The 72,089-nt window shown below is 43.6% G+C and overlaps 1 protein-coding gene across 2 annotated transcripts; it reads left to right on the forward strand.

Annotated features, from left to right (window-relative positions):
* Nucleotides 1-178: 178 nt before the first annotated feature.
* Nucleotides 179-33,929, forward strand: LOC104156536 (neuron-specific protein family member 2). 2 transcript variants are annotated; one of them, XM_009695226.1, is made up of 4 exons: nt 179-346; nt 11,865-11,984; nt 31,518-31,628; nt 33,191-33,654. In XM_009695226.1, the coding sequence occupies exons 1-4, from the start codon at nt 218-220 to the stop codon at nt 33,380-33,382; spliced, it is 552 nt and encodes a 183-aa protein (XP_009693528.1). In that variant the 5' UTR covers nt 179-217; the 3' UTR covers nt 33,383-33,654. The 2 variants fall into 2 exon arrangements, with proteins under 2 accessions (XP_009693528.1, XP_009693529.1); XM_009695227.1 differs by having other exon boundaries at nt 218-346; nt 11,865-11,948; nt 33,191-33,929.
* Nucleotides 33,930-72,089: the final 38,160 nt, after the last annotated feature.

A 72,089-nucleotide genomic window follows, 5' to 3' on the forward strand; every position in this document is an offset into this window, starting at 1 on the left:
TAAGGGGTATTTGTGGGGTGTCTGCGTAAGGCAGGGCAAAATGCATGTGCGAAGTGAAGTCGTGGTGTGGTATGCCTGGAAACCCAGGCGTAAAAGCGCAGGTACCCGATGTGGTAAGTCAAACCGAGCAGGGTAAGGCAGAAATCCTCCCCTTCCCTGCTACCTTTGTGACATTGATCGTCTCGCTGGTTTTAGGTCTGGAAAGCAAGGTCCAAGAATGGTGAAGCTGGGGAGTAATTTGAACGACAAGAACAGCAAACAACCATCCAACGAAGATGGTTTTCAGACAGTTCCTTTGATCACACCTTTGGAAGTAAATCACCTGCAGTTCCCGGCTCCGGAAAAGGTAAAACGAAATCGAGTGGCGCTCCTGCGTGATTATGCACGCACACATGCCCCTTGGTTTTCACTGCCTCGGTGACTTGCTGGTTCTCTGATAATACAAGCTGTGGCATAGTGTTCATTCAGTAAATAAAAAGGGATTATCTTTCATAGTGTGTTTATCTGTTTTAACATGGCATATAAGCACACAACTGTCCCCCAACTGCTTCCCTCCTCAAAAAAGCCCCAAATATTCCTTCATGAATACAACTGGAAAAGGCTTGGTGTGTTTCTCTTGCGAGTGCTGGAGAAATTGCGGAGCAGTTTACAGTATGTCAGTAAGATTAATTGCCTGCACTGAGAGTAATGCGATAACTCTTCCGGAATAAGCGGCTATTTTAGTTATATCAGTTAAGGTTTGTTTTCTTCTCCATGGCTTTGCAAAGCTTATTTGGGCATTGAGGATGCTGGTTTCTCTGAAGAGAGCGGCTGAGGTGATGCATGCATGGGGTGGTGATGGAGCAACCCAGGGCTTCGCTTCCCCAGTTGGCTCCAGCTGGGGGACAGCTTTCTCCCCTGCCCACTCAACACTCTCAGAACTGAATGCAGCACTAAAATGTCCAGAAATGTGCATCGATGATTTGGTGGTTGGGATTTTTTAGGTGCAGTAGGTACTAGGAAACCTTTTGTCTATATTGATGCAGTGATGATGCGTATCAGTATAACCTGGTGAGGACGTGATGAGACCGTAAAAATCTGTATGCCCCAACAGTCCTTACAAAAACAAAGCCTGTCTGCAATGTAGTTCCCAGATACCACAGAGATGGAGCCAACTCACCTGAAAGTACAGACAGAATGATTACATCTCACAGGATAATGGAATAATAGTAAAATTAACACTGATGATTATTGAACATATATCCTGTTTTTACTGTAATACAAAATGAATTTTCTCTAAATACATTAGGAGAACATGATGATGGATGTGATAAAACTGTCTAGATAGACAAACTGTGTTTATTTCATGATAGAGCTGAGTCAACTGCCTTGACATCCTGGGAACCAGAGCCATGCCAGACAAAGGAGCTAGTTTCATTCTCCATGTGCCTCATGGCAATCAGGAGCAACTTTGCTGCATTCAGGGGAGTTACACTTCCATGAATTGTTGTGAATGAAAGGCTAAACCAGCCCTTATCTATGACTCTGATAAATAAGGTTAAGCAAAATAATTTAGGCAAAGCGGTGTGATTTATCATAAATGTCTGAAAAGCTCAGAGGAAACTACAGATGTGTAAAAGTAGCTCATCTGATGCTAGTACAAATGGCTTATTGAGATCGTGCAGTGTCACACGACGTGAAATTTAAATGACTCATGTATCAGGTGAGGCATGGATAACCTAACAAAAATCCTTTCATGCTAATAAAGTGGTAATGACTGTTCTCAAGACCACCACGTTCCAATTGCCTGTTGGTGAACAAACACTGGAGTGTATTGGTCTGGTGTGATTCCTTGCTGATTTTTCTGTTTAAACATGCCTACATCAATAATTCACATGTTGTTAAGTTACATTACCTTCATTAGCATACATTACTGTCAATGCATCTACTGACATCCATATTTTTCTTTGCTGGAAGAGTGGGATGTGTCTCCAGGAGTGCTAAGCATGATTCAGAACTCATTAGAGTCAATGGTATTGATTTCTGCAGGCTGTGGTTCAGCTCCTGTGTGCAGTAGGCCTGGAGTTAACGGCGACTGGAGATCCATTCACAAGAGGGAGAGGTTATTTATGATAAAAGCAAAAATAATTCACAGTCTGTTTCCTTTGCTCTTTGTAGAACAGATTCTGTTGGGGTGAGTTTACCCTAGGGCAGAGGGTCTGTTTAAAGACCTGCTAGTAAGGAGGTGAGCCTCACGTGAAAAGCTTGGGCAAAGGTTAAGTGATAGGGAGAAATTTCAGCTTTGTACTTAGGAAAGCAAAGCTGCTACTGAATTCAGTCAGGCTGTGAGCCTGAGGAAGAGTAGACATGGATTTCAAGTCTTTCAGAGTGTGTTCTTGTTTGGACTTGCCTTGTAGTCAGGAGGCAGGGTTAGAAAAAAAAGCCCTAAAATTGATTTGACTTTTTTTTTTTTATCTATTCCTAAAACCTGCCAGCAGTTCATTTTTAGCTTGGGAGAGTGAGAACAGAAGCCAATGTGCTTTCTGTGCCTCTTGCATGGGATGCTGCATAAATGACCAGAGCCAAACCAGCTTTGGTGTGGGGTCTGCGTGCTCAGAAGGGCTTTGCTCGCTCATTTCCTTAAAAGCCAGCCCATCGCTGCTGACTTGTAACCAGAAGGAGTTGATGCTCCCTGCCCTGCTCCCTGCCTGCCCGTCTGCTGCTGTGAATCCCATCACCTTTGCCGCTGCAACAAAGAGCTGGTGCACCCTGGCGTTTTCCTGTAAGTGAAATCTCTAGGGGGAAAGAAAAAAAAAAAGCCTGCTAAATACTCCCCTTTCTGGACTTCTCATCACCATTATGGGGTATCTTCATTTAAGAGCTCTCAACCTGTTCTAACTTTGGGTCCAGGGCAATCCAGGGTACATCAAAAGCAGAGCAAGGAGGTTTGACTGCAGCTTGGGGCTGTGTACTTGCTCTAGCTTCAGTGTGCCTGGTAAAGGAGGAATAGTACCAACTTTGGCTAGCAACCCAAGCGTATACTAGTTCTGCACTGAGCAACCCAACTGCTGCTACCGCCAGTGTGCAATAATGCCTTCACCTGCTGTGTATATATTTTGCATGGCAAAAGTTTGCAAGCTCTGTTAATTTGTAGGCTTTTTCCAGTTGACTCTTAGACACCTGCATGCAAGTTGAAGAAAAACAAACCTGTTGTTTGTCAGTATACTTATCTTTGCAGATCTTTAAAATCACCCCACAAAGCCTATGGAATCTACAGGCTGAAAATTGTGGTTTAAGGGCTTTAAATACCTGATTTTTCTTCATTTTAAGGATGTTTTTGTAACTGGATCACTTGAGAGTCACTCAAAGTGAATCTCAGCATTAACCTCTGTAGGTGTTTCACCATAGCTTCATCTCTTTCAAAGTATTTTCTGTGTCTGGCTCCCCTTTCAGAGAAAGGATTCAGAGAAAGAATATAAAAATGAACCTTTTGCTCATGTGATGTAGTTCTCGAAGCCCAACTCTTTTCAGATAGCTCCTTGATTATAAGAAATAATGTGGGGAAAACACTTTCTTAAAGGTTTGTTTAAACTTACTGGCTGTCCTTTTGAGGATGCTTTCCTAACAGGCTTGTTTTTTGAAGCACTGTGAGCTTAGCCGCTCCCTCTGACTTCCATGTTGATGCTGTTGGAAAAATTCAGGCAGGAATTCAGGAGGCTTGAATTTGGGAACCTTTTTTTAAAATTATTGACCAGTGGACCAACTGTTTCTTTTTCCACTAAACGAGGATGTCTCCTCCCAAGGCTTGTGCTATTCCTCCTGCAGCATCAGCATTCCTGTTGTTCTGTCAGCAGTTGTATGCCTGCAAGGGGAGAAATGTACCCGGGACAGTAATTTCTCCCCAAGGGTGCTAAGCATGCTGTGTATTTATATTTATTGCCTATCTTCAAGCATTTCCCTTGCCCCCTGTTCTCTTGCTAGGGCGGCATTTGCAGAAGGCAGAGACAGATGCTCTTAAATCATTTCTGTGTGGCCTTTTTTGCTGAAATCCATCCATCCATGTAACAGCAATAATAGGTGTCACCAGTGACAAACCCTTGACCTGACTTTTTGTGTCTCCGAATTTCATTTCTTTGTATTCAAAAAGCAAAAAAAAAAAAAAAAAAAGTGTCTTTTTTTCTTGTAGAACCAAAGGGAAAAGGCTGGCTCTTCACTTGTTTTCCTAGGCATAGACAAAGTGCTTCAGCTGTAATTGTTACATGTCTCTGCAATGATAATGCTAAAAGATAGGCACCTTTTCAGGGGCCATACTGTTTCACTGAAATTTTAAATGTGACCAACAACTGGGGACCCCTTGGTCTCGTAGGCTTGCTTCAGTATAATCCAGCAGGAAATGCCTCTGTTCTGGCAGTAAAAATCCTATTTCTATGTAACACAAAAGTGCATGAAAGCTATTGTCAGGGCTGAAAAAAACATCCGGCATCTCTTTTGTGGTGAAGGCTGCAGAAGGCTTATCATGTGGTCCATTGTTCTTTATTTTGAATGCATCTGGAGGCTTGAGAAATAATTTCTCTGGTGACAAATTCCTGCCATCCAACCCAAGAAAGAAAAAAAATAGATGAAACTGCTCCCTTCAAATGCTTTTCCCACCTCATGCTCCTGCCTCTTGCCCTCCCTGGCTGCACCCCTCTCTGAGTGGCAGAAGCCATGCGTTTACACAGAGTAATCAAGAGTTCCTGAAAATCAGGAAGGTCCCTCGTGGTCACAACCTGTCCCTCTTGGTTTAACAGAAAATAATGTTTTGTCCTGGCCAGCTGAGCAGGCATAATTAATAGTGCGCTGGATGAGTGCTTTTGTACCTGGGGGACTACTTGCAGCCCTGTCTGAAATACTGATGTCAGTCTGCCCTCTGCGAAGGCTAACGGCGCACGGCGGCTCTAGCCAGCCCGAAGGCACACGCCGTCAGGGCAGCATGGAGCTGGTTTCGGGGTGCTGCTACACGTGGTGGGGCCAGAGGCAGCTCAGCCTTCCCTACCGCTGTCTGGGGGGGCTCCTGATGCAGCTGGGGGCAGGCGTCCGTGCTCCTGCTCACGCTGACGGTGAGTTTGGTGGGATGGAGCAAATGCTAAAAGGGGAGATGGGGCAGGGCTAGTGATTGTGGCAGTTGGAGGGAGGGAGTGTAAAAGGGAGGAAAAGGATGCAAAGGCAAAGAAAGCGTGAGTAAAAGAAAGGAAGGCAACAAAAAAGAGAGTGTTGCAAATACGAAGGAACAGGCAGGCTGTCTTGCCTTTCCCCATCCTTTCCTGTCTCCCCTTGGGATACTCTGCCTAATGCCCACAAATACCAAAGTCTGAGCCTTCCTCTCCTGTGACATTGTCCCCCTCCCGCACTGTGCAAATCCATTTGTCCTCTAAAAGTGTATTTGAATGTAAACACCGCCTCTGCTCATTAAGCTGTAATAAATATTTGCAGCAGCGCACACTCTGGCAGTGCAGGGTTGCTGGGGTAACCTTTTTGATTTTGCTTACATGCTTTGGACAGCCCTGCTTGAGGTTCTTGGCAATTCATGCTCCTCTTCTTTGGACATAGCTGCCGTTGGGTTAGCCTTCCCTTAGCACACCAAACACCTCCGCTCGCAGGTGATCCACTCGCGGCAGGACGGCACTGCAACCCAAGTGTGCGCTCGCAGCCTTTGCAGATGCCTGGGGTAGCATTCAGCTGCCTCACTTGCATACAGATAACGTGTTGCTACTGCAGATCTTCTCTGTAGAAAATCTCAGGATTTGTTTAGCCTGTGCAGAAATGTCTCTCCTTCACTGCACAGCTATCAGTGTATGAATTAGGTGGTTTGAAGCTGGCTTGTGCCTGCTTTTGTGAGCTCCATTGCCTCTCTTAAACCCAGTTATGTCTGCCCTGCAATTCCTAGAGCTACATTCTGCAGAAACAGCAGAAATGAACACAGGAAAAGTATATCAGGGTATGGATGTTTGGCTAAGCCTGTTGCAATCTATTCTTTTTTCTAATGGAAAGCCCATTGCTGCAGGTGGAAATTATTTCAGCAAGACCGTGAAGTGAACCCCACATACCAGTTACTTACTGGTCTGGAAAGTAAGACTGGGCAGGATTCTTGCCTGGTGTAAATCAGTGTAGTTTAAATGAAATCAATGGAGCTCTGCTAATTTACCCTGGCCAATTTACCATCACTACAGCTGAGTGATTGATTCTTTTGTCTGCTATGCTATACCCTCTCCTGGCCAAACTTACCGAAATCAATTTTTGTCACCCCGTCACAGCCTCCTGTGGGTTCCTGATGGTTATGGTCACCTAGGGATTTGTAGGGAGACTTACCTGAATAATTTCCAAGCTCCCTTTGTGTTTGCGAGCTATGCATTTCCCTTCTCAGCTGCTTTCAGCTCCCAATGCAGCCTTTACATTCTGTGCTGCCTTTCATCGGTGATGCCAGGGCTGATTACATTTGCTGTCTTTGTCCTTTTGTGATGTTCCTTATGCCTGGAATATCCTCTTGGCACTGATTCAGGAGACCACTTTTTTCCTGCCACCCTCTGTGAAACTCATTTCCAATGCAACACCCATTAGATGAGCTGATACAGGAAAAAAAACCAGAGTGTTTCTACTGACTGTGACTTTCTCCATTGTCTATGGATTTGATCCCAGGGCATCCTTTTCTTAAATTTTCCTTTTTTTTTTAATTTTTGCTGCTTGATATTTCAGGCATTTTATGTATTCACATAGCAACTAGGATGCCATGGAGACTACCATTACATACATCCCAAATGCCAATTTTAATACTAATCTCTGGGAAGTCTGCGTGCTGAAATGTGTTCATTCTGTAGATTTGGAAGCATAGCTGCCTCTCCCATGGGATGGGACATAGTCATAATTATTTGGGAAAGTTGTTAAAGACCTAACTGTCTAAAAATACGGGAATTTGCAGCATGGTGATTGCCAGGTAATCTGGGATTACTGGTCCACCCAGTTCAATGTGTCTGGTTTCTAGCAGTAGCCAGTGCAGAGAAGGAGATGCAGGAGATGCTGCGGCAGATGTGGAGCTGCTCATGTCTATCAATGTTTCATCCTAAGCCTGCAAAGAAAGAGATTGTTTTAAGCCCTGAAACACGATTTTTCCATCTCTTTTCCAATAGTCTTTTACTGCTAAGTATTTTTACTTCAGCTACTGTTGGCATTGTGCACATCTCACTTGCTCTTTGAAGCTCGCTGTGTGTGAGGATTAGAGCTTGTAGGTCACTGGAGAATTTTGTGTGCAAGCAGGTGGTGAATTTTAGCTATCCCTTGGCTTGTAACACATAAGCATAGAAACCAACTCAGTCACAGCAGATTTAGTGCCAAGACTAGGGGTCACCATTTTGCTATCATCGGTCACCTGGACAGCATGCTACAGCTGGGACTCGATCTAAGGTCTTTCTCAGCTATTGATGCTCAGTTGGGTAATGAAGGCAAAGGAAACCACAATGTCGGTGCCAGTGATAAGTTTATGTTTTCTGTTCTCTCTCTGCAAGGAATGAAGAAAGGCATGGAAAGGAAGAAAGCCGAGAGTCTCATTTTCATTAAAAGTGAGCATGACTAGTCTACATGGAAACTGATGGGGGTGTTACAACCATATTGTGGGACTATAAAGTCCAACTTTGAACTTGGAAGAAACTTTTCTCCTTGTTAGGAGAAACACATTTTGTTTATCTCTTCTATCAATCTGACAGCCACTCTGAGTGAGAGACTCTTCATTATTAATAATCCTGGGAAGTAGTATTTTAAATTTTTATGGTTTGCACTTTGCAGCACCTGAACCACAATATATTACATGTACCGTGGCAGTGAACTGGGAATTACAGCAGGGCTGCATGTCCTTTTCCAAGTGAATAATTTAAAGTTTTCACAATGCTGGTTATGTTAAATATTATTACTTATTTCTTCAGGGAAAACCATAGAGCAATAGCTCTGGAAGTGACCCCCTTACAGCAGTTCATTTCCACCGTAATGGCATTGCACAGAAGGGAATGAGGAGATGGGCATTTCTTTCACATTAGTTTGCTTTGAATTGCAGCCTACACAAGGACCCCAATTTTATACTCCCTTTCACTGGTTTCAATCAAGAATAACTCTGCTGAATTCAGCAATAGCTGCAAAACGGACAAGAAGAGGGAACAGGGATCATTCTGTTTGCTGTGGTTTGTAATAAACGCCAGTAGCTCTCCCAGGAAACCTGTCATGGTGTGAGATGAATGTACCTTGTTTGCATTGAAACAGTCGGATCCTGAGCTCTGATAGAACTGCTCTGGGGCGGCCGGTGATAAATGAACACTGATCATTGCGCTGGCTGTGGAGTCAGTGGGGTTTTTATTACTGTACATCCAACAGCAATTTAGTTAGAATTTCTGGAAGACTTTATGGCCAGGAATTTTTTTCTCAGTGACAAAATGGAAAGAAAAGGTGGAAAAGGAGTGATGGCAGAGAACAGGGGGAAGGCAAACCTTCTTTCCCACCCAACCCAAATCAGAAAACTGGAAAATGAAATCAGAGCACAATCAAAATAGCAAAACCCCAATAATGCTAAAAATATAGAAAAATTTCTTTATAAGATGAATTATTCCTTTTCTAAATTTGCACTTAGATTAATATGTTGTGCTTTTGAAAAATTCTTTTGGCCAGCTCTCATTTAAACTTGTTTCAGAGATGCTCACAACTGGCACATATATTGGAGGCTGTCAGTGTAGCAAATGCTCCACTAAAAACTGTGTGTGTGTGTGGGATGTGTGTGTGTATGAGTGTTATTACCATCTGACAGTGTTCATTCCTGTCTCTGGGTACTGCTAGGGTAGCCCAGACTGGGTGGTCTCACTACTTCAGGAGGCTCAAGGAGCGTGATGAACACCACTCAATTTCCCAAAGCCTTTGCATGGGCATCCTGACGGCAGCTTGGTGGATGGAGAGAGGGTGAACATCACTGTGAAAGTGGGATTCATGCTCAGGCTTATTTGTTTAGACCGTAGGGGACTGAACAAGAAGTAACTCTTTTCTTCTAAATGTGCACCTCTTGCCCTCAGCAAAATTGCTTTTTTTATCATTACTGCCACAATATTGAATGCTACCCCAACCCTACAGGTTTTCAGTTTTCTGTTTGTCCTTTGTCGTTTTATTTCTGTGCTCCTCTTTAAAGAGGAGACCTTACTGACTGCCCTGTCTTTCCTGTGCTGAGTAATTCCACCAGGTGTCTGACAAAGATACTTCTGGAGAGCAGATATTTAGCTTTTGCAATGCCAAAACGCATTTAGCAAAGGTACTTCTTACCTCATCTGCTAAAGCTTTTTGATACCTCTGCAAATTTCTCTGCTAAACACTGACCAGCAGGATGACTGTAGCTCTGCGCACACACATTTCACTGCTGGCACAATCAGCAAATTGTGTTTCAAGTAGCTTCTGATCTGGCTAGGGATGGAGCTTACTTATTTATTCAAGACGTGATAGACATTGCTACTGGACTTGAATCTGATGCCTTGTGAAGGGCTGTGTGGGTTTATTTTCACTGCCATGCTGTATCCCTGTAGACAGCATAATTCAAACTTTTCTGCTTCTAGGATATTGGTTGAATGTAACAACAGTTAAAAAATATCCATGAGAAAACTGGCATTAATGGCAAAGAATGGAAAAAAAATAAATTATATCTAGAAATAAGTAAGACTTCATTTTTTTTTCTTATATTCTGGATTCATGGTCTTTCCTTAAGACCTAATGTTAGAGTTTGTGGAAAAGCCCTCATGTGTATTTAAAAATATACTGCAGCTAAGATTTGTATCAAGCAGGAAGCATGAATTTGGGAGAATTGGATATTGTGACTGGTAGGTTTGAAAACAGAATGAGTGCAATTTCTAAAGACTGCTTGGCAGGTGTTGATGGCTGATGCTCTGTAATTTACTGTACTGGGTTTAGAAAAGGCCCGTGAGAAGAATGGAAAGCTAGGGGCCAGCTGCATGGAGGCCTGAGTGCACTTGCCTGCTTTTGAGTGAAAAAATGAGGTTATTGCTTGTTCATGACTCAGAGCTGACCTGGGCCAGTTTGTCTTGGCTGGAGAGGGAGCTTTGCATTATTTGGTCCACAGTTTGCCAGACTGCATTTCAGAGCTTAGTGGGGTTTGATTCAATAGTAGGTTCAGAGTAGGGGTATGGTTCATCCCAAACCCACCGAATCAAGCTTGTTCCTGTGTGTCATTTTTCATCATCTGTTTTGTGTCATCAGAAATCCTGAGTTCCAAAATGCTCATATAAATGTATTTGGGTGGCCTTTTGTCCCCTGTTCTTCCGAAGTCTTAATACTGCAAATGCTACTGTAATAAATATTATTGAGAGGGATTTGCTGAAGGATGTAAATATTCATCAGTCTTTAATGATTTGCATTTGAATCCAGAAAATTGGCTTATGACTCCTCACTGATTTTCTCTCACTCTGATTTTCACATGGCATTAAGTGCGGGAGGATTAAATACCTGGGCTTTTCTCTGGTCCAAATGAGACTTTGCTATCTTCATTTGGAAATAAGTTCTTCATTAGCTGGTAACTCAACCTTGTGCATCACTTAATCTTTTTCAATCCTGCAAGATTTTTTGTTTCTAACAAACAGCTTTAGGATCACTCTTGTCACTGTCATATGAACCAGTCACCACTCCTGGAGTATTTAATTTTCACCTTGGCAAGGCTGACGGCTGTGTAGTCCTGCAGTTCGGAATGGGACGTCAAAAGGTGGAATTGTTGGCCCTAGGATTGAGAGCTTCGATATTCTTTCTATCCTTTTGTGTTTAACCTATCCAAACCTTGCAAACCATACCAAACTGTTGTATGCTTTGTGGACCTTGCCCCTCAGTTGGGAATCCTGTGCAGAAGCGCAGTGGTAGTGTGTGCTCACAACCACAGCCCCCCTCTCTAGGGACAAGCTCCAACTCTTGGCCAGTGCTGAAGACAAGGCTATTTTGTCTTCTTTTGCATTTTCCAGCTAGACTAGGATAGTGTGGCTATGCTGGCATGCTCTCACAATGCTATTTAGCTGCATAGGCTCATGGATGGGTGGTCTTTTATGATTCTCGTGTATAATGGGATGGATACGCTCACTCCTCTGGAGGCCTGTTAGTTTCAGAGTACAGCCCCAATGCTCATCCCTTCTGGGAGCAAGTGGCATCAGGTGTTACCTTTTCTGTGTTTGCAGTGGGTGCATCATACCCAAAATATTTAGGGTCATTCTAGATTACAAGTAAATTCAATGTAGATTGACAAAGCAATTCTGGTAATTTGACCATACCCTTCAAAGGCCACTTACGGCTTCTCCATTGGCGTAAGATGCCTCATTTTTATAAGATTAGTAGGACCTGGATTAGTCAGCAAATGACACGGATCTTCTGGGGAAAACCCAAGATGATAGTATGAGATTAATATTGATAATCTGGAGCCTGAATAAATGAGACACCAAATGGCCTAAATTTAAATTGGCTTCAGTGGAACTTGTTAGGACAGGGCTTTTATAAGTGAGGCTCTTCTGTAGGATGGGCTATTATTCTGCGTGTTCTGCCTGTTGAATAAGATTTAAAAATTATATGCCTAGTCCTAAACAAAAGTGGGTGTCAAACATTTTGCTGTCAGCTCTTTTAAGACGCAATGTGAAAAGCTCACTGTCCTAGGTCTGTGTATCTGCCTGTCTATTTATTTGTCTGTCTTAGTTCCTGAAGGTATGATGAGTTTGTGTTAATTTATGGTTCTAAGATACTTGTATAGGTCCAGGGGATAGTTTATATAGAAAAGCTTAGATAACAAATAAACAAAAAAGTATATTGTGTGCAGAAACCTTAAAAGTGTTGATATTTTCCAGGTAATTGTGAAAACAAGAACAGAATATCAGCCTGACCAGAAGAACAAAGGAAAACTCAGAGTGCCCAAAATTGCTGAATTCACAGTCAGTTTCACTGATGGTGTAACAGAAAGACTAAAGGTAAGAAATGGTTATTCTGCTGCCTTCTGATGCAAATGCCATTCATTTTAAAATAACTGAATCAAAGTGACAGTAAAGACATAACAGATTTAACACTCCACTCATCACTAGGGTCAAAGAGAGGTTTATCTGCATGAATATAAAGCTCTTTTTTTTTTTTACAACAGGCATGAAAATACCCTCATAACTAGATCTAAAGTAGGAAATGTTTTCCCAGGAAAAGTTGTGAAAATATTTTCCAGCCAAGTCTATTTTCCAATATTTTCCAAACAAGTTTAAATTTTTTTCTTTTCAAACTTTTGTGTTTAAAAAGAATTTAAAAATCACAGTGAAGATTGATTGAAACAGTTTGTTTCGCCTTTTAAAAATTCTTTTGTCTTGTAGTGAAACAACCCTTTTCGTATTTAAAATATTGTATTGTTATACAATTATATTATTATAGATTAAAACCAGTTCAAACTGGATAAAAAAGAGATATTAGGCAAGTATGCAAGCATATCCTGTCCTGTAAGCAGTTTCGGTTCACAAGAATTGGAATTTTCTGATGAAAAATGCTTCCTTGAGAAATTTTCAACAGGCTCTACTCAAACATGAAAACTCATGAATTATTGAGTGCCCTCAGTTCCTGTTGACTGCAGCATATTAGAATGGCTCAGTTCCTCCTAAAATTAGACTCCAAGTGTGTAGCTGCTAGTATTTTGTCTATTTTCATTGAGAAGATATGATGTTTTTCCTAAACCACAGAGCATGTGAGTGATAAAAATGTGAGATCTGATTTCACATTTCCAAAGTCAGAGGAAATATCAATGGTTTGAGTAGAAAACAGAGAGAGTAGGCAGTGCCTAGCTATATTCCTGCTCCTTGAAAAGCTAGGATTCGGCTTGTAAATTTTTGTGAGAGTATCGTCCTCGACAATTAACAGGAATTGACTCAAGGGACTGAATAGTCTTTCATTTGGCCCAGTTGTTCTTAGTTTTGCAAGAAATAAAAAAGTTCATTATAATTATTTTCCAGTAATTTAGAAGAAAGCTATCACTTTTAAAATTGGAATGTGATTCAGGAAAAATTGTTACCATTCATCCTCGATGAGCTTGATAATAAGCCTTGTTCAATTTATTGAAAGGAGAAATGTTTAGCTACTCTCTTGTGAAGCACTGCGGAATGGCACTGTTTCTGTTTTTTCCAGAAATTCACTAACATATATTTCACAAGGACAATTCTCTTGCTTTCATCCAGGATATTTAAAGCCATAATTTATTCTTAAGAGGTCTGTGAATAAATGTTTCTAGCTTCTTGGGTTTTTTTTCAGTGGACATCACATGTTTTTATTTAAATTACTTACCAGGGGCTTACATGCTGTTGATTTTGACTGAGTTCTTCACTGATCTTATTGCATAGTACTGATTTACCACCAATAGTGACTCTCCATTAGTACCACTAGTAGAGTAAACAGCGAATTAGCCACAGTTAAATCCCCAGTCTTGGAAACCGCCACAGACATTTTCCAGTGTAAGCAATGTACAAATCAGAACCAGACACAATATGCCTGAGAAACAACAGTAAATGTAGGGTCTCCTGGAACTGATGTGTTGGCTTGTGACCCAGAATAAATGGCATTGTTGATATCGTAAGCAACGGTGCTTCACTGGGTATTTAAAACTTAATCCTGCAGCCCTGAACAGTGTTAAGGTCAGTGTACAACCAAGTTTTAATCCTGTCAACCGCTCTGTCCTTGTTATTTAAAAATGCAATCAAGAACATCTCATCCTTACACACTGTGTATGCCGGAGGCCCCTAAGTTAGGTATCTAGCTCATCCAGTGCTGTGGATAAATCTCGTTTCACCTGCTCCTTCTGTAGAGTATTTGATTTTTCCCATTCTTCAAATGCCCACCTTGCTGTTGCATTCAAACCTCCCCTTTCAGTGTATTTTTTCCTCTGCCCTTCCTATTTTTGGTGTGGTTCTCCCAGCAGCAGGTGCAGGGCAGCTGGAGGCTCCAGCGGTGTGCACGGCTCTGGCAGAGGTTTAAGCTGCCTTCCCCTTTGCTGCACCGTGGGGATGGCTGTGGGAGCTCTGCCTCTTCCTATGGAGCCTAGCAGCATGATAGTTTAATTTTTAAGCTATTTCCTTTCCCTAAAGTCCATATGATTTCCATTCTCTGCTCTTCAATGTCAACTTATTAATCACTCAGCCTCTTTTCTAATACTGGATAAGACTATAAGCCTCTCCCTGTCTGCTTTTCATAAGGCTTCCATGTATCGTATTAAGTTTGTAGTATTATTTCCTGACAAAATTGAGCTGAGATAATAGGTAATATTTCATTACCTTTTGTACTTTTTTTTATTGCACCACATTTTTGTACCAGTGCATATTTTTAGTGAAGCTATTAAAAATACTGCCCTCTGGTTATAAGCAGGCCTATTACCTGGTACTGATGAAATCATTTTACATTTGTTTTTTGTAAAAGGAAATCATAGTAAACACTTAACTTTTATTATCTGAGTTTGGCTACACTTTTAAAAGCTTAAAAAAAGATAATATAGATGAGATCATCATATTTTCTTTTGCTAGCTGGTTGCTTTGTATAGCCTTCCAGTATGTAGTGCATTGGAAATACGCACAACATCTTGCTAACACGCTGATTAAAATTAGAGTATTCATCTATACTTGAGCCAAGCTGTTGGTAGCTGTATACTGTCAGAAGCAAATAAATCATCCTATTGATTTCTGCAAGAGAAATGATGGGGGGAAAGACCAATAGTCCATCCAAGTGTAGAAGATCCATTGGTTTAATGCACTCCAAATATGTGAGAGCTATATGGGAAATGCATATACAACTAATGTGAGTCCACAGCAATGCTTGAATTCAAGGGGTTTCATAGGGAGCCATTTTGCTACTACAGCTCTACTAATCTGTGTATGAGAAGCAATACGTCTCAGCATGTGGTCCCTGTATGTTGGGGAAAGAGACGGGACAATAAGACGATGCAAAGAAATAGCCAAGAGGTCCTCTCCTATCTGCTACTGGAGAATACAAAGTGACATGTCTTGTATTTAATTTTTCACCCAAACGGTTGAATTATCATCAATTCAAACAGAAATATGGCAAAGTGAGTATCATTAATGAGTGTGTGTGGAAAAATGCTGCTGGATTCCATTTATGACACTGCTCCCCACCCACTAATAACCTCTCTGGAGAGGTTTTTAACATTTCTGTTTCAGTCTATGAAGTGCTTTTCTTTTTCTTTCCTCTCTACTTCTGGTCACTTGGTATGGGAATGTTCTCAGGGAAGAAGGAAACTCTTCCCAAGTTCTTGGGTTTTTTTCTGAGTCAAATAGCTGCATTATACAGAAGAGCTGGATCTCTGGGGGAAATTCTAGCACCATATGAACATGGCAGTCAAATCCACAGATGCCCTTTGTTCTGCCTTTTGGGTATCTTTTATTGAAGAGGCTAATGAATTATTAGGCAACTTTCTCGCATGAGCAAGCCAAAGCCAGAATTTAAGCTTATGCATGCATATTTTTCATCCATCCAGATTAGCACAGATCTGAGCTCTTTAATTATGGTAGAGACTGTCCCTAGGCAACGGTTCTTATTTCATGCTACCTCTTCCAGGAATTTTAGATAGCTTCTGCAACTTGTCACATCTCCTAATAGATGAGATTATGATTCTCTATAGCTCAGCACACAGTGTCCTGGAAGTTTGACCAATTAGGCTTATTCTTCAGCTGGATGAGTCACCTCATACATACTTTATAACAAATGTTTAAATAGTTGTGTGTAGATGGGTTACAAGAAAATGATGTTAAAACAGCATGATGGTTGAGCCATCCATACATAAAAGAAATTTCTTTTATCGTTTTACTCCTCCACAGAGAAGCAATGACAACATTTTTTGTAAGCTGGCTGGCAGTGATTTATAGACCTTGCCTCCTCCACACTGTTTATGCCTTTGGAGTGTGTCCCTTTAGGAAGTTTTTGAATTGCAAAGGTCTTACTTTGCTGTAATGATGTCTACCAAGGTTTCTCAAGTCTGCAGGGGAAAGGTGTCTGGTGTCTGCCTTCCATTTTGCAAGCTTTGAAGGTAGCTCCTGTTGCCATGCTTTGCCATCCAGTGATGACACCAAGGTGAATTAGAAAAGGTCTGCAAATGTGATGACTCTATCATGTTCCTTTGTGGGACAACAGGTCTAACCCTTTGCATTTGAGATAGGGCTGACTGCTTCTTTTTGCCAGTGATATCCTATGTTATAACTTTTAAGAACAATCCCTCATAGGGGAGTATCATCATTCCTGTGAGATTCTGCCCTTGTTTCTGTCAGTATGAAATGAGATCAACTGCTCTTTTGCTTTTCAAGCAGATTATCCATTGAATGAAGTCTTGTTACTTCTGGAGGACAGGATTTCCTCTGACTCCTTTTGTCTTCCAACCAGTCCAGATAACACAGAAATCAACCAGAAGCATTTACAAGGTGAAGAGTGGTTTTCTATCCACTTTGACTGTCACGTAGCTGAAGCTTGTGTTCAAGACATCAGCACCCTGCTTGAGAAGAAAGAAGCTGGAGAATAGTTGCTGATGGGTTTAGTGCTTGATCCAGTCAGACCCAGTGAGTGCAGGTAGACCTGTGCAAGCCCAGAGTTTGCCCAGATTTTTCTAGCTCCAGATAGCACCAGAAAAGGTACTGGAGTGGTCTTTCAGCATAGGCTAACAACAATGAGCGTCGGGTTGACACACGTAACTGCCTTGTCAGTTCCTAGTTTGTGCAAATTGCTCTCTTTATTACACAAGTAAGTTCACGTGCAACCAGTTTGACCTCTGTTACCACTAAATGCCATAGAGCTATTCATTACTGCCTTTCCAAGGACACAATAATTTAATGACTATTAGCTGAGTGGTAGTTATCTACCATAGTTATATGACTTCTAAGAAAAGTTGAACTTACCGGTCTTTCAGAGTTGGAATAATTAAACTATGTGCTTGTCTTTAGCAGAACAAGTTGGGAGTGGGTGTAAGGGGGAGAAACTGAGATATTTAAGATGTTTTCTTACAAGCAATTTATCTACCTGAAAAAATCATCTGCAAGTATTGATCATTACTTCCCTGAAGAAGACAAGGAGCTTCACTCTTTTTGCTATAAGTTGGCAAGATCCATTTTCAGAGTCACTGGCTGTGTAATCAGTTCCTGTTGAGTATGCAATGACAATATATTTCTTATCATTAGATCAACCCTCTCCTCTCTCTGTCCTGAAACTGCTCTGATACATGCAGCTCCAGTAACCAGTGGATGTAATTATTCATCACACTTTTCATCAGGTTCTTAAAATATAGTGGAACCCATTCAAATATTTCTGTTATTGAAATGCTCATACTGAAACAATTATTTTCCTCTGACCTACTGTGAAGGACTTAGAACAAAATCAGTTTGTCTCCAGCCACACCCTACAAAACAGACATCGATGCAATAACTGTTTATTATCAAAAGCAAGCCAGTATCTGAAATGCTTGGCTCCTAATTAAGAAAGATTTTTCTGAGCCAGGGCCAGAGTTTGATTTCCTGTTGGTAACAGCTTTGCCGAAGTGGAAGATGCTTCGCTCCTTGCACCACTAGAATCTGACCCATCGAATCCCCAGGGCATTCAGCTAGATCTTGTAGTGGAAGGATCCTTATGTGACAGGCATTACAATTCAGAGGAAAGGAAAGTCCTGGGCTGTACGCTTGTGGAGGAAGGTGGGGAGCAGTCTTGATCACTTTCTTTCTGTAGGTAAGGTCCGCTGAGACGTGGGCACAAGGTGTCTTGTATAGTGTGGTGCAGAGAATTGCTGTGTGGCCTTTGGACTGCCAAATGACTGCACCGTGAGCATAGCTTTGAGAAACACCTCATTTCCCTGAATATATACATTTATCTACCTGCCCACCGTGCTCCCATTTTTAAAGGGCACACTACCATTGCAGCTGTGTAGATGGCAACTCTCCCTTGCTGTGCTACGCACACACCCAGCCCCAAATGTGGCATTCCTCTCCTTCTGCTCCCCCCTCTCCCCCTTCCCAAACTCCCCTTCCATGCCATGGTTCTTGCAAACTTCTCCACAGGATGCTCTGTTTTCACCTGTAGGTTACCGCTGTATGCTGATAGCTCTTCCTCTAACCTGCAAAGGAATGTATCCCAGAAGAACAGCATGGGGCTTTTCATTGTGCCCATTCAATAGCTAAATAAATTTAAAGATTCCTTTAATTGTTAAGTTACTACAGGGCAGGAATACCTCATAGAGAAAGGACTCCTTTCTCACTGAGTGTGAGCAGGACAATTTTCCTTACCGCTTTTTAATACTAACAATAACAATGTTACCATGGCGACTGCCACATCACATTGGTTATCTGGAAGATGCAGAGTGGCTGCTGAAAGATCGCATTACATGGACTAATGTGAGTGGTGCTCGAGGGAGGGAACACGCTCTAATACACAGATATTTTTCTCACTTTGGTGATAATTGCTAATGTGGCTGAGATGTTGTTTCCAGGCTGCACAGTGCTCGGATGAGCTGTATGATCCAGGAGAACAAGGGACAAAGCGGAGGAAAATCAGAAAGGTGACAAGCACAGGGGAGCAGTGGCAATAGCATTCAGGCATCGTGTTGCACTGGCACCGTCATCGGGGATGGTATAGTGGTTTACTGTTGAGCCTTGCATTCACAGAGGGGCTTGGAGAGGTGTCAGTATGAAGGGGTTGATTTCAGTCTCCAGGGACTGATTTGGAGGCTTATTCACCCCCTTTGGGAGTTCTCAATTATCATCAGGCAATCTCTGTTCCCAGTGGGCTCAGATGCAGTGAGCACGTTCTTCTTGCAGGGGTGTCAGGCAGCTTTCACTACACCTAAGTCTTCTCCAGACGGTGACGGAGCAACTTGTCTCTGGAGCCCACACTTTGCCTTGTTTTTGGAGGTTGAATATTTTCCACTGCAATGCAGAGGGTCACAGTTTCTCCTTTCTCAAAAAATTCACTGGCCAGCCCTGCCTGGCCTTGCATCTACTAACATCTGATGCAAACTAGCACCTGCATGGATTCAAACTCTCACTTGTGGTGTGTATGAAAGGAAATGGAAATGTTGCTCATCATCTTTCTGCCTGAGCTCAGAAATCATTCTTCTCCTCCTCTGGCTGTAATGGGAAGAGAAGGGGATAGGTCATATCTGTCCTAGTTGTTCTCACAGCTTGTGTGGAGGTAGATTGATGGAGCCATTTGTGATCATCAGTGACAATTCGGAGCTATGGGCATGAACCAAATGTGGATTTGTGGCTCAGCTGCCAGAAAACAGGTATTTCTGATCACATCCCCAGGTATGGTACTATAAACCCTGCAAGGTTTCCCCTGTCTGGGTGAAAGTCTGTGGTTTTTGTAAAACTTCCCAGCTAATACCTGGCTTTCTGGTACAGGCTAGGTCCCAAGAAGCCAGGAAGAGTTTCCATGTCTAAAACACATACAAGAAAAGTGTGTTTTGATTTAACTAGAATGCTCTATATGACTGGCTTAGGGACCATCTAGAAAAGCAAAGAAAAACAAAAAAGACATGGCTTTTATGTGAAATGGATCATTCCTTAAAGTGTATTCTTGTTTTATGTTCTTTTTTTACAGAAACACACACGTAGACTCTTTTGCAAAGTCAGAAAAACCACCTCAAATATATTTTATTTTTGCCATCTGTGAGCACTGTAATCAGCTGAATAGATTTGTTGAGGCTTTTTTTTTTTTTCCTTTAATTGATTTTTGGAGAGAAGAAGAAAGTTAATTGCTGTGCAGAAAATGTCTAAAATTGGAAGTCATAGAGAATATTCAGATGCCTAAGGGTTTGTGGGGTAGACCTGCTAAATCTAAATTCTCCAAACCATGATATATTGGAGGAAGAAAGGAGTTACAGAGTAGAAACCTCAACTGACCCTTTGCTTTGGAACAAAGTGCTTGAAAAAGATTTTCAGAAGCGACTGCATGGAGATACCCATTCTGCTAATTACAAAATGTAATTGCAGTTTCCATTTAGTCTGAATGATTTCTTACACTGCATCTTTGTCTTCAACAACACAATGCCATGTTTTGTTCTGGTACCTCTGCCACCCCACAGTAAACCCTATTTGTTGGGTAATTTTCTTGTCAGCATTTGAGGTGGAATGCAATATGCTTAATGCTAGTTTGGCTAATGTAGCAAAAGGGACCAAAAGGGATGGAGAAGGAAAGAGTTTTCAGCTGACTGAAGCCAGGGCAAAGTTTATTGGCTGTCGTGAAGTGCAATTTGAGTCTTGTAGCCAAACCACAGAATGCTAAAAAAAAGAAATAATCAGGGAAGTGAAATGCTTCACTCATACATTATTTTTTTTCCATGTAACTTTTCATGCTCTCTATTTATAAAGCAGCACAGGCTGCTGATTGAATGTTAAACAGACCTGAGCTCTCTCTTGTTAGTACTTGCAGATGTATTAAGCCTGTTGGGTCAGATCCACAGCTAATGGTACTGGCCTCATGCCTCTGAAGGCATCATAATCAGCTAGATTATTCATTTTTGTTGTTTGTTTTTAAAAGAGTAGCTTTTATAAGTCATTTGCAGCAATAAAGCTTCATATTTCTAATTTAAAATTGAAAGGCTTTTAATTCTTAAGTTACCCAGGGGACACTTTGCTCGCCAAGTCCTCACTTTGTCCTTGTATGAAGCACCCACGTAATAGCAATAAGTTTTTTAAGAGAAATGGGTGTGCTGGACCACCAATGCTGCCATGTTATTAGCTGTATTTCCTGACCCATGATGGTAGACATAGATGCTGAAATGCATGTGAATATGTTGACCTTCTTGAAGGAACAAACTTCTAATTGATTTTTTTTTTTTAACCACAAGTGCACTGAACAAAGGTGTTTTAATTTGTGCAAACCTGATTTTCGATTTCACTTTATCTAAGAAGTCCATGGGAGTGGGGAGTGGTGGGGGAAAGTTATCTTGTGCCCTGGCATATAAAGAGCTTAAATTATTCTGAGGACTTTTAAATCCAGTCTTTTGTTGTTGGTGGCTGATGAGGAAAATGGTAGTGACACATGTAAAATCAAAATATAAGACAGTGATGGGAGAGACAAATACACAAGAAAACACACTGGGAGGAATACCATTGTGTACCGTAGCCCAGTACTTAGATACTCAAGTCTGAAAGGTTTGCTTTGAAAGTTGCCCTGCCTATGGAAGAAGGTAATTTCGTAAAGCAAACAGACCTCAACTTTTCCCTAGAACCTGCCTGATCCTTGGCCATGGGTTAGTGTTGGTGCTTGGGTGGTTTTGCACGCATTAGCCCAGAAAAAGCCAAGCTTTTGGGGACTTAGATGCTTGCAGCTTTGGGTGGATCTTGCTGGGGTGTCTGGGAGTACCAGTGGGGAGCAAGCTGTGGAGCTGGACCTGAGTGTGTGTCAGGTGTCAAGGAAAGCCAGTAGCAGAGCAAGGAACACAACCTGTATTTCCCAGGTCTGTTGCCATGTGCTAATCCCTGAACCTGTTCTTACTTAGAGCTCCTAATGCTTTCCCTGCACCAAACCCAATGCGAGGGAAGCAGGGAGAGGGTCAGGTTTTGCATGTATGAGACTCTTCAGAGGCTGAGTCTTGGCAAGCAAAGGGTAGGCAAGGAGACATTTTATTGATGACTCGATTTATCTTGTGTTCCTGTTAATGCATTTAAAAAGGGCCCTTGATGAGCTGAGACATCTATTGTCATGTCCCATGTGAAGTGACTGGAGGAAATGTCACAGCCAAGGCTTTGCGCGATGGGAAATTGCAGCATGTCACTGATGATGGGTTACTGTGGAGATGATGTATCTGTCTGCTGCAATCCCACTAGTAGAAAAACCATCTCAAATTAGTGATCTGGAAGGAAGCCTCTTCCAGCATTGCTCAGCTCATGAAATGGTACGTTTGGTGTTATAAGGACCATGGGTTTGGGAAGAAAAGCACCTTTATAAGCAGTGTTCCTCAGTCACCCCACTTGTTTAATTTTGAGTTTTTGCTTCTTTTCTTTTGAAGGTAGCAGAGTCACAGAAATACGGAGGGAAGGCTTATGATAGGTGAAAAAGGAAGAAAATATTCTTGTAGGAAGAGGGGGGAAAGGACCTTTAAACACCTGTATGGCCTGCCGAAAAGCCCATGTATTTATTTGGTGTTCCTAGAAACAATATTATAGCATCTCAATATACCAGCCTATTCTGGTGGAGGATTTTTTTTAATGGCATTAAATGGCAGAAAAGGAGAAGCAAACCAGACAGAGCTTTTTATTTACCTAAGTGGAAATTCACTAATATTCAATGGTGGAAGCATCCTTATTGAAAATGGCATTTTAGAACTTCCATAAGGAACGGAAGCTCGGAAACCAAGCCATGAATTTTCCATTCAAGGGGTTTGACTTGGCACAGAAAGACGTCATGCAGACCGCAGCTGGCACCAGACACAGTTAAAATGATCTGAGGCTATTAGTGCCTAAACAGCCACTAGAAATTATATTACATGATGGAGACTGGCTAATATAATTGAGCCAGCTAGTTATTGTGTGCATAATTTAATTATTTGACAAATTGCTTAGAAACATGGTGTTCTTGTTCCACACTCGTGCTGCACTCACAGTATTACAAGGCACATAGCAGAGGAATTGCTGGTGGGTACATAATCATCTTGGAAGATCGATGTTTCTTTTTAAGATTTGCAGACTTGGAGAGGTTCACTGGTGTAGTCCTGGTGGGGTTGTGTATGCAGAGATGGGTAGAGCCAACGGGGACGTGGCTCGGATAGCAAACTGGCGCAGAGACAGCCAGTGCTGTTTCAAGTGGATACCTTTGAGGATTTAGGGTAGTTGGAGAAATGACCTTCTCTTTTCTCTACTCTGTGAGTCTTTCGGACTTTGATTGCTGGGCTGCGTGAGCTGAAAGAAACCCATGAAATAGTGGAGCAGATGTTTTTGGACCCCAAGATTATACCATCCTCACAGATGGTGTTCGGTGTTCTTAGGAGGATTGGGGCCAAATTGGTTTATGATTATGAATTCTAAGATAAAGGACCGAAAAAACCAACCCTTAAGCTTTATCTAAGAAGCCATGTAGCACTGAGGAGTATTTTCCCATAGCTCTGAAGATTTAGATACATGACTAAGGACATTTTCCTCTTACAAAGCATCTCCTAAGAGATGCTACTTAAGAATCTGGACACCATCTGGAATAAAGCTGTGCTGTAATAATAAAGGACAAATCCTACATCTTCTTGAACAGTACCAAGCAAATATGAAGACCCAATTGTGTCACTTTTTTTCAGTTAGCCTTTCAAAATTTCAGAGGCTAAGCTGTTGCCACAAGATCAGCAAACTCAGCAACTTATTACAAAAAGATTTTTAACAATCGGGAGTGAAATGCCAATTTTGAAGAAGTGCAGCCAAGTCAGTTTTAGCTGCAGAACGGATCAGGCTGTATAACAGGGTGCTGGGCAATGCACCACACCATTTCTTTGGCTGAGTCTAAACAGTGGAGCAGCTCTTCTTGGCGTGTTATCCCCTGGTCAGTCCATCTGAGTGTCCTGTCAGCCTGTGGCTCCCTCCTTGCCTACATGCCTGAGTTTTCTTACAATAACAACCTGGATTCAAATGATGAGGTGGTTCACTCTTGGATTTCATCCTGGCATACAGGTGGGAGGCAGCCAGGATAGACAGCTGGATCATCTGGAGCTGGGAAGTGCTCCTGAGCCTTTCACTTTAGCTGTAGCTTTCGTGTTGAGATCTGATGTTGTCAATCTTGCATCTAATTATCAGCTGGAAGAAGTTATGGGATGAAGGGGAAAAAATTACTCTCCTGAATTTTTCACTGTGAAGCAAAAATCCTTATCATGAGATCATGAGTGTATGAATGTATACTGAGATGCCCTTACAGTTGAAACCTTTCTACTGAGCAGCAGGACCTCTAGGAGTGGCTCTGTGGCAAATGGATTGATGATTTTGTGGGGTTTTTTTCTTTCCTTGCATGCAAGTTAACTAGGTTGTCAATGGATTGACAGGTTTCCAGGTGTAGTGGCATTGCTGCTATAAACTGTAGAAAGAGCCTTGTTGCCTATTCAAGCATAGCTCTTACACCCTTTTGTGAAAATAACCTTGACAGAATTTCTGCCAATTTTGTTTATAACACATTTTGCCTCATTCTGAATATTTCTTCTTCTACAAAGATAAAATTAAAAAACAGAGAATTCTTCAACTGAATTGCCCATTAAAGGTCACAAAATTTCCCAATACCCAGCAACATTGAAAGTATCTTGTAGAACCAGACATGGCATCAGCAGTGGCATCCTTTCCTGACAAACTTGAATGTGAAGAGGATGAGACTGCAGTGCAGGAATGGACAGAGGCATCTGGCTTCTGAGGTCCCTTATTCACATTACAGCTGCTAAGACTAGGAAGACTGTGCAGAGTTTTGTAGGGATTTTTACATGGTAAATGGTCTTTACCTGAGAATTAAACTGATCTCCTTCACAGTAACACATAACTCTATGCTCTGAGAGCATTAACTCTTCTCTGGGTGCTGCTTGTCTGGCTGGTTTTCCTATAGACAGTAATGCTTTTCCCTGTTGTGGCATCTTTTTGGCTGTACTCTTATTTTGAGCATATATATTGCATACTCTGAGTGGTGGGAAAGGTGGCAGAATCAAACATTTATTTTCCAGGCTTAGAAAAATAATCATGCTTGATATCTAAGAAGTGCCATCCATGCTGATGAAAATCCCTGCTTGCTAGCCTCTCACAAGAGTTGCATCAGCATGGGAGAGATATTCTGTGCTGTTTTCTTCGGGCAGATTGATGGGGATCACATCATCTGTTTGTGTCCTAAGAATTCCTCCGCTTAGGTGGCAAATGGAGGATGGTTTCAAATACCTGGGCACCTGGGGCTTATCCTGATCCACAAACAGCAGGTGGTACTGGCTGAATTCCTCCAAAGCCAGACTGAATGCAGCTGTTTCCCTCCAAAAGAAAGGGCAGCACAGTGATTTTCCAAATGAATTTTAGACAGCAGGTGCTAAGGCTGCTGCCTGAGTATGAGCAGTAATGGGTTTGAGCTTTAGTAGTGGAGCACAAGGGTTGCAGTGCTGTACCAGACTAGCTGACCCATCTCATTTGGAAACCCATTTTAGTGACCCAGAGGCAGATGTGTCAGAGCGATGTGTGAAAATCCAAGATGGACAATTTCTTACCCCTCTGAAGACACCTGAGCCTACAGAAAGTGCCTACTGATTCTAGTATCCTGTAGGAAACTAAAGGAGATTTAGACACCTGACTGCCTTTGTGGCTCTGGGTCTAAATGACTAGTTCATGCTATCAAATACAAAAACGTGGTGGGGCAGAGGGGGCTGTGCCTTTTGTTTTATTAAGCCCTACTTCAAGCCATGTGAAGGCTCGCCATATGAACGTCTAATCTTTTTGGAATCTTACTGAGCTCCTTCTGCCAACCATATTGTATACAGTAAATTTATTAGATTAATAGTGATTAATTTCATAGATTAATTGTGGTTTAGGTTAGAAAAAACAACGCTTTACTTCTTCAAAAGATGTTGCTTCACAGTTTTGTAGGATGTCTTCTTCTGTGTATCACAGTGAGGTGGCTTGCATCTGAATGCCCATGTTGTTTTCTCTCCCTATCCAACTTTTTTTTTTTTTACCATTTTTATGCTGAGTCCTCACAGTATGTGACACCATCAGCGGTGCCCGTGAACAAAACATAAAGGTGGAATGACAAGCCTTGACACCAGGGCCATGATTATAAGTTATGTTCCTCCAGCTGCTAATGCAAGTAGTATGTGGCTTAAGTGGGAACAAAACCACACACCCCCCCAACTCACCAGCACAGGCTGGATGCTGAATGCTAATAGAGAACTGTCTGCAGCCAGTCCCCACTGGGAAAAAAAATATTTGTCAACTCAGTTCAAACAGTGCATAAATTTAAGGGAACTGCCATCTGCTGACAGACCCTTCCCCCACCTACACTGCCTGAAAATCCTTCCTTACGAATATCTGCTCTGTGCAGTCGTATTCCCATCAACCTCTGCTCAGGATCTGCCTTTCGCCGCTTCCTTTTTTTGCCCAGGTATTTCCAGAGAGTTGAGGTTTTCCAGGACTCTAAGGCACCGGAATACCTCACTGGTTTGTGTGACAGTCAGTACCAGCCCATCGCTGGTGTGTAGCTACTTGCAGGCTCTGCAGCTCAGCAGGTTATCAGTATTGCTATCGAAGTCCCTAAGGCTCAATTTTTGGAGGGACCAGCAGCTCCTCGCTCTTGTTGGCTTCTGTGGGGAGTGAGTTAAGGGTGCACACCCTCTCTGAAAAATAAGGGCACAAACCAGAAAATTTTTGCCAAGGAAAACAATAAGGCATAAAAATGTAGAAACCTTGCAATGGAAAAGGCTATTAAAAGAATGCCCTGCTGTTTGGATGTGGCATTGTTCTCTGGTTTGCTTTCAAATAAGGCTTTTCATTGTAGCTAGAGAGGGAAAAAGTGAATTTTTGATGAAAAAAAATCATGGGCAGCTGTTGAAATCAAAGAGAATAGGAAGGATACTTCGATGGACAGCACGAAAGCCATTTGGTGGATGGAACACTATTGCAATTAGCTATCATCTCACTGGAGCAAAACCTAGTCGCAACTTATGTCCTGTTGCCTGATGAGGATATATCTTCTTTTTTTATCCGTACTGTTGTGAAAAATGCAACGTGTACTTCATCTATGGGAAAGGTGGGGAGGAACCAAGCCAAGTGTGCTGTTGTTGATGGGAGGTTGACATCATCTTTCACGGATATTAAAGGCCTCTTTCTATGTTTTGTGGAGGATGGGGAGTTTTTTGGTGTGGTAATGATGTTCTCTCTTCTTCATTCCAGCAGACACTCCCCTCTTAAGGGAACCTTTGGGAATCATATAAGACTTTGGGTAAAGGGCGGGCAAATCCTCCCCCTGCTTTTACCCACTCGAGCAGTCACACATGATAGATTCATGCCTGCAGCACTTCTAGGTTTTATCTGCTCACTAAATTTTATTTCCCCTCTGTGAGTGTTTATATTGCTTAGAGACTGCCAAGGTTCATGTTAATCATAAAAAAAAGTAGAGGTTTATTAGGTATTGCAGCTCTGTGATTCTTTGGTGTTTGAATGTTAATGAAGCTTCGTATGCTCTGGAATAGCTAGAGAGGTGGATCTTGGCTCTGGCGTGGCAAAATATCCAGGGGTGGATTTTTCTTTCCTTTTCTCTGCGTTTTAGCATCTTACATGACATTTCATCCCAGAGCAATTTTACACTATGTATCATCATGTGTAATATTGTGCCATGCTGTAATTTTGCAAGTGCATGAAACGGCAGGAGGGAGGTGAGAATGGGCTCAACTGCACCCTGGAGGGAGGGGAAGGACTCAGCAGAGGGACCTGCTCCTGGGAGGTGATGCATTGGGTGTCAGGACTTTAGCAGAGCAACAGAGCAGAGGGGAATTTATTATTTTTAGGGGCTCAGTGGGCAGACGAGAGGAAAGGAAGCCGTCAAATCGCATTACTAATGGTCATTTCATAGGCTGCGCATGTATGTGGGATTTAACAAAAGAAGGGACGTTCATTCTTGCTCCGGACAGCTTGGTTCTTTCTTTCTCTGAAGCTTAAAGGAAGAACTTGACCATTTTAACTGGCTCAGAGCAAGAAGCCTTCAAAATAACTTGGTGACAACCCTTGGGGAAGGCAGACACAGTCATTCTGGGTGAGGGAGACATCTCGCAGTTCAGGGATATTCCCCTTTCACAGCCTCTTCTCTGGGTGCAGTCAGCCCTGATGGATCCCTCTGGGATGGAGGAAACAGTGATGCAGAGGAGGAGAAAGGAGCCAGGTAGACATTAGGGCAGGAGGAATCATAGCACAGGGTGTACTGCTGGTGTGCAGCTCTTGCTAGCCCTGATGATGAAGGCTGTATTTACGAAAGAAAGCTAGAGGATGAACAGCTTCTTATTTCTCAGGAACAAGAGGTACTTTGTCACTGAGTTACACTCTATGCATTCCCAGGTGGCATTTGGTGTAATTTCATTGCCCTTTGTCTCTTCCTTTGCTCTGAGCACAAATTTGTTCCTTCAGCTTAAGCCAAGCAATATTTCTTTTTTCATTGTGCATTGTATTTAGGGCAGAACAACCAAACTGGAGAGCTCAGCATTTCTTATTTTCTGAATTTCTAACCAGGGCTGCCCCCCAAGCATGGGCTTTGATAGAGCAAGATGTACGTCTTGCCTTAGTGCCTTCAAACTAAGTAGGAAGTACCAGGCCTAACATGCTCCCCTTTTAAATGGGGAAGAGTTGATGAACATGTATTCTACAGGGGGAAGTGCTCTTCCACATTGGCCTGCCAGAGTTGGGTTGTGGTGGGACTTTTTGGAGAGGAGTCTTTTTTCCCAGGTCCCCTATTGGAAAAAGTAGACAGTGTTGGCATACTTAATCGAGGAAGTCTCTCCTTTTGACTATACTTTTTCAAAGTGACTTTTTTTTCATTTTTTTAGGTGTAATATAGCTTCTTTTTAGGGCAGAAATCCTGGCAAATTCCATTTCCATCTCCCTTGAATCCGAGACGTCTTCCTCTTTAGCACTATGAAAAGGGATATGGCTTCCCCAGATTGGGAACCCATGGGCTACCTTAAAGCTGGTCTGAAATATTTCTATTCAAACTTGCAGGCAAGCATGCTTTGATGGAGAGGAGGTGGAGCCCATATTTTCTTGGTCAGACTTAGTGGAATTCATACAACTATACTCCTTTTCTACCAGCTACCTTTTCAGCACACCAGCACTCTCTTACACATGTTCTCTTATGAGATCCAGCAGTAAGTGCTTCTCCCTCTGCAGCTGCCTTTTGCTTAATTGACCCATTTTGCAGCAGATTAGGCCCCAAGGAGGAGGTTAATATGAGCAGTTATTCTAAAAGGTGGGTCGGGGCTTCAGTGAACTGTTCATCATTCGAAAAGCCTGTTAGCCCCAATCTTCTTACCTTTTTACACTTTACTCTAAAATATTCTGACTTAACAATGAACTTATGAATCTCTCCTGCTAGACAGCATCTCCACACCTCTTTCTTTCCTGAGTTTTGAACTGGATGTGTTGGGTCATATTTAATACCATGCATGCAGATTTACCTTCACTCTTTCTTTTTATCTTGGAACAGCCACAAAAATTGTAGCTCTGGATCTTCCAGCGTCGCAGGTGGCATTGCCAGGGCTGCTTTAGCTTCTCTCAGTAATAGTCCCAATGTGCTGTGTGCAATGTAGGAATACATCTCACCGGGCAGTGCATCTTTCTGCAGGATTGGTGAGAGTGAGAGGTATTTTCCTGCACTGAAAGCAATCACAGTGGCCCCTTTGAGTCTGTGCAGGGATTGCATATCATACAGGTCTCAATTACAGCTGCTGTGATGACTGAAGGAGAGAATTAGGGCAAAATTCAGGCAATATTAGGCAATTAGTATCGCTTTATTGATATACTATTACTAATATCACATAATATTATTGTTATAGTAATAATATTATATCAATGAATTCTGAGATCTGGCCAGCTTCCTCTTTGTTAGCTGCTGTTCCTGACAAGCCTGTCCACTATACTGTAGGAATTATCTCTGTTTTTCCCCATTTTCTACCATCACCGGTCTCCTATACATTAGTTAAGGAACAACTTCTGCCTGTGCCTACTATTCAATTTCCTTGAACACCTGTACAAGAAAATAAAGAGGATTGTGACCTAACTGTAACAACAAAAGGGTGGATGAACCCTGAGTGACTAGATGGAGCTGAAAAATTTGTGTCTCTTCCTTGCTAGGGCAGTAAATGATAATGATAGCCTTTAGTACAGGTAGGTGCAGCCCTGATACTGGGAGGGGGGCATGTTTTGGAGGATGAGCACATGCATGGTATGGTGGTGACACGCCTGCAGGCAAGGGCATTAGCAGGCACACAGTCCCTGCCATGTCCTGCCATTGCGGTTCTCTCAGTGAATGGCTTTTGATGTGACCAGGGAAAATTTGCAGCTCTGGGCTTGGCTTCTGATGCCACCATGAGAAAGAGGGATTCTGAAGCAAACAAATTGAGGTTGTAGGTGGCAAAAAACCTCATTGTTTGCTCTCCGTTCTGTAAACCCATGCCTGACCTCAAACTTTTGCTGTAGGACCTTCCTCAGCGTAAGCTCTCACAGGCTCACCAAGCACAGGAACATTGCAGCCCCTTCCCCATGCAGGCAAACATCCTGCAAAATGCGTGCTGCTGGTGCTCAGTCCCAGCAAGCCATAGCAAGCTGGGGAGCTGCCACAGCTCCCTCCCCGTGCTGCTGGCCATGCAACAGCTTTTAAAGTTTCCCCTGCCGCTGTTCCCACCCCTATCATCTCTGTAAGTGCATTCATTTGATTAGGAACTCTAGTTTGCATGGTAACACTGGAGCCCCAGGGATTACGATATTTTTTTCATGCCAATCCAGATCAGTGTCTTGACAGGATGGGTTGCTGTAATTTAGGCAGTAGAAGTCCAGAGCCAGTTATGCTGCATTTGCAGAATTATCAAGCTGGGACCAAGAAAGCTTTGGGGAAGGGGAGAACGGGGGTGCATTTGGGACCCTTGCTCAGTCCTTAGGGAGGACACAGCTCAGCTAAAATCAAGGATTGGGACATCTGAATGGGGCCAGGAAACTTGTTGAAGGAACTATTTAAGAGGGACTTGGAAAGGCTGGAGAGAAGTGGGCTACAACAAAGAAACAGAATGGTGCAGCAAAGTAACCTGCTTGGGAATGAGAAGAGGGGGAATATTTGAGCCCCAAAGAGGGTATTGTGTCTGGTGCCTCCAACACCAGCATCTCCTCTTGGACATGCTGTGGGATTTACATGCTGGGCTTTGTTGGTGGTTGGGGTGTTGTCCTTTTACAGCTTTGATAAACAGAGAAGGATTCCTTTTCTCCCGCCCTCCCTTCTGCAAGGTACCTGAGGCACAACTTATCCTTGTTGCTTCACCTAGAAGGCACAAAGGGATATGTGCTACAGAGGCTTCATTCTTCCTACCTGCTTGCCTACCTCTGCTCTCAGAAAAGCAGGATCTCGCCATGGTGATAAGGCAGCTTATCTGCACAGATTAGACCCCGAATGTGGACTCTGGCTGCTGGCAGGTCCTGCTGGGCCAGCAGACGATGCTGCCGGTTGAACAGCTGAGAGCATGGGAACACAAAGACACTGAGAACACCAAATGCCTCAGCAAAATCCATACATTTGCAAGGGGTTAAACACAGGAATGTGCACTCCTGAAGGTCTGTGGAGGGATGGAAGTGATGTGAGAATTCAGGGCTATTGGATCTAGCATTCATTCAATTACCATGCTTAGTTAAGTACTGCGCAGTGGAGTGAAGACTGCAGTCTGTTAGGATGGCTGTTACTATAAGTCATTTAATTATGAGGTTGCTCATATGCCATTTTAACATATGTAGAGTAACATTATCCCTCTTTTGTAGGTCACTATTCTCATAAGTCTGGCTCTTGCATTCCTTGCCTGCATAGTGTTTCTTGTGGTATACAAAGCCTTTACTTATGACCACAGTTGCCCAGATGGATTTGTTTATAAGGTAAGAAACTTCAGACAGATGAATTGCCTGAGATAATGATAGACTCTAATTGACTACATGGTTACAGTCTAGTCTGCTTTTTTGACCAGGCCAAACAGAGCATTTGGCAAGAATGTGTTAAAATGAGAAAAGTGTTATGGGAAATGTGGACTTGCATCTGCCTCTGTCAGCTACTGTTACACTGTAATTGTTGGGATTAGCATTTGGTGAACACTACAGACAGATGTTCAGGAACGATCCCTCATATTTGTGAATGGATTTATTGCAGCTGGAATCCCGTGTTTGCTTCCCACACGTTGAAGTGACTGAGGCTTACTGGCATACATTTTAATGCAAAGCAAACTCCCAGAGAGCTGGCACGTGTCCTTTGTGAAAGAAATCAGAATTTGCCCATGTAGTTCATTTTTACGTGTTTTTTTGAGCCTCTATGAAGAACAAAACCGTGTAACTCAGTTGCTAAAACCCTGCTGCCCAGTGATTTTATATTGAATATTCACAGAGAACTATTTGCCTGGTCTGATGAGATTTAAAAAAAAGAAAAAAGTTTGCAAAATAGTTCACTGACTCCTTACTGTGAATAAACTCATAAAGTCACAGGAGTCTTGACCACACTGGGGATAGTCTTTGGGCTGGAAAATAAAGTAAAGATGTTGGTGTATTAGTCATTGTGAATTATTCTCTTAGGTTATATAAAAATGAAGTTAGCATGGAGTCATGAATTTCAGAATCAGATACAAACCTGAACTTCTGAAAAGATTAAAGGTTTTGGACTCAAATTTCAGCTAGTCACATTGAACTGGGAGTCGGGGTATCTCGTAATTTAATAATAGTTGTACCTGGGGCCCTTTGTGTCCTTGGTGCTACTTCGACTCCGGTGAATACCCACCAGTCCGACATTTGTTACCATTTGATTGCTCTTTTACAGCTGTTGCAAAGTGAATTGTTTTATCTGTGCAGTTCTTAGCACACAAGTGTCCGCAGTAGCGCAGCAGAGATACACGGGCAGTGTCTGCACAAAGAAGCTCTGACAAGGGCTGGTCAGTTGGGCTACGCTTCCTACCATCTCCAGCCAAGGTGGTTGTCCTTCAGGTCAGAGATAACACACTGTAACAGAGCAGCACGTAAGCAGCTTACTCTGCCTCTGCCTGTCTTCTGCTTGTCTGAGGATTAATCCTGGACTTCGCTCTGCAGAGCTTTCAGTCCAGCACGTGATAAGAGCTGCTCAGCCAGCCCTGGTAGGACTCCAGCAAGGGGCCTTGGTCTCTGTGCATGCCAGTAACATACCAAACCAGTCAGACTTTCATTTTACAGTTCCCATTTCCCATCCATGGATGAAATCAGCCTGCAATCAGGGTTGCCAATAGCAACAGGTTTTGAAGGCGCCTGCCCGACTCTAAACTTTCTACATTCCCGTGGTCGGGGGCTGCGCAGCAGACGTTATTGCTGCAGCAAGTCTGAGTCAAATGTCATCTATGCAAACAGCTAACTCTGAGCTTTTTAAAGTGAGAACCTGAGGCTGACGGGACCAGTCTTTATTTCTCTTGCTTTCTTCCCCTTTCCAGCACAAGCGGTGCATCCCAGCCTCGCTGGATGCATACTATTCTGCACAGGATTCCAACTCCCGGGGCAGGTTCTACACCGTCATCAGCCACTACAGCATGGCCAAGCAGACCAGCTCCCGGGCCCTATCGCCCTGGCTGTCTTCAGGATCGGTAAACCATGAAGCCAAGGCTGCCAAGACAGAAGGTCATTAAAGTTAACAAGCGGTGATAGGCAAAGTGGGAGGGTGGGGGGACAACACCATGTCTGTACTGCATTGCTCTAGCTGAGGGTGCTGTGCTAACAGCACTACAGGAATAAAAAAAACCCAAGTGCAGGAGTCATCTTAATGGATATTTCTTTTCGTGCATTGTTCTCGTTGATTTGTAACCAAGTCGAGCTCTTGTACAAAGGCATGTTTGATGTTGACTGTACCTTACAATGTAAAAATATTTTTAAATCATTGCTTAACTATTTGTTAGAAAAAGAAATTAAAAAACAAAAAAAGCAAATTAGATAAACAGCCAGAGACGATAAAAGCAGCAAAGAGAATCCTGCAGTTTTATCATTGCTGGAAAGCTGTGACAGAGGCTTAACATGCAGTGAAGGAAGAGCTGAAATCCTTTTGAGAGAGGGGGTAGAAAGAACCTGGTACAAAGACATTGTGATGATGTTTAGCTTGCCAAAGGGGGGATATTTTGCTGTCAAATTGAATCTAGCATCAACGTTCATTTGCTGATAGAGAAATACAAGCATCCCCTCCTCCCTCAGACATACACACGTGCAAGCATACATGTACACATACCCCTGTGCAGTGGCCTAAGTAAATCCAGAAAGATCCAGGCATTCGTAATGAGCCACTACTGTGCTGGTGATCTTGGCTGGGCTCTGAGACTGAAATCCTGGTTGCTACTTGGATATGGAGCAGGATGGAAGCAGACAGAGGCTGCTATAGTGAAATCATGAATATACTTCTGAGCACAGGACTAGGAGTCAGGAGATCAGGGCTTCAGTTTCTGCTTCTGGCACAGATTTCCTGCATGACCTTTGGCAATTTACATGAGGCTTCATCCTTCGGGACCTCTCTCCTGAGAGTCACCAAGAGACAAAGAAATGCCATTATGAATTGAGGAGCCTCTCAAGAGTGGTGATACTATAGTACAGTATTGAGCCTCTGACTTTTCAGCCCCTAATTTTCCCTCACCCATGAAATGGGATGCTCCTGCTTCCCTCCTTCAGCTTCAGAAACTTCAGTATTTAATGTCATTCTAGGTAATTAAAGAGGGATGGCCATAGCATGCTCTCAGAGTACAAGGGTCCCATCAAATCTCTGCTTGCAAACAAAGACCAGACCCCAAGCTTAATCCAGTCCTGGCCAGCGTAAAACATCCTCTCCCCACAAATGGCATGTGCAATTAGTGCAGACTTGTGGGATTTAAAAAAAAAAAAAAAAAAGAATTCTCATTTTCTCATTTTTCAGAGCTGCAAGCCGCTGCTGCAGAGCACCTCTGCTCCTCGGCAGCGCAGGCAGGGTGAGACTGAGCAGCAGAGCAGAGTGCACAGGGAGGGCGAGGGTCACATTTGACGAAGGCTGCTTTTTCAGATTTGTGGTTAGGCTGCGATGGAAATTAGGAACTGGCCCCTTCTTCCCCCGCATTGGGCAGTTTTGTCCTCCATTTCGCATACATAGACACTAGAGGGTGTAAATGAGGGCAGAACTCCTCGGTCCTAACAGACATCATGATAAATAACTGTATAGTGTAGCTAAAAATGTAGTGCCAAATGCCATTGTCTGATTTCCTATCCTTCTTTCCCCTTCCACCTGTAAATTCATTTCTCACTCAAAATGTACAAACCACCCCCTCCACCAACAATCAAAACTCCAGCAAACCACTGAACAGTTTATAATTTTGTGGTGTATTTTTTGTCAGTAGGTAGCAGAGACTGAAGTATTTTTTGGTGTAACTCTTGAACTTTTCTGACGGGATTAAAATAAAGCTAGATGTGACTGAGCGTGTCTGTGGCTCTGGCATGTTTTTTTTGGCAACTGGTGCGGTGGGCTGGGAGGTGGTGGGTGGCGATGTGTGCGTGCCTGGTGCTGCTGAGTGTGGCTGCAGCAGAGACTGCACCTTTGGATGGGACCCGAGGTGACTCTGGCTTTCAGGAGGCATTTTCAGAGCTTGGTGTTTTCCCCTTTAATGGCCTGGCCTTCATTCCCTATGTTCCTGCCCATTTTTCAGTTGCAAATAGAAAAACAGTAATTAAAACCAAGCTGGTCTTCTATTGGTGATTCTTGACTTTACAGAGGGACCTCTCCTCCCTTCCCATTTTAAGGCCAACAGATGACAGAAAGTTTCGCTGGCAGCAATGTCTCCTTTGCCATCTACTCCCGATGCAAGTGTTCATGTATGCTGGAGCAGGCTCCGTAAGAAGGGCTGTTGCAAAAAGGAGGGAAATACAGCTGACAAACCAGGAGCCACGGCTGAACTTGGAAAAAGTTGAGCTCTGTATCCAAACTCTGCAGCTTGGTTTCTAGCAAAACCACAACTATATTCATCTCACATTGTTCAGAAAGCAGATTGTATTTCCTCAAATCCTTCAACTCTTTGAAATGGAATGATACTCTGGCATTAAATTGGCTCATTCCTGAAGGCTAAAGAACATTTTATAAAAACCTTTGGATGGCTTTTCTTCCAAAAAAAAAAAGTGTATTCAGAGTTGTGAAATTGAGCTACTGTAGGAGAGAAACCACTCTGGTGTTAGAGGTCATCACCGAGTACTTGTGAAATGTATTAAAAAGCATTCAGTGCGCTTTGCAGAATTGAGTCACAGGATAATTTGACCATGGTATTTCTATTGCCACTTTCCCAGTAATACTCTAACCATATGTTTACTTTAATCTAAAAAACCCAGGAATCAAATCATTTGAATTAAAAGGTTCTAGCTATTATTAGATAAGTGAGTCAGTGGGGATAACCATTCCTATTTAATAAAGGAAAGATCAAAATCTGTATGGAGCAGAATGGAAAAAAAAGACCCGAGGAAGATTCATGGGAGAGCAAAAAAAACCAAACAACCCAACTCCAGCTGCGAGTTCCATTACTGCAAATGTTGTTATTATGGTTGTTGTACAAGCTGCAGTAGAGCTTCCAAGATCAACCACATATTTTAATCACAGTAGCAGAGAGAGAGAGAATAAACTGAAGTGGTAGTACATCTTCAGTCTTTAAAAGCCTCCTTCAAGGTTGATCTTATGTTTTCAATGCTGATTAAAGGAGCATATTGGTGATAGTACAGTCTCATCCTGGCTGTCATCTTTCTGTGAAGTCTAAAGCTTCTGACTGGCTCTACAGAATAGTGTTTTTGTGAGCTAGTGTCTGGGCGAGGGCCCAGTCTCTGGTCTGGATGGTACCGATGAACAAGAGCCTTCCCTGTGCTTCTCCCAACATTTCTGTGATGGCCAAGTCAAGTCAGCTCCAACTTCTTCATCTCTGACTGACCCTGCTAAGGCATGAGTCCCTTTGGCGATATTCTCTGTTATACAGATATTGCTGCAGTGGGCTCAGATTTTGAATTCTCCACCAAAATATGCTTGTGGACCACTGAGACTGGAAGAATTGATTTCTTAGAAAAGACAGTTGTGCGGGAGATGGGTGCCTGGACTTTGTTTTGTCCTATCGGGAGTGGTAGGAAGGGATGAACAAGAAGTGTCGGCACATGAATGAGCTCATCTTGCAGGGACTGGGGCATCCTGAACCGGCAGCAATCCTGTGGAATGACTGGCAGAACATGTGGAAAAAAATAGCTTTACTAAAGGTGTGGTGGTGCCATGATGGGAACTCAGCTGCCCACAGCCTAGGCTAGAGAAGGGAAGGAATAAATTGTGGCTGTTGGAGCCTGAGAAGGAGCAAGAGAAAAAGAGATTGCTACCCGCCAAGACATGGGAGCAAGCATTGCTTTTCTGTCGTAACCCAATGACCCTAAAACACTATATCCTGCTTGACTAATACAGACTGTCTTGTTTTCGAAAAACTGCGCATTGTTGCTACAAACATCTGCTGACTGCAGCACGCCCTGAGGGGAATCTCTCCACCACTGACTCAAATCCTCTTGGACTGTCTGCAAAAACAGACTGAGAAAAGGAGGTGCCAATGGCAGGACCCGGTGGCTGGCAGGGCACACTGTTGGCAAAAACAGAGGTTCGGGGTCTTGGAGGTGACTTTGTGCTTTGGATCCGTGCTAGAGAGACTGCTCAAGAGGCTGCCAGTGCCTCTGTTATGAGATCAAAAAAGGAACAGTCCCACTCCCAATCCCTTTGCATGTGAATTTTTTTTTTCCCCTTTATCCGCCTCCGTGCTTGCCAGCTGTTTCTGGTTTGTAATAATACCTCAAGTGATAACTGTAAGGGTCGTGCACTGAACTGTCTACAATCACATTTTATACGATTAGTCAGGGTTTTTTTAAAGCACCCTAATTATTACAGTCAAACCGGATTAAGCTATTCCTCTAATAGATTTTCTGTTCCTGTAAAATAGGCCAGAGAAAATGACTTACGGGAGGAGACGGGGGAAGGGAAGGCTCTTTCCTTCCATCTCTTTGGCCTTTGCTTTTTTAAAATGCCAGCAGTGGCAGGTGCGTTACTGGGATCCCACTGAGAGCACTGGATGAATGCCCAGCAAAGTCAGGGGGCTCTGGTACTCAGCTCCCCTTCTCACCTGGACTGGTGCCCTTTGAGGGGCAAAAAAGGTAAAATACTTTTGATTGAGAATGTTACTTTACTTGGGGGGGGTGGCTGACAAGTCATTTGATGGGTTGTGGGTTGCTCCATCACGGAAAATTATCCATGGCCAAATTGAAGTACAGGAAGGTGATAAATGCAATGGCATTATGCCTGAACCACTCATCACTGGGAAAGGCTGGGCAGGATTAGTGCTGAAGAGGCTTTTGTCCTGCAGCAGGCAGACTGTGAATGGTCAAAGCAGAGCAAGAGGAAATGGAAAAGCCTCTTAACAGCAGGTTACACAGTTCATCCTGGCATGGCCAGTGCCCTGCCCTGCTCTGACATGAGGGGATTGCCTGAGCCTGAGCCTGCTGCGGTGTCAGGACCCGGCTGCTGGGGCTGTGCATCGCTTCCCTCCGCTGAGGGCTCCTGCCTGCACGGAGGGGCTGCTGGAGCTGCCGGCAGTCCCCGTTAGCACAGGGGTCGAGGGGTCGGAAGGAAGACACCCCGTGGCTTCTCTTGCTGAGAATACAAAGCATGAGCACTACTGGTGTGAGTGGTTATGAAAATGCTGCAAACTGATGCAGCCATTAATAAAATTTTTACACCACTCGGGCAGTGGTATTTTGGATGAATCGCATGCCGAGGCTTCCCCATGGCAATTGGTGATTGATCATAACATTATTATTTACTGCTCCCCTGCCCTCCTCCATCGGCATGGCTTATTGGAGGCCACTGTTGGCCAGCTGCAAATGGCCAAGGAGACTCTAGCCCTTCACAGTCCTGGGGGTTAAAAAGAGCCAAGCTCATGCTACGTGGGGCTGTGAAGTCACAGCAGGCCCAGCTCTCCTTTAGCGTCCAGAGGCGCATGCCAGCACGTTGCTTTAAGCAGCAGCACATTGCAGAATAGAGGGAGGTACTGTCTGCTGCAGCACGAGGAACGGTGCCCAGGGACAACGCCAGCTTGTGCCAGCAGCTTTCCAGCCACTGCTTGAATGCTAAGGTGGCACCAGGTGCCTGCAGGGGCTGGTGCTGGGGGCTCCACCAGTACTATCTCCCTGCTGGATAAGTGTGCAATTGCCCACGGCCTTTGGACAACCCAAAAACCCAAGCCCTAGCAGTCACTAAATTTCTCCTTTGCAGGCCTATCGGTGAGCACTGCTTGTCTGGACCACAGCCAGCGCAGGTAATTAGCTCGCCTTGTCATTCAAATGGGAACAGCATTGCAGCACTGCACAGGTTTCTGCTAAAGAGTTGCTTATTCTCAGCCCCTCCAGTTGTGGCTACATTTCAATCATGGGTAAATTGATTTCTGTATATATTTTGTATGCCAGGTTATTACAATTACTCTTCAGGATCCTTTGGGATGAAAGGCTATTATAGAGATGAAAGCTCATTAACAATAAATATAAAGGGTCAAAACTCCCCATAAAAATGTATTAGAAACAGATTCTGGTTTGGAATGGTAAATATAGCATTTGGCAGTGATCTGGACTGGCTGGTCTGGTGTGCAAGACAGCTTAATCCTTCGGAAAGATGTGGCTATTTTTATAGTAGCCAGTAGAATTACTGTGTGAGTTATGGAGTTTTGGCTCACTGGAAAAAACAACTTTCCCCCTGCCATCAAGAAAAAATGGAATAGTTGGGGGGGTATATGTGGAATAAGATAATTTCTTTGGCTGAAAATAGAATTTTTGTAGTAGAGCTGGAGCATCTTTGGTAATTTACAAGTATGAATGTTAAAGAAAAAAAAAACAAAACAAAAATAAAGGTGAAGGGAATTTCAAAATTATAGTGGTAAGAATGAAAGTACCTAAACAGTGAAAAAAGCCACCATTATTTTTCAAGTATGTTTTCATAAATTCATAAATGAAGTGGAAGCTGAACCTGTCTTTGCCCAAAAACATTTGACCCACCAACATTTCCAATACTTTTCCATATAAGTACCTTGAGCAAACTCCAGCTACCTCACACACGCAGGGGTGTAAATGAGCCCACACCATGCCACTTTATGGGTTGTCGCTGCCCCCCAACACATAGCTTATTGGAGATGCTGTTTTGCTTTGCAGAGTCTCAGCTGTTATCGTAGAGAAGCCGTGTTCATTTCTGTACTCTTACAACAGGAGGGGATTGCTGGGGGCTCTGCAAGGAGGATGCAGGCAAACACACATGGCAGTGATTTGGAGACACGGACTGCTCCATACATTTAAGCAGGACCAGCATTTCAAACGCAACCTCGTTTGCTGTTGGGTGATAATGCCTATGAGCGGGGCGTAGGTTGCGCAAGCTCATTTGAGTAGAGTTTTGGTTTGATGCTGCAAGTAATCGGTATTCCAGAGGAACAATTTTTCTCAATCTGATCCTCAGGCTGAAAGTCTAGAAGGGGATAACAGAGGGAGAGAAGTAGGTTTATGATTTTTGCTGAGGAAGAGGCAGTGTCAGCAGAAGTGGGCTCCCATGGGGCTCCGGCATCGCCATTCAGCGTGAGCTGACTCAGACTCCAGTTCACGGAGGTGTCGCAGTCACTTAACCTTTAAAGATGTAGCACTCCCCCTTTGCTCCATGTTATCCCTTGAGAAGGCATTTTTCTGATGGTTTTGATCAATTGGCATAATCACTGAGACCTTAAGATGAGTAATTAAGACATTAGTGTCTTTGGCTCATACAAATTACATTAATCTGTGCACACTCCACATCCATGCTGTCACCCCGCCTTGCAACGTACCCCATTATCTGCTTACTTCTGTGTTTTGACCTTGTTTAAAAAATTACAATGAAGCTTTTTTTTTCAAAAATAACCCAAGTCATGCCATTTTAACCTCCTCAAAAAAATGACAATGAAGTGTTTGTTTTTTTTTTTAAAAAAACCAAGTCATGCCACTTTAACCTCCTCAAACTAAATAAACAAAGAAGGGGAGAAAAAAATCTATTCTGTTCCTTATTCAGCACCAGGGTTTTGTTGCTTTTCCCCACTGCATTCAATATGTGCGGCACAGTGGTGACTGCCTGTAAAAAAAAGGATGCCTGGCTGTCTCTTCAGCCTTTTTATTTCCAGTAATATTTTGGCATGCACATGATGGAGAAGCTGTTGACTTTCGCACAGACACATACTAATAACCTGCCTGATGGAAGGAGCGTGAGAAAGGGCAGGAGAGTATGAAGAGGAGGCAGAAATAAAACATTTGGGTCCCTACAACAGCTGATATTTCATAGGTATTGGTGGTTGCTTCTGTGAAAAGTTATGAAGAAGGATTGTGTGGGTTTGTGTGTACCATCAGCATCGAAGAGACTGAAACGATGACTGGGCTGGTCTTTGGAGGGAACATGGAAGGGCCCAGCCAGGCTGTTCACTGCACCTTTGTCGACGTGCATGTGTGGGTGTGCATGGCAGGCACACGTCTAGCTGTATGCAGGAGTGCTCCCCACAAAATGCACTTACAAGCAAAAAGAGGCAGCTTTGGTAAACTGTAAGTATATTTTCAAGAAAGCACCTCCTCCCATTACTATTATTATTACTTTAAGGGACATACAGCCATAATCCACCTGCTAGAACTAATTCCGATTCAATGGGGATTTACTGCTATTAAAGGAATGGGCCTCATACTGCTTTTTGTGGTCCCTATAGTTGCTTTATTGCTGCATAGAGGAAAACCTGAAGGTCCTAAGTGAACTCAGTGTTTCCCTGTGCTACAGCCTCTGCAAAAATGCTGCAAAAAGGCAGTGCCTCTGAAAAATGTGATTGAAGAGAGCAGGCGGGTGGCCAAAGGAGGCAGGCGCGGTACCTGCGCGGAGGTGAGATAACTCACGCGAGGGCTGAGCGATTCCTGAACATGGTGGGGCTGGGAGAAAACAAACCCACAGCCTGAAGCGGTCACCGGGCAGTGAAAAGCCCCATTGGAGGTGAACTGGTTTTAAAGCGATTAGCCCAGAGGATTTCCAGCTGTACAAAGGGTCCCCCTGCTCGATGCCCCAGGGGAGGTGTGCAGCAAGTGGCACCCTGTGCCCACGCTTCCCCGTTTATCCAGGGAGTTGCAGCAAGGGTTTATTTATTTCAGTTCTTTTCTCCAGCAAATGGCAGTCACTGTGGCCATCAAACACTATAAGGAGAAAATGAACTCTGCAGGAACAATAAGCTCCGTGTACCTGAGCTCATGTTGTGTCTCTGGGCAAGCAGCGAATGGAAATGTCAGTTCAGAAAGCAAAGGGTATACAGGACTGTTTTCCTTGGTCATCACCCTACCAGCATGGCTAATATCGCACCTGATTAAAATGCACAGAACACAGTTATCTGTAACAATTTGCACTTGTTTGTTAAAATTAATAAATGAATGGCATCAGATGAGACAGAGCTGCCCGCTAATTGGTTTGTAGTTGCAGCAAATTTTTGTAGCAGGTTACAGCCTGACAAGGCATTTTAAGCATCATGAATACAGGTAATTCAGCCCACAGTCCTTCCCCAATTTGATGACATTTGTGCAGTGTAAGTTAAAAAAGAACTGTGTTTTAAAAACATAAGTTGAAAAAATGAGAAACATTTCTTCATCCTCCTGCCAGGTCGAAGAGAGAGAGCGGGAGATGCTAAATGGAGCAATGAAAAATTTATCCTTCTTTTTTTTTTTCTTTTTTCTTTTTGGGAAAGCGATGGGATCATGTTTCTGACCCAGGTGAGCAGGCTGCACATGTGCCTTGCAGTTCTGGCTGTGATGGTGACAGTCCCACACCCCGGCACTGTGCACATGCCTGCCTCAGTTTCCCCACACAAGGAAAACCAATGAACAGCACTGGGCTGCAAAAAGGGGATTAGTTCACGTTAGTAAAAAAGTATGTAGAGGGCTGAAACACTAGCAGAAACTGTTGTGGGCTTTGTGTCATGTCAGTGAATGCCTGTATGAGGTAATGGGATTAAGGAATCACAGGTTTATAGTAAGTATCATGTAACCCATAGAGAAACAGCAAAGCCCTCCAAAAGCTAAGGTCAAACATCTTTTTTCTAAGTCTTTGCACAAACACAGGGTAGAATAGATAATATATTTCCCTAAAACTGGCTTCTTTTGAATAGTAAGTGTGTTCGTCACAAAGTTTTCACTTTTAAATAGGTTCACCTACCTCCAAACAGTTTTATCCCCGTATCAGAGTGGGCTCTTTTCAGCAGAGACAAGACCAAGGGGGCAACAACCTGCAGGGGAGCCTGGGGCACTTGGACATGTTCACGGGGATGACACCGAGGAATGACGTGTTGCAGGGTGCGGGCAGCCAAACCCCAGGCACTGCGAGGCCACATGTTGTGTTACTCTAAAGAGCAGCAGCGGGAAGAGCCATGCCCCAGCCATCGCACTCGCCTGTGCAGAGACCAGATCTTCAAATAACTGTCAGATGCTCCTGGAGGGGAACGGCAGCTTTTCATCTCCCGACTGGAAGTCAGGAGATACTCGGCAACTCTACACTTCCAGTACCTGTTGCCTTCCCATTTGTTCCTCGGGTTATTTCATCCTTTCAGTCCAAGTCTGTGTGAGAGATGGGTTGCCACCAGCTACAGCACAGTGCATGCAGAATTTGCGAAGCTTCCCTACCAGTTTCCATGGTGCAGACGGGGTCTGGAAGTGCTGCAAGTCCCACAGCATCCCAGGACATGCGTGGAAACGTCTGTGGGGCTGGGCACTCATTCCTGCATCACCAGCCAGGGTTGAACCGCAGCGTTGTATTGAACAGCAATGCATGATCTGGCTGATTAAATGGAGTTTCCTCTCCCTCCCTAAAGTCTGCATGTCCATGAAAAAAGCCGCTATATAATGCTCAGACAGCAGAGTCCTATATTACTTAATTCCATCTCAAATCCCACCACTCATTCCCTGCAACCGGGCCCTCAGGGAGAGCCGTGTAAACAAAACCCACTGCCCCGTGGTGGAAAAAAGGCTGTTCTGAGCATCTGAGCGACAGCTTCGACTGACTGTATTTAAATCTGCCTCTATTCTGCCACGGATAATAAAATTGTTCCTGGGGGAACCCTTTAAAATTGACATAAGACAGCGAAATGCAGAAGAGTGGTGGTAAGGGAGAAGTTTATGGGATAGAAAGAGGAGAGTGAATGGAGAACAAGTGGGATGGTATTTAGAGTTTTACATATCAGCAGTATATACCTTGGCCAGTACAGCCTTAGCAATGATTACAGAGCGGAGCATGCACAGCCCTGCATCGAGATGAAGTCTGGAAGCAGTTGCTGTCAGCAAAGCCCCTGGGCCCAGAGCTTCATTGCTCTGGAAGGGAGAGGATTAGGCAATCCTCAGTCAGGAAGAAATCTAACAATTATTAAAGTCATAAAACAAACAAGAAATTGTGTCCTATCCAACCGCTTGCCTTTATCTGAGTGCTGTTGGGCTCTACTTTCCATGTCCTCTAGGCTCAACTGTGAAGTCTGAGAACTTAAGCTGGGAAACCCAGTTGGACGGTGGGACCCTCGGATGCAATGCATGAGGCTCCCTGTAGCACGGCCCGTGCAAATCCCTCTGCAGTTTTATCCAGCAAAGAGACTTGCACAGCCCTGAGTCCCGGCGGCACCGGCAGCACACATGCCTGACGGCACAGCCCAACTGCCCATCAGCAGAAGGCAGATCCTTAGGCTCAGGGCACCGCACGAACCCAGTCGCCCATTCAGATCTGTTGTGTTTGCATTTAATGGCAGGTCTGGACTCAGCCCTTTCTCCTTCTTGCCTGGATTCTGCCTTTAGAAAGGGGGTCTCCCTCTGCATTAACTTTGCATGAGTTCCTAAGTCCCGAGATACATATCAGAGATGAGAACAAAAAAATGTCGATTTGTGCCATCTATGAGCAAGGGAGCGGACACCTGAGCATCGCCAGGAATGCTGGTAATCTGACAGCCTTTGGCTATATGGCTCTTTAAGTCAGATTTGCTGGCTCCCATGAGAATACAGACATTTAAATAGTGTGTTACATTTTGGTGGGTTTTTTTCTTTTTTATTACTGAATGGCAGTTTTCCTCTTCTGCTAATTGAGAGCTGCCGAGGCAGAGCTGTTCCTGCAGTGTGGATAGTGCAATGCATTGAAGCACCACGAGATCAAGCTTTGGTGCATATTTAAAATCACAAATAAGCTCTTGAAGCACACTAAGGCCATAGCAAGGGTGCTTTTATCTGGGAGATATCTACTGTGAGTAACTCCACCACTCACAGGAGCAAGAATCTCTCTGTAATCACTTGTGCAGGGACTAAACAAGACAACCTAATTACTTTCAGAGAGAGGATTTTACAGCATGTAATTGGGTAAAAAGACGAGAGAAAGTTAGTTGGTGTGGTTAGGCTGCTGGTCTGAGATCCCTGATTGCCTCTGCCTGCGATGCGTTTTGTGTTGGGAAGCTGCCTGTGGTGAGAAATAAAAACCATCACAGTCATTTTAGGAAAACAGCCTGATGCTACATTCTTTCTTGATTGATGGAGAAACATCTGGAGGCTAAAGGCAAAGGTAGAGTCTCCTGATGCCACGAGGGATTGCTGCCCCTCGCTCTCAGGGGCTGTCAGACCCCTTTGCAAGGACTGGGGTGAGCAGCACGGGTGGGAGCGGGGGCAGGCGGTGGGCAGAGCCGCAGGTTGGGCCCCCTCCAGCCGCAGCAGTGGGCTCAGCAGGGTGCGAGCGGGGGATAGAAAATTTCAATTTGAGTTCTATTTCTATGGACTGTTTGAAGACCACTCGATTCAGCTTCCACTGGAAAGAAGTGCATTGTAATTGAGATTAAATGCTCCTTCTGGTTTTTTTTTTTATTTCATTTTTTCAATTTCCTTTCCTCCCTAGTAACAGCACAGCTTCATTTGCTTCAGCAGAAATCACTGCCATGCTACCCTCCCCTTGTTTCTAAAGTCTGTTCTTTATTTCCTTTCCCTGTATCAGGACTTTATAACAGCACAAGGAACACAAGGCAAATAGCATCTTTCAGACCCAAACAGAAGGTGTCCCAGTCACCGATTCCTTCAGACACATGGAAATGAGAAAGCACAAACTCAAGATCTGTGGCTGATACAAACCTTCTTTCCTGCAGGGTTACGTGACCTGGAGAGGGGCACTCTGATCAGGGATTTTCCTAAAGCCAGGCACAGGCATACCTTTTTTTCCCTGGTGAAGATCAGATGTACCCTGCTGAAGGATCTCACCTGAGGCTGGATTTTCTTAATTTTAAGGACTTAATTTTTTAATATTTGTGAGACATGCAATAAGATTGTGAGGCTGCAGTTTGAGCCCCTTGCCATTTATAACCACCTGTCCCCTGCCCAGGCAGGCTGCCTAATGCTTTAGTTCAGGGAGTTGGTGAGGGCTGGAGCTGCGGGACCCTCTGCTTACAGCAAGAAGCCAAAGGAGCGGGGTCTCTCACTTATCTTTCAGCCCATGATCCCATCCACTTGGGCTGGGAATGCCATCACCAGCTGCAAGAACAAGGCTTGGTTTCATAACTGAAAAATCACATTTAAAAAAAAAAAACACCTGGGTATAATCTCATATTGACTGTCAAGTCTGGCTGGAAGGAGAGCGAGTGAAGTTAAGGGAAGCTTTCATCATTGCTGCAAGACAATGAGTGGTGAGGTGTGTTAATGGCTCACTGCTCAGGCTGCATGTTCCTCGGAGATAACAGCAGACATATAGGCATTATCGGATTAATTATCAATGTAACGAGTCTGTACTATAAAAAGGACCAGATACTATATAATCCAGAATGACGGCGAGCACCTGCTGACAAATGGCTCTATAGAGAAATAAGAGGATGTTACTGTCTGATCCCCCCGAATACAGAGCGTGCCAAGGCTATCAGACATATCCCAAACTAATCCTACCTCTAAATTGTTATGATGGCAAACGGGTGGGTGGTGACTGCCAAGGCATGTAGAAAGGAGAGGAGTCTTGGTGCCCAGGGATTTTTGGTGACGGTCCTTACACACTCTATCAGCTGGCTCGGTGCTGCTTTTTAATTTGAATTCAGTTTAGCAGCTCCTGGGGAATTTCCTTTCATATGTTTGAAGGTGAAGCCCACTGAGAGAAGCAGCTCCCTGCTGTATGCTTTATGGAGAAACAGGGATCAGTCCCACCCTCTGAGATCCTGTGGCTGGCTGGGGAAGAGGCGCATGCCCACTTCTGCTGATGGCATCGTTTGGCGTAGTTGTGCTGGCGTGATAACTTGGGTGGGGAAGAATCAGCCCTTCACCAGGGAAATGGTGAATTTTCTCCAATAAATCCCACTATATTTCCAGGCAATTATCCCACAACCGTCCTTGGTTCTGAAAAGGGTGTCCAGATTTTCAGAAAACCTGAACAACCACAATTAGGCCTGATGCCACAGGAGAACCAAACTCTTTGGAAAAAGCACCCCTGTAGCCCCATCCCAGTGGGAAGGGGAAAGTCTCAGCTTCCTGAGGAGCTACTGTTCACCTGCCTCTGTGCCAGGTCCTCATAGTGGGGAACGTTACCTTACGGCAGGTTCTTGGATGTATTGAGATCAGCAGAAATCTTCCATTCCCTGAAAACTCCTAGATTTCTTCTTAGGCAACTTTCAGATATGGAGTGACTATTTTAAGGTAATTTCAGGTTTCCCCTGAATCCTGTATGATGCCAAGAAACCTCGCTTTAGGATTTAGTAGTAAATAGCACCAAAGATGTATTTTTAACCTTCTGAAACATTTTTCAAACTGTTTTTGATAACACATTGACCGCACACAATATATATGATGGGGCAGAGTGGCTGAAGGGAATTTTCAGCTTGCTGTAATAGTCAGAATGATTTACTCCCAGCTTCACCACTAACGAATACTATACTCATCCCACATTATAATGACATCGGTTTTTGTCTTATGCTTGTATCGCCCTTCAAAACTGTCTTGCTAAACTCACTTTTAGAGCTCTATATATCCCAGCGATGCTAAGGACCAAGCCAGTTCATATTAATGAAGGATTTGGCCCTCTGCTTTTTAATAATTCACACCATTGATTTTTTTACTCTGTCTGTATTCCCACAATCACCTGCAGGTTTCACAAATTACAATGTAAACCTAAACTGTTGCTTTGCTGGGCTGCACAAAGATCTATTTTTCTAATATAGTCCTATCATTTCTCTCCTTGAAGGTCTGTTTATGCCAGCTATAACTCTCTTTAATAGTCTTGTCCATTTTCAGCAATTTTCCTACTCAGGAGCTAAGCAAACTGAAAGGAAATGATTTAGTTTAGGGACGTGTAGAATAAAGAGCAACTATTTCTTCTGTTCATTAAAGTATTTTATTCTCTGCTCTCCGCACCTACATTTCATAAAAATATCAACACAAGGTACAAGAGTAAACACTTTTATCCCATATTAATTGCATTAATGTTCAAGATTAAATCTCTGGCATTCCAGGGAGAAAGTGTATTTAAAGGATCACCGACGAGGCCTGAAGAATGACACGTTTCCTCTGACCTTGCTCTGTTTGCCGCAGCCATGGGAGGCTCAAACTGAGCTTCATCACTTTTGTTCCCCAGAGGAGAATTCCCAGCTTGTGGAGCCTTCTCTTCCCAAACCCTGCTACCATCGCAAACCAGGGTGCACAGACCCAGCCTGTGTGCATGGTACCATAATATTGGGGGAAAAAAACCCACTACTTCTTTTTGAAGCACAGCTAGTTTTTTAAGTCTGAAAGTTTGTAAAGTTTATGCTGAAGAGCGTGTGTGCGGGGAGGAGGCGGTGGAGGGGAGTACAAAGTTGGAGGAGGAGTTGGAAATGGAGGATGTTTCTTTGACACTCTCCTTTTCATATCATCAGTTCCCTTTTTCCAAGTACCGGAAAGTTTAGCATTTCCACCCACCCCCAGTGGGGGGGGTAGGAATAAGAAATCTTTTTTTGTTGCCTTTGTTCCAGCCTGTTCTACCACACAGAGACTGTATCAACCTTAATGTCCCCCAGCTGTTAATCAGAATGATACACAGGATATTAAAAAGCATTTGTGCTTCTCATAACTACAGGAGGCTGCAAATACCCTCAGACTGCTGTCTTTCTCCATTAGACTCAGCAGCAGCTCCGGGCATGCAGCAGCCCCAGTGCAGCCCGTCGATGGAGTGGGGTGGACAGGGCAGAGGCTGGGCTATGACCGGGGTGCGAGAGAGAATTGGAAGAGGCAGTTGTGTGGAATGAAACCCCCCTTCATCACCTTGATGGCTTGCAAAAAGACAGTGAGAAGCTTCCTGCCCTACTTTGCCTGTCCCTTTGAGACTGGACGTGACCTCATCTGTGGAGGTTGTATCGCAGCCCAGCCATATGTGGTGGAATCACCCCCCAAAAAGGGGGGTTGCATATTGGGCTACAGTGATACTGCACTCGATCTGGGAGGAGGGAAAGGGAACTGTGCCATAACTTGCCTTTAATCCTTCAACTGGTGTGAGTCAAATGCAGAGGTTTGTTACAGGGGACCAAGTGCCTCCGTTACGTGTGGTTGTGGAAACACCAGGAAGGGAGAAAAAGCAAACAATAACCATGATCAGTATCTGCATCGCAGCTGCTGGACGTGCATGCAGAGTGGGTGGAGAGTGGGAGGACCCCTGCGCACCTGAGAGACAAGAGTGAAGGAGGTCTCGCAAACTTAAATAGCCTGGGCATGGCTATGAACAGCACCAATGTACAGGAGAGAGGGGAGTGAATAAAAATGCCACCCCTGAATCACCGTCTCAGCACTGCGATTGCAAACGCTGTGTACCCAAAGCTGAACAGAAGGTCTGCAGAGCAACTCCCTCCCCAGGAAGGATCAAGCCCAAGCTGACCCCGGCGGTCCTGGCTTTGGCTTTTGGTGACTCTGCATGACAAGGTGACTTACCCTTTAGAGTGAATGAGGCAGCTGTATAATATACCTATTTATTAACCCAGCTTGCAGCAAAAGCCTGCCATTTTTATACAAGCACATATATAATTTAAGAGAGTCCCTTTCAAAAGGGAGCACACAGTGGGAAGCCTTGACCCTCAAAGCACTTGGCTGATATTTATAACGCAAACAAAAGATAGACAGTCACTGCACTTTTGTTTACAAATCAGACATTCATGCACCTTGCATAGGCTACTAAATGTGGCTTTGAGGATAAGGCTGTGGTAAATTGTACCAGACAGTAAAATACAAATTGCTGAGCATGGCATTTCAGGATACTGAAGCAGTGAGTCTAATTGCTAGGCTAGGAGAAAAGAGAATGACTAGAAACGTGCAGTGTGGTAATATGACTGGGAGTGCAAGATCCTCCAGTGATGCTATTCCTGGCTCTCCCTGTTTCCAGTTTGTGTCACTACCATGATATAAGCGTAAGGAGATGGTCATCATCAGTCACTGACTGTTATGGGGAACAAGCATAGGGCAAGGCGAGCCAAGGAATCCTATCAAAAGCTTTCTTCCAAGTTTTAGACATTGCCATCAATACAGCTCTCAGAAGGGCTTGGTAGACCCAGTTTCTCTGCTGTTGGTGTGATGCCTCTTTCATGAGATCCCAGGTGTGTGCAAATAAGTGGTACAATTTTTACACTTCTCGTCTTTTTTTACAGCTCTTACCAAGTTACATTCATAGCTGCAGATATATATTTTTTTTTCTGTTTCCAACAAAACACACTAACTGAGTGGCAAAGCTCACAGTAAAGCACTATTATACCTTATGACTATGCTAACCTTGCCAGGGCCTTTAAGAAATATTTTAAGAAAAGCAATGAATGAGAAATTCTATTATTCTTACCTTCTTATTTCCCTATCATTTTGCCAGGCTCATAGTGTAATACGTAGCTTGTACTGGCAGAGTGTCCAGCACTCGGTCCTGCCACATTTGTCATATTGTTCTTCATACCTACTTCTAGCTAACTTTGCACGTCCTCCTGTAATACAGCTAATACACCCTGGAGTATGTCTGCGTAGTCGGGATTACATCTTTCTACCTTTGATCTTTTCTTTTGCATATTGCTGCAGACATGACTATACTTGTAGTTTGTTCTTTTAAGCCAGCTTTGACAAGACTCTCATTTGCCACATTATTTTTTAACATGGTCTTTTCAAAGGAAACCATCTCCACCTTCCGGGTTTTTTTCCCATTCTTTAATTGTGTGTTTCTTGCCATTATCTGTCTAATGACTGTGTCTCATTTACAATGTAGTCCTCATTTAATTTTGGTGCTAAAGAACCCGTTAGTCTATTGTCCATCTCTGATATAGTTTACTATCATTATATGCTCCGATTCTGCAGCACCCACACGTCTTTTCCTCTGACATTTCTATCAATGTATCTTCATATAACTTCACATCTGTGATGTTATACATTGTGAATTTCTTCTTAATCCTTCTGTTTACCCTGTCCAGTTTACTCTTGCATCTGAATATCATATATATGCTTCTTCCCTTGTCTATAGTGTGTATGTTAAACTTATGAGTTTAGCTCATTAAAACTTAATTTTTTTTTTACTTAACAGCTTTTTCCTTCTGAGGAGTTTCTAAATGATTATAGAAGTCAATTCTCTCAGTGTCTCCTAATATCCTGTTAAATGGTCCTCCACCACATTTGTGAAGGGCTTATTAGTACCAACACTTGTTTGACCTCAATATTCTTCCTATATATTTCAGAAGAGGAAAAAAAAAAAAAGAAAATGTCTGCAGTTTTAGCTATAAAACTCATATCTGCTCTGTAATTCCAGATACACTACTAAAGAAATGCTTTTGGCCTCTTTTTTTAAGGAATTAAATAGTCCTTCTTTGTATGTATGAGCATTGAATTCAGTATTTGACTTTGTACAAATATTGATATTATGAATGTTGCTACAGTTGTTATTTCCCTCAAGGAATGTAAAGAAAAATCCTACCCATTTCTATTCCTGGTATAATTTAAGTCCCATTTGGTGAAAGCCCATCACTATGGTAATTGCACCAGGAGTGATGTGCTGCAGCAAGGAGCCAAGACAGAGGAGAAATTGTATGGTCACAGCACCAGCGTAGCAGCTCCAACAAGGGACGGGGTGTCAGGATGTTGGGGTCCTCGTCCCATTTCTCCCCTGGAGCAGCAACACAACCATTTGCCCCACCAACGTGGCTGTTTCTGCCTGAGAAGGTGTGAAAGGAACAGCCCCGTCGGAGCAGGTCGGTTTGACCCAACTGCTGACCAACAGCAGCTGCCTTGGGAAAAGCAGTAAGAAGCACAGCGGGCATCACGTTTCCCCATCTGCAGGTAGTGATAACAAATTTGCACAGCTTTAAGAAGCTGATCTCTTTAGTTGGATGACTCTCTGGAAACTGAGTTAGCCTAATAATTGTGATTGGTAACGACTGCTGCTCACCAGGGACAGTATTAGCAAGTTCTGCTTATTAAGGGCACATTTAGGTACTGCCATACTATTGAAAGTGGTGCTCACTTAGCAGTACAGAAAACTGGCCCTGCTCCTTCTGTGTCTTTGTAATGTCCCTATCCTGCCAATTCCAGAAGTTGTACCAGAAACCGAAAAAAGAAGAGGATGTGAAAACGCAGCAAAAATGAGCTGCCCAGCCCAAGCAGTTAGCCAGGGAGATATCAGGGATGGCATTTTGAAGGAATAAGGCATATGGAGAAACTATAGCTTAGTTTGATTCCTGTTTATAATCCCTTTTTTTGTCTGATTTATAGACTTTTTTTTTCTTGTGGCCTATATACAGTGACTTTTTGAAAGCATCCTCTTTCAGGCTCAGCAAAACCCTACAGTGCATTCTTACCCCTGGGCCTTAACTGAACATGTATTTAATCCGGTGCTGAATCAATTTCCTAATCCAGATGAGGAGACGGGGCTGATGCAGCTGCTGGCGGGGCTGGAGGGAGCTGAGGATGGAGGGGGCAGCTGGATGGGGCATGGTGGACTGGGTTGCAGTAACCAAAGTTTCTACTCATGCTCTAGAAATTCCACCCTGATGCAGTGTCTAATGGATGGACTCCTATGTTCACCTCCCTCAGCAGGGATCCTGTGGGGACCCAGTCCCTGTGGCTCATAGACAGCTCTGAGATCCTCAGAGGAGAGCTGTTCTAGTTGCACAAAACAGTGTTATGACCAAGAGGTGTGCGGACTGTTTCCCAGTTGCAGGAGAGTGGAGGAGCAGGGGTAAGCACAGGCCATCACAACAGCTACCCTGGGGAGATTACTGTAATGCCTTACAGAGCTTTAGACCCAGAGCAAAGCCCTGTGCCTCTGCCCTGCGTGGTGCTTTGTAGAGGACCACCTTGCTGATGAACTCAGGGCACTGCTTTGCAGTCCGGTGAGCTAAGTGGGATCAGCAGTGAGGAACCGCATGGCCACCTCCAGGGGTTGGAGGGGAGCCGGCTGCTTGCCTCTGCCCCTGCCCGACACCAGAAAGAGTCCAGATTTCTTTGCTTTGGCAGGGACTGGGAAGAAAGATGCTCAGGGTGGAGGATACAGCAACAGCCTTCCCTAAGGAGTGGTCCTCAGGTGAGAAGCTTTATGTATTTCCCCAGTGCAGATAAGAACAGCCAGAAAAGCAAGCTGAAACAATTCTGCAGTGATGTTACTAACGGAGACCCTGCAGTTACTGAGCTTTATAAGGACATAAGGAGCACCCAGGAGACGTTGCTGCCATGGGGACCGTGAACCTGGGGATCTTTGCTACTCACAGAAGCAGAAATTTGCCATCCATTTTGGAAGGTAACAGGCAATAGTTTTGGCTGAAGAAAAACAAACTGTAGCATGGGGTTTAGGGGATGCGACAGCGAGTGCCTCTAATCAACTGGTATTTCTATCAGACAGGGATGAAAGATACTGTATAAATGGGGAAAAATCAAATCTCTCTGAACTGTTTGTTGCAATGCCTTTTCACCTATTGCCTTTGAAAGGGGCTGTCCATTACAGAAATACCATTCATTCAAAACCTCCCCTTGCTTATGACAATTCCTCTGGGTTAGGAAGAAACAGGATGATGTTTTACTGCCTCAGTTCAGCTGTTACCTGCTGTTCAGCCCTCCGGAGCCAAGCACCAGAACTGTCCTTACAAAGAGAGAAAATGTCAGAATTAAGCATGGTCTTTGGAATACAAAATGAAAAATGTAAACCATTCTCTTGCAACTTTCAGGATGGTTAATGCTGAGAGCATGGATTTATCTAATGGGCCACTTTGATCATTTACTTCACACACTGTCTCATCCTGCAAAGGGCTGAATGCATCCTGCAATGAGCAGAGGACCTTACACTCCCCGTGTGGAGCTGAGGATGCTCAACATCACACAGAAAGGGGTCCCCAGAACTAATTTGATCCTGACAAAGAATTCTTGTGGGGAAATAGCCCTATAGAGCTTTGCATGCAATAAGGTAATTAACAGATCATAAGACCACTTGGGACATTAAAGACTCAGCGTACCCAGTAGACAAAAAGGGCTGTAAATTCTGCCAAAGCTAATTCAACTGTGATGCATTAAAATAAGAAGTGAGAGAACAGAAATAAATAGGTTCAGATTTTCTCACACAGCAATTCTGAGCTATTGCTTTTTTCTACCATCTGAAATCTTATTAACCTGCAAGTGATTTTTATTTTTTTTTCCCACCCCCCTGGTTTTTTTTGATCGCTTGGTTTGTACTACATCCAAATGACTCTGGGGTGTATGACTTCCAAGAAAGCTTTTGAAGTAGTTCGTAAATGCAGTTGAAAATAGTTGTAAACAGTAATTGAAAAAGGTAAGAAGAAAGCACCGTCTGCCTTTTTTAAAAGCATTGTTCACTAGGAAGATCAAATGCACATTCAGCTCATTTTGCACGAAGGAATTAGGAGGAGGAAAAAAAATCCTCTTGGTCTTTGTCCTACCTGTCCAGGTGAGATGCCCTACGATGCAGGCTCTGCTTTTTGTTATGGATACAGAGGGGGCTGAGCAAGATGGAGCTCTCATTGGCCTTCTTGGTCTAATCAGCATAATTTCAGTTAAATAAGTAGAAAAGTAGCTGGCGGAGATCTCAGCCTGCAGAAGAACCATTGCAGAATGGAAAGCAGTGGTTTGCCTGAGGCACTGGAAGGATGTTGAGGAGCCCTGAGCAGCTGGGACGGTGATGTCCTCTGCAGCATGGGCACTAGCAGCAGCACGGCAGGTGCTGCCAGGAGAGAGAGGCAGCAAGGGCACTCATCTGTTCCTGACAAGGTTTCTGATAGCAGACACGAGAGGACAGCTTGGGTCCATTTGCCACCCAGTTCCCATGAAGTCTGGAATTCAACTCTCCCTTCACAGAAATGGAGCCTCCTGCCCCCCATCCATCTCCTGCAGCTTGTCCCCTGCCTCCCATTCCCCACCTCCTGTCCCCTGATCTGGTGCCTCCTGCTGTTGTTATTTCCCTCTCCCCTCTTCCCAATAGTGGGGCTGTAGGAAAAGCAAAATCATCCGGAGTGTTTGCTGTTTGCAGGCCACTGTTGCACAAAAGCAGCATTTAGGTCACCAAGATGCCAGGAACTGCCAGCAGCTGCTAAGAAGATATTTTGCAGTGACGTATGTCAGAAATGTCAGCTAAGAGAAGCTTTGAAATGAATGTTTTGAAGGGATTAAAGGACATTTTCAAAGGAGATGTCCAGCAGCTATAGACCCCAGCCATGAAGTGGCAATCCTGTTCAAGACCCAGATTTCAATTTGCCTTAGTTCTCATTTGACCATTTTTTAGTGACTAATGGCTCTGCTTATTTTTCAGCAGAAGCCCTTGCTCAGTGCCTCTAGAAAAACCAGAGTCACAGAAAGTTACAGAAAACCTTAGGAGGAAATATGTGGAGCTGTCTTCTTGTTATGTTACAGCAGCTCTGAAAAGATCCAGATTTTTTGTTGCTAGGTACTTCATGCATGTGTAATATGATAAAACAGAGCAGAGACAGAGAAAAGGCATTTTGCCTATTCCCCATCAATAAGGCTGGGAACTTGCATCCAGAGAGATGTGGTGGCTTCAAAGGTCAGGGCAGGAGATAGAGAAGTTGCAGAGAGAGAAGGAAGAACTGAAGCCAGATCTCCTGGGTCCCTGCGCAGGGATTTCAGTCTGCCACCCTGCATACACACTCGACGTGGGTGAGGAAGTCACAGAGAAGTTCTTGTCTTGTGGGATCTCCCCCTGTGTTTGCAAGAAAATTGAGGGGAAGTGTTCTCAAACTGGTAGATGTCTGCAGGTAAAGAAGTCATTAACCAGGACTGCCCTGCAAGCACCCACTGGATGCTGGTGGCCAAATTTGGCAAAGCTTCCCTAGACTGCTGTCACTAGTATTTCCACTTGAGTGAGTAAAAAGAGTCCTTATCCCTTATCATTCATTCAGGCTGATGCATTGATATTTTTGTCACAAAAATATTTTCCAGCTCTTCTTCATATGCTTCCTCCTCGCAACCCCAGAGCCGCTGCTGCTGCCTGAATGCCCATCAGATGTTCACTCTTAAGTCTGGAGGCGTGAGGAATAGCTGCAAGGGCAAATGGATCATGGAGGAAATTGTTTTCCTTTCCTGACATCTCTATTTTCTCATAAGAGGCTCAGGCAACTTGGTGCATTGGCTGAGGACATCTATTTTTATGAAATACTACAGCACACACCTGTCTGCTGGCATGCGTGGGTGTGCAGGTGTCACATGGCGTTAGGTTTGCTCAGCCATCAGAGATAGAGTTTGTCATCCCCCTGGGGACCAGCTATAACTTTCTTCATGTTAGAACATACTGGAGACTTGAGGCCGTATTTTATAAATCTTTTTTTTCTGACGCTGATCAAAACTGTTTTTACTGTTGTCAGTGGAGTGGATCTCTTTGGTACCACCAGTATTTGATGCTACATAACTTCCAAAAATGGGACATGGAAGAAGAGCCAATCGGCAGGAGAACAGCCGTGTTATCTTAAAAATAAAAACTAAAGTAGAAATTTTGGCTCTTTCCTTGTTACTGGCTTTCCAGTGATGCTATTGTGCATTGGGCTTGCATGCTACAAGATGGAACAGGCAGTGCATTTTTAATCTGATAACTAGTGTGATGTCCTAAATTCCTTCTGCAGAATGAAAATGATTAAGACTTTTAGGATCATTTCTAAATGAACATCTTTCTTTAGCTTTTCTAAACCTCCTATTACTCTACTGTCTGGATGCCAACATAAATAATCCTTTCTCCAGAGCATCTTCATAAGACTTCAAACATTTATGGAAATAAAGAAAATAAACCTAGTTATTGTCTGAATAATCACTTGTTTATTGATGGAGACAAGTATGATCATTTTTCTTGCCTATGGTGATTAGATTATGATAAACTGTGACATTTAGTGATAAACTTGATATGGTTGGTTACATACAGCTTAAAAAAGTGGCTATCCAATTATTCTTTCATGTGCTGGCAGAATGCATTAACCACCTGTGAAGGATATTGCAACGGTTATGAAGCAAACAGCACCCTCTTCTCTAAGCGGCTGTGACAAATGCAAAGGTCACATATGTTCCCTGGCCCATGGATATCATTTTTGTTGTCTCCCTTTGCTTTCCCATGTTTCAGCAAAACCTGAAGCCCAAGTCAGAACAGTAATGAAGAGTGTGTGCTGACTGAGTAGAGGATGAATGTAGAGACGGCCAGGACCAAACTGGGAGTGCAAGAGAAAGCCAGTTTCATACGGTACACTAACTGGTACACTAGACTCCACTTAGGCTGAGAACTAAACATCAACCCAAAAATCACTTGGCGAGAGCTCACTAATGGATCCCAAAGAAAAATTCTCCAAGTGAGTCCTTTCTTTAGTCAGATCTGAAGTTTCTACTTTTTAACCCAAAACAAGGAAAAATTTGCAGTCACTCAGAGTTTGCGATGAGTATTGCTGGACATAAACTGCACAATGACCAAAACCAAAGCAATGTCCCTGTGGGGAATGAGTGTCTCTGAGCCACACTGGATTACCTGCATTCAAACAAATAGCAACAAAGCAGCTGGAATCCAACCTCCTTCTTTTGGGGATAGCCCCAAATGCCAGCCTACGAGATACCACCAAAGATCTCCCAGATCTGCTCTCATGTCAAAGATGAACTGTGTATCTTTACCTGTATCCCTGACATGACACACCCAACCCCTCGTACTATGATCAGCAGATTATCACTGTTGGCAGATGCTCACAAGATGCTATTTCCTAGCAGCTGTGGAAGGATGACTCCAAAACCCCAGGAATGGATGGGAGACACCCCCCCAGACATGACTTTTTTTTTACCTAGGGAGCTTCATCTTCACAGTATAGGTCCTCTGAGAAAACAGACATCCAGTGACAGGCGATCCTCTCACTTTGCAAGCCATCTGACTCCTCTTTTCTGTTGGTAGGTGCTCCTTATTTCCCAATTGCCCTTGTTCATTGAGCAAAATTATCTGTATCATCAGCAGTCTTCTGTCATGAAATGTGAATTTTAGAATGAAACAGTATCTTGGTAGGAGCAATAAGGCATCTGGGCCAGCCAAGGAGTGAAACCGTCCAGACAAGGTGACTGGGATTAGTTTCAATGAGGAAAGAAATCAGCAAGCCCCTGAGGGAGCAAGGTACGGGACAGACTCAAAAGATAGCATGTAATTAAATTCTTGGCCGTGCGTGTGCAAGGTTTAGAGGAACATTTTCCTTTGTCCTTCTCTGCTCCTTCCCCTGGGCAAAAAGCCTGCGTGGGAATTTGTCTGCCTTGACTGATGCTCTGAGACAGGAGAGTCGGGGCTACTCTGGGTAGACCTAAGGCTTTTGGGAGAAAGCTTCTTATTCTATGTATTTGCTGCTTTCCCAATTGTGTTTTGGTGTTTAGACCATGCACGGCACCAGAAAGTTAAGGTTCATGCAGAAATGAAGGTCCCTGGTTCTGCACCATGCCATCCGATCCTGGACTCCTTGCTATGTCCCTGCTCCCCCTCTTCCTCCCTTCTGCAGGCAGCTCTCTGCCTGCGGCACTGCAGCCTGCCGAGCTGCAGGAGTCCTTGACTAATAACTGAATATACTCAGCTCCCTCACTGTTTCACCACCTGTATTCCCCAGCCTTCAGCCTAGCAACTGGAGGATCATATATAACCCTTTGTCTACATGGAACTGTCTCTATTCATGCCCATGCCTCTGCTTACTTGAGGCTTGCTCAGTTTCTCAGCTCCCAAAACAAGCTCTGCTTTCCGCTGCCTGGAGTCTGCACATCCCCTCACCATGTTCAGCTCGTCCTCAGCAGGTCACGCAGCCCATTTTGCTTTTACCTGCAGTTTGCAGAAACTGCCTTCTCTGGAGTGACGGGGGAGATCTGCTAATTAGCCTGGGCTGAACCCCTTGCAACTAAAGCTACTGCCTTTTGAGTTTTCGTGTTAGCCTTAGGAGATAAACCCTAGTGCGAAACCCACCTAGGAAGCCCAAATGTACTGAGGAGAACCAGCAGGGCAGGGAACTGCAAAGGATTTGAGAATTTACTTTCCTCGTAACTTCGGTAACTCTTTCTGGAATCATGGACTCACAGTTATAAGTATCAGTTGCAGGTGTGTTTGCTGTGGATGAGGATTTGAGTCCTAAGGCTCAGCAGTTCCCTACAGTGAAAGACTGCTGAGCAGCAAGGTGTGTGATAGAGCAGAATACATTTAAGACCATAAAAAGGCACTTTGTTGTCTTAGGGTAAATGTCTCCTTCCCCTCCTGCCCCCCGTCCCTGCAATCAGCAGGGGCAAAGGCAGCTCTTCTCTCCGTACTCTTGAGTGTTTCACCAGAAGCGCATCTAGCTGAGGTCAGACACTAGTGCTAAGGCAATTCGAGGTCCCACTAAGAGCAAGGAGCTACTGTCCCTCACAGGTGATGAGTATCTTCTTCTCTGCTCCTTCCTTGCTACAGCCCTGAATACCCCATCCATGCAAATTCCACTATCCCACAGCATGTGCTACCCTGGAAATGTAGTTGAACATAAGGCATAAGAACTCTGTTACTATATTTATTGTTCATGCACTTTGGGTTTGCACATATGACGTATGCTGCTGCTCTGCAGAATGGCACAGAATATAGCAGCATATTGCAGCACGTCCTCCTCTCAGATGGGATTTTTAACATCCATCTTGAGTTAGCACAGGCAGGAGCAGCAAAGAGGCTGCTCAGCTCTTGCTGACTGCGGCATCAAAAAGGCACCAAAGCATTGGGACCTTACCTGCCACAGCTGCAAATACCTGGGGTGACTCAACATCTTGCACAGCATGATGATGCTGTGCGTGTGACTGCTGGGGTTGGAGCTCTGATTTCATTCACATTCATCTTACAGAAGGAGAGTATGAAGGAGAAATGGAAAGAATAGATCTGGTTTGTTAGTACTCCCCCAGAAACCAACTACTCCTTATAATAATAAGAATAATAAGCATTCCAGTTGTGTATGAGGAAAACACGAAGTGGGCTGTAGAGTACAAATAATTTATTCTGACTCATTGGAATATTAACTCAAGTTTAAGACAGGGGCATATTGTCTTTGATTTTTATTTCCAAACTTGGGGGGTGGGTGGGGTTTTTTTGGCCTATGCTGCTCTTATTTTCTTTCAGCTACGTCTGAATTCTCCCTTTCCCCCTCCCAATTTAATACCTAACTTTTTATTCCTCCTTGCAGCTTTGTATTTCTTCTGAGTGTCTTACTTTATTTTTTTGCTTTCTCTTTTATTCCCTCTATGTTGTTTTCTTTCCTCCCATCTTCTTTCTCCCCTCAGTCAGACAATCCAGCAAACCATTTAAGCTTGTTCAGAGTTCAGCTTGTGATTAAGTGCTTCCATGAAGAATAACAGATTCAAATACTCATTTCCTGAAGGAGACTCACAGTGTGAAGGAACGACGGGCTGGACCCGCTTCAGCCATTTTCTTGGGAATACTGTTATTCTCTCTTGCTTTCTCCACTGCTTTAGTTTTAAGGCAGCTAGGGTATAAATAATCAATATCCCCATAGATGAGGCTGAGTCGTGGAGCCATAACAGGAGGTCCAACACCCTAGTGAGGCACAGTGTGGGTAATTCAGAGTTTATAGTACCCGAAGAAGTGGGCAACAACTTTACTGAACACCAACAGCAACACTTTCCAGGGATCTTTATTTGGCTGCCAGAGTACGGGAAATAGCTGATAAACAGTATTGTACCAAGTTTCCAGGCCATTGTCCCAAGAACTATACACTAAGCTGCTGGAAACAATGATTTATCCCACTGAGTTTGTTAATTAAAAGATGAATGGGCAACCAGAAACATATTAGCAAGAAAAAAGAAACCAATGTGCAGTGACCAAATGTTCCTGCAATTTATTCTAAATATTCTTAAGCCATTCAGAGCAATACATGTTTGACTTTTTGAATGTTTACAGATGCTTTTCTAGCATAAGGCCCAGTTAAGCACATGCCTAGCATCAAACTCAAGAGGAGTTTCACTGACATCCTCTGGGTTTCTCGTGCATATGCACCAAAGACCATAGAGTTTCATTGACCTGGCAACTGCTGTAATGTGGGCAATTCCTTGGCAACTAAGCACCAGATATAACCAGATTATAGGATTATGTTCTCTGCTCTGTGTGTGTATGTGCACAACTGTGAAGTCTCCCCTTAAAGCCACCTGGGGCTACACAGATGTAAGACATGGAGACCTGAAGTTCCATGGGCTCCCACTGGCAACCAAAGTACCTCTTTTTCCACTGAGGCTTTTGCATTGAAAACATCTACTTTCAATTAATGTTTTATTTTGGTAATAGCCCACAGCATGCCCTCTGGCAGTACATTCTTCTACATAGTAGAAGAGCAAGAGACATTTGTTTGGGGATGTATTTATGTTAGAGATCTAGGAAGGAGTTCAGTTGTCGAAGAGAAAATACCGGTAACTACAATGGATTGGCTACTCTAAGTAATGCTCTGCAGAACTAAGAACTCTAAACCTAGCAACCCCTGGAAGTCTAGGCAAAAGGCTTAGTGCATGTATTTAGCTCTTTAGAGCATGGCAGCAATCACTGGGAATACACAGAGGCTTAATAATTGAGACATTGACACTAGTATTTTCCATCTGTTCAAAGCTGTCATACAAATACTATTTCTGATCCTACCCATGGCTGAAGCAGGAGGATGTATGTGCAGGGATTCGCAGGGAAGCAGATTCTCAGTGAACGTGTTCAAATTAGACATACACGCCTAAGAAGGGGTGCGACTCCGCATATACACTAACGTTGTAGCTTTTGACACCTTAGCAAAATGACTGACGAAGGCAGTGGAAGAAATGGCAAAGCAAAGTTGACATCCAAGCTTTAGCTCACTGTTGCTCATTTTCTATGTTTCTCATTTGTTTGTTGCTGGCAGTGTTTCACAGCATTGCTGACGATTGCACAAGGCAACTGTGTAGGGACATGCCCAGTTCCTTGATTGAAACATCTCTTGTATTGCACTGGGCTCAAATTATAATTTTTAAAATTTAAAATAAAAAAAAAAAATATTAAAAAGTCTTCTAAGAGGAGAGGAAGATGTCTGCACCAGCCATATTCATGCACAATGAGCTCACAGCCCTCCAGCTGGGCTGGGAACTGGTGATTCTTGTGGTTTAAGCAGCGTGATGTGGAACTGATTATCAGTGGAACAAGTCAGCAGGCTCCTGGGTAGACGTCCCTATTTCTAAGGCATCAATAAAATGTCTGACAAGTTTTAGGTGATTTTGAAAACTGTAGTACGCTGAGCTTTGTTAGCTGTCTTGGGAATAGAAGCTCTCTTGCAGCACCAGGGGGGACAGATGTTTACATACCCTTAGATCACATCGGTCATTTAACCTAGGATTACAGAGAGGCAGGAATACCTAGCATCGACGGCTTGGTCTCGCTTGCAGTGTGAACAGAAAAAGAGAGAGTTTTGCAAAGATCTCACAGGGGAAAAGAAGAAAAAACACCTCCTAGTCCTTCACTCTGGATGAGGAAACAGAACATAAAGTACCAGGCGTTAGCTCCCGTCACATCGCAAAGCTTAGAATTACACAGTAATTCCAGCTCTATTCCTGGCCCCTGTGTTTGCTGGAGACCACCAACCCCCCTCTGACAACGCAGCCAGGTGAATGGTCCCTGGCCCAGGGAATCCCAGGCAGAGCTGGGGGGGTGCTGGCGGGGAGGGAGTGGGTGGCTAGGGAATATGGGCAGCGTGGGAACGTCTCCAGTGGATTCCTCCTCAGGTTTCGGAGGAGCTCCCGTCCCCAGGGAAGATGCTCCCGCCGCTCCGCTGGGCTGCTCCCTCCGCTCCGCTGGCCCACGAGCAGCATCGGCTGGCGGGAAGGAGAGGGAGCGCCTGGGAGGGAGCTCACCTGCTGCCAGGGAAGAGAAATAGCAATCTCTTAAAACAGCTATAAAGAGGGAAAAGCAATTATAATTTGTGAAAGTGATAATAGATAACCAGTTACCATTTAATAGCTCTACCAAGATATCTTGGAGGATATCTCCTATCCACATATCTCAGAATTTATTCAATTTCTTTCATTATTCAGATTCATTTTGAATGCAGTGCCAAGAGCACCTTGGCACCATGGAAGACTTTTAGTATTTTGATTTGTCGTATCATCAACCTGCCTTGGAAATGAGCTTCAACTAAGCAGGCAGAAGACAGATTCCTTGCCACATATTTTGTTTTTATTTGATAGAGTCTAGAAGAAAAAAAGAGGAGGAAGGAGCTGGGGTAGTTTCTTTGTTCCTGTGGCTTTAAGATTCTTTGGAAAATCAGTTATCGAGAGGTGGCCCTTTTTGGGAGATTCAACTGATATTATGATGTTCAATTAAGCTTATTGAAAGAAGATTAAGAGACAATTTAATAGCAGTTTGTGAGTACCTACATAGGGAGAACATTTGATACAAGAGGGTTCTTTATTCTAGCAAAGGCATTAAATTGCTGGAAGTTGAATTCAGCAAAGATTAAATTAGAAATAAAATTATTAAAATTTTTTTTTTTAATACCAAGGGCACTTTACCATTGGAACAAGTGATCAAGAGAGTCTGGAAATCCTGGCTTTAAATGAAGATGAGATGAACTGATACGCTCTATTCCCATAGCTACTCAGGTTTAGGGTTAGGAAGCATCGACCTGGGTGCTGTGCGTGCACCAGCTGACTGTAGGTCCTTGGGGGCTGTCTCATTTTTGCTGGCCTGAGCCCCCTGCAACAGGGTCCCTTGGAAAGACAGGAACCTGAGTCCAGGCTCAGACCACTGTGATGTGCCTGGGGTGAACTTCAGTAGCAGGGGGCCGTATCCTGCCCGCAGCAGGGCTGAGTCTCCTGGCAGCAGTTGGCAGGCTGGGAGGTTTGGTGCGTATCACACAGAAATTGAGTTATGCCAGGTCTGACAGAAAGATGACATTTTCTAGCGCAGTAGATTCAAGGACTATCCTGACAAGAAGCATTGACTGTAAGGAAATTAAAAAGAAAGTACAAGGCTATTTTAGTCAAGGTCTAAAATCCTAAACTGATACCCATCCTGAGCTGTAAAAACCTAAGATTCCTTTCCCAAGCAGTACGAGACACATCACACCACGAAACCACTGGGAGCCATAAACCTCCTAGAAGAGAAATTATTTTTCTCCTAATTTTCATGTTAGCTGCAGTCCACTGTCTTCCCATTACCAGTTTTGGCATCTAGGTGTAGTAGTGATGTAAACATCAATATTTTAATGTCAAAGAAGAATACAAAATGAAATTGAATTCCAGCAAGTATAAAGGAAATACAACGATGGCTTTCCTATTGAATCCTCTGCAGATTCCAGATAATGGGTTATTCATAGAACTTCAGCTCATAATAAGGTGCCCTTTATTCCTGGAATTTGAAGCATTTCTCTCTTAAACTGCGATTATTTTCTGATTCTGTTACCAAGTTCAGTTTTGACACAGTGGTACAATTTCCTTATCTCTCTCCTAAAAGTCACTGCATTAGACTGTGTAAATGAAAATGGCAACATTTTCCATGTACATTTTTTTCCATATGTGTGCTGTTTATTTAAAAAAAATAATCTGAGTGATACTTCATAACACAGCAAAATGGTGTGCAATGGGAAATACAGCTGTACCTTGCTGGTGCTTCTAGCTGATATATAAAAAATGCTGCTTGGCCACACACAGCAATGACTTTTAAGAAACAGCAGAAGCGTCTGTAACTCCAACCACAGCTACCTATCTGAAAAGACAGCAGAGATTAAGAATATCTATAATAGGTGCAAACTGGTAATTGATCCCAGTTCAGCAAGGAACACCATCTCTTGCCTGGCTCCTGACCATTCATTCACCCAAAGTCAAGTGTGTTCACAACTTCCTCACTGATTGTGGCTTACTGGGGATGAAAAACATCAGCTCTGGGGGTTTTGGTCTTTATTTGTTTGTTTGCTTTGTTCAATACAAGGATCTATTTCAGTTTGGCTATTCCTTGGGAAACTCAGCTGTGAAAACATCATGCAATTCAGAAATCCCCTGCTAGTTGTTGAAATCTGTACTGCTATATAGAAGGTAGAATTTGTCTTTCACAGATCAAGAACTTCCCTAACTGCTCTACCCAACACAGTTCTCCACATTTATATAGATGTTTTATTTCTATGGCTTTTTTTTAGATATAAAGCAAGGGTACAGATTGATTTCCCAGTTAGCACCATACAAAAATCATACTAAGACTTTTATTTTTTTTAAATGGGATTTTAAAACCTCTGCTGCACATAGTTCAGGCTATTATTCTTTAAGAATAATCCTGCATTAAAAGAGGAGTGACTCAATGTTCTCATAGGCTTTTCCCCTCTCTAGCTTTTATGATCCTTTGCCACTGATGTTCAGACTGGCTTTAGACAAACTGAACTTTGAGGGCTCCATTTTCATTTGTGAAATGCATACTAATTCAACAGGGTATTAGATTACTTAATTAATATTGCAGAACTTTGATAGGTTCAGATGTTAGACCCTCTGGAAGCACTGGCTGTAAAGCAGATAAAACCATAGTCCACCGTCAACTATTCCTTTTTAATGAATTTCAAACCGTGATCACAGGCATGCAATGAGATTTGGCTGTCTTACTGTCTCCAGCACTGCAATCCTCTGTGATGCTGATGACCTGTTAGTGTTTCTTTGAGGAAAATGCACAACTAAAGCAACTTTAGCATTGAATAACCGCCTGTTTAATAATACGGTTTACCAGAAGCAGCTCACTTTGCAGGAGAACTGTAGCACAACATAATTGACCTTAATACAGTTATGTGCCTTTGCCTTTGATTTGGGCCACACAACTAAATTTGTGGTCAATTACAGAGCCTGTGAGAGTGAGCATGAAGGCATAATTAAAGGTTAGTAAGAGGTGGACACAAAAGGAATAGCTCTGAAATTAAAGTCCGCTAATTCACTGTGGTTGCAGGGACACAAACAAGCTCTCAGCTATGCAGAGTTCAAAAGGCCACCTGCACAGGTAGCCCCCAGCTTTCCATTGCCAGAGATCTCCAGGGCAGCAGAGACACAACATCCCCTTTTCCTTAAATATGCTTTTAAAAAAAAAATTTTTGGTGTGACTAAGTTTTCTTTACATTAGAAGTTACACTTTCAAATAAAGAAAACTAGTTTCTGTGTTTCTAGCCATTGAGTAGTCAAGATGTAGAACTCCAACCAAGCTCAACATGGCTCATAGCCGTTTTGACCCTCAGAAAAAAGCCCCAGTGGTAGTACATCAATGTACAGCCCACTGGATAAGAAGGATGCATCATTCAGAGTTAAGGAATTGAAATGTAGGAGGTCAGAGCTATATTTGATTTCATGTTATTTTGTCCTCTCCAATGTAGTTCCAGCACGACCTTAGATACGTCACTTCTCATTATTTAAATTCCCTACCCATAAAGTGGGAATAATAATATTTATACACCTCCAAGGAATGCCCCAAACCTCATTTAGTAAGGTACATTTGGAGTTCTTCATATGGAACGTATTACAGTAATTACAAAGTGTTTTAAGAAATCTTCCCCAAAAAAGTTGGTTTTCAGGATGCTGTGATCCAATATAACCTAATAAAATGCAACTCTAAAAGAATGCAAGGTAAGCTCTGGGTGCAACACTGAATGTTTCTAAAATGGTTGCAGTCCATAAGGATAAATCGAGGCACGTCAAAAATTCATGAATCCGCATCTGCTTGGAATGTGCAGAAGTACCAAATTCAGGACATATACCTGTTCTGGGATGATTGCTTGTTGTGATGAGAATGCAGAGAAAGCAATATACAACCCAAATGATTAAAGGCAAGAAGCAAAAGTCCACTGTAAAAGCAGCAGCCCAGAATGTGTGTCAAAAGTGAATTATGAAAATAGCCTCGTACATCCACGGCAATTTCACAGAGCCATTCTGATAACAATGAACACGACAGTGTGCAATAGGAATAACAATGCCTAGAATTATTTCAACCAATATATTTTTTAATGACAGTCACTTTAGTTCTCTCTTTGCATCTGTAAATGGTAGCTGAATTAATGATAAATATGACTCAAGCAACAAAAGATTCTGCATTACATTCTATTATCTACCCTCTCTTCCTGCCTAGAAGTGGTATGAAGATATTCCTTACAACTGAACTGCAGATGGTCTTGTACCTAGTGAACCATGGTTTGTACAGAGAAGCTAAGAGGCTGGGGAAGAACAAAAAGCCTCACAGGTCACTTGGCGATTGCCTGCTAGGTTGTACAGATCTGTGTAGCTTAATATTTCACTGTAACGCAATTTCCCTGCTGGGATCTCAAAGCACTTCACAAACATTAATGCTAAGATTCACACACGGTTATTACGTTGCATGGATGATTTCCAGGGCTGAGTTTTGCTGCAGTTATTAAGGCAGAGCAGGGCTAGAGTACTACTGAGAGACCTTGTATGAAAAGGCACCACTTCATATCAGTGAGGGTAGGCATGATCAGGCCTCAGTGAGACAGTCTAAGTGTGCAGCTGTACAAAAGGAGAGACTGACACTGAGCAACTTCAATGGAAAGGAAGAAACTGCTTCTATGCATGAGCTACATCACCTTCATCAGACCGACTATTATGAAGCAAACCATGGGCATGGAAAAGCAGCAGCCTTGACATGAAAGGACATATTTTAGGCATGGGGGATTATTACTTTCTGGGAGCTGGGAGGTGGGTGAAGGGCAGGCTTCCCTAACCCTTAACTGGGAGGTGTGAATGGTGGAGCATCCCCATCACCCCATCTACTTACTAAACCATCCCCGTGTAGAAGCATGCTGTATGTATAAGGCAGGCAGACACTCGGTGCCTCTAGCTTTTCTCAGGCAGTCCTATATTCCTCCATCTCCCACTGGCTTCGTTACAGGAGTCTGTGCATGTCAAGTGGTATCACCTTGACAGCACTTTCCCACTGGACTGTTTCCTAAAGGCATTTAGAACTTGAGACTCCAAAAGTGCCTCTGCTCATCTTGGCTTTGGTCACTGCCACTGCAGATGCTTTCTCCCTCTTCTGAGGTTCTCATAAGACCATGTGTCGGTTTTAAAAACAAACAAACAAACAAAAACCTAACCACGCAACAAAACAAGCCTAAACCCAGCTCATGTTTAGGCAGACAGCCTTACTATACACATCATACCAAATGCCAACTGTAGACATTATTCACCTCCTACATAGGCTTCACTGCTCTACCTGTACGTTTTGATTGGATTAGGATCACTCTCTCCAGAGCAGAGCAATTTGTTGCTATTCTTTTAGCAATTCAATTTTGCCCAGTGTTGTGGGGAACAGCCTGCATTCAGAAAGTAAGGGCATTACTTTACTTTTACCAGTCTGCTTTAAACAAATATTAGAGAGCAGTGCTCCCTTGGGTACCATTACAGCAAACAGCAATTTTCAAGCAAGCTCCAGAGTAGATTGCTACTGAGATGCTTCTGTACTTGTAGGATGTGTATTATGCACTTGTGGCAATTGCGAGGGGGGATGGCGATGGGGAAAATCTTACTGACCTTATACAAGAATAACAGCGTACCAAGCTGATAAACTCTACGGTTTCCTTTGTGTGTGCAGGGATCGTGCCTGTTTCACACAACCTTAGTTTTCCTTTCCTTTCTGAGTGCAGAACTAGGGCTTGTGATATGGACCCCTCTGCACAAAGAAGGGGACACAGTGGTAGCACACAAGATGTTTGCGGTCCCTTCCCATGACATTATCTATCCCCCAAGCCCTCTGTCCCCTTGGGAGACAGACAGCCCGCAGAGCAGCAGCATCAGTTTGTTCCAAGCAACATTTTCCAGCCCTCCACAGATGAAAGTGTGTGCAGAGTCAGGAAAGCTTACACGTGATGGGAGAGGGCCAAAGCAAGAAGGGGCTTGATTGCACTCTTCCAGCCTGCACTTGGTAGCGCTTTGCACCATTTGCCTCTCCTTCCCCCAAATTGCCTTGTCTCCGTTTCACTCTGCACCTGTTTTTTTTGCTTGTCTGTCCTGCTCGGCTCTTGCCATGGAAATTGTGATGATTTCTATCCAGTTCATCCCCTTCCATACCTCTCTCGCTCCTGATGCCCACAGGCCATTTGCCTCCATTAGGTCCTGCTGGGGTGGCCTGGGTCTGTCTGCCCTGTTCAATGGGGTCCCGCTGGTGCAGAGTCCCTGGAGCAGCTGTAGCAGAGAGGCATTTTTTCCCACTCGAAACTGAATATATGCAAGGAAAATACAGTGATTACAGATCTGTTCCTCCCATCACTAAGCAATAGGTAGGTATTTATTAGACTTCAAAACCTGTGGCTCACCTCTCCTATGCCAAGGGTCTTTCCAGCAGAGCTCAAAGGCAAATGGGTTAACAAACGACTCTGTGAGGAGACCCTCCCACAAGTTAAATGTGCTTCTTTTTTAATAAGTTGCTAAGCTGTGCAAAAAAACTAATGTATGCCTGTCTTCATGGCTTTCTAGTCATGACAGGGAGAGAAACTCCAAGCATTTCTGATTTATCTCTCCAGAATGAGTGCTCACAGATTGACCAGGTGTTCCCCCATTCATTAGCTAACGAGGTTTTGTAATGCTGGGCTGGAGCTTGGAGCTGGGTGCTCTGCACACAGAGCTGTCCCCATGCTCCACGGTCTCGCTCTTCCCCTCACCACAGGGATGCACTGTCAGGCAGCAATGATTTTGCTTAGAAGCTTGGTCTGTAGGGATACTGGTGTGCCGGGAACGATGAGTACATGCCTGTGCGTATAGTGCGGGAAACATGTATCTGGTAGGGTCTGCGTACTGCCTAATACTGGATCAGGCCAGCTAGCGAAAATAGAGTTGCTGTCTCAGATGTACTTCATTGGTATTCTGGAGGCAGCTGGACTAGAGACTGCACAAAATTATTTTCAAACAAGAATTACAATTGGAAAGGCAAGAAGAGAGAGATGGAGAGAATTTGGGGGGCATTTGTCAACTGAGCTCCTCAAAGTTGTATTCAAGATGCTTTGCTGATGGCAGAATAAGCACAAGAAAACCTGAAAAAATGGTGCTTCGTCGATCAAAACAACTAGATTCTGCCACAGATACTTAGTGTTAAAAGGCTTTTCGTTGTCGAAAGAGGGAGTGAACCCAATCGGAATCCACGATGAATGGAAAAACAAGACTCTCTTCTGCTAAACACAGGATGGCAAGGGAACACTGGTTGAGGTAAACCCTGAGCATCCTTCTAAAGCCAGATTTATGCAACGAAGCAGCAACGCCTTACATGTTGAAGCACCGTTCCCCTTCATATCTGCTATTGGGCTGATAGACACGATGCTTAATTCTGCCAAATTTGTCAGTCTTGACCTGCAAGTCTGATCTTCGGGAAATTCTATTCATTGCTGAATAAATAATGCATGGGCAGTCATGCATTTTTCATGCTAAGACTTTTAAAGGCCACTGTAGTGATGCATGTAAATTCAATTTCCTCCCCCCCTGCACACTCAACTGTTAAATAATTATTAACATCTGACTCGCAGCATGGTGAGCGGCTGCACCATCCAGAGAATCCACTGTTGCTTTGACACTGCTGCCTCCTCTCCACCCCCAATAAAGGCGAGGAGAGATAATGCCAGGCAATAGCGAAGCAATCTGTCTCTTCTCCTCCTCCTCTCTCCCCCCACCCCCCCTCCATTTTTTTCACTTCTTTTTATAAGGCTTTACAAAAACACATGTGTATGAAGTGGAGCAGAACAAAGGGACTGGCTTATGGATTTGACATTCTTCTGGAAGCACACTAATCCCTTCCAGAAAAGCAAAGCTGGTGCCTTTATTTGTAGCTGTTGGCTAATCTGTGTGTCAGAGAACTGAGTGGACGATGAGGCTCGGGGCAGCTTTATCAGGCGAGTTACTGAAGGGCTGTGACTGGAGGAGGCAGAAGCAATGCTGCTAAACTAGGGCTTAGGAAACAAAGCCAGAGAGCAAATCTGGCATGATGGAGGTTGGGAGTGGGAATGTGAAAACCCTCCAGGTTAACTCCCTGTGCATTGGTGTCGGTTGTGGGTGAGATGAGGACAAGAGCAGGGTCCTCTGTGGGATGGGGACTGGGATGTGTTGCTCTCTGGCTTGGGGATGCTGTAGGTGAGGCAGCACTAAACCACAGTGCAGCTCTTCAGCGAGTCAGCCAAGGGGCTGTGATGAAAAACCAGTGGGGTTTCTCCCAGCTCCAGGTGCCCTGCTGATGTAGAAAGGATCAGGAAAATCCTCCCTGTACTATCTGATCTGCTGGATGAGTTTCATCACACAACTGTGGTGCCCTTTTTGAGAGGGGGATGAGGCAAGGAGTCTCCAAATCTTCATTGACTTAACCCAACTGCAACACCAGCTTTGCAGAGACTTGCCAGACAGACTGCTGAGGCAATAAATATGAAAAAAACAAACTACTGAAATGCATTTCAGTCTCTATCTCCTGGGAATGAAACTGCAGTTTTACTTAAGACTTCAGGTTCTGCTGCAGCAGAATCAAATGGCCAGCAAGTACAAAGGGATGTGCAGAGGACATCACTGTGGGCATCAATGTGTTGATGTTAGTATAAAGAGTAAAAGGTAAAACACCTGGATTTTGAGCAACTTTCAGACCCATTGGCAGGAGTAAAGTGCTCATACAGTTGCTGCAATTGCATCTGTGCTTAATAATTTCTCCTATAAAGGCTTAAAGGTGACTTATGCATGCACTTTCCTGATTTGTTTACACGCTAACATTTTGAGCTACTAACTCCCCAGTCTAGCAAAGTTTCCCATCAAAACTATGTTTCTGTACACAATCAGTGAGAGTACTCATATGCTTAAATTAAAGTG

Source organism: Cariama cristata, unplaced genomic scaffold (assembly GCF_000690535.1).
Source record: "Cariama cristata isolate BGI_N322 unplaced genomic scaffold, ASM69053v1 scaffold19432, whole genome shotgun sequence".
In the NCBI taxonomy this organism is placed as follows: Eukaryota; Metazoa; Chordata; class Aves; order Cariamiformes; family Cariamidae; genus Cariama; species Cariama cristata.

Coding starts and splice junctions, on each gene's coding strand:
- LOC104156536 (XM_009695226.1), top strand. CDS start 218: ATGGTGAAGCTGGGGAGTAATTTGAACGACAAGAACAGCAAACAACCA. Junction 11,985..31,517: donor GTGTAACAGAAAGACTAAAG/GTAAGAAATGGT, acceptor CCTCTTTTGTAG/GTCACTATTCTCATAAGTCT. Junction 31,629..33,190: donor CAGATGGATTTGTTTATAAG/GTAAGAAACTTC, acceptor TCCCCTTTCCAG/CACAAGCGGTGCATCCCAGC.